This window comes from Cervus canadensis, chromosome 31, assembly GCF_019320065.1.
Source record: "Cervus canadensis isolate Bull #8, Minnesota chromosome 31, ASM1932006v1, whole genome shotgun sequence".
NCBI lineage: Eukaryota > Metazoa > Chordata > Mammalia > Artiodactyla > Cervidae > Cervus > Cervus canadensis.
Window position 1 is genome coordinate 6335516 of NC_057416.1, and position 69670 is coordinate 6405185.

The following is a 69670-nucleotide window of genomic DNA, read 5'->3' on the forward strand; positions in this document are numbered from 1 at the left end:
GGCCTGCACAAGCATTTCATAGGCTTCCTGGAGGACAGAAAATTGTGCAGTGGCTCAGGCTGGCATAGCCCCATCTCCGTGCCTTGCAGTGCAGCACAGGCATTTCTTGGGCCAATAAGGGGGCAGTGAAAAATGTGCAGAGGCTCAGGTGAGCCCAGGACTCCCACCTTGTGCCTCTGCTTTTGGCAACAATGATCCTGGGTCCTGAGCTACAGTAGAAAATCTCAGGATTCTCAGGCAGTCGGTAACATAATTTTCAGCCTTTCCAGGATGGCAAGAACAGTGCCAGGACCCCCTGGTGGAGTTAGATGTTTGGGGTGGCTCTGGAGAACGAAGAACGAAGGAGGCTTGCTGGGTCTTCCAGGCCTGCGCAAGACAGTGCAGATCCTTGGAGGGAACTTGCTCACATCCTAGAGGCTCAGCCAACCTAGGGATGTCCTCCACTGAACCCCCCACCAACAGGGTACCTCAGTAGGGGGACAAGGAACATTTCAGGGGGCTAGTCTTACGAGAGGAGACCGAGTGGTAAAGCCTCGGTGTACATGTCTGAATTTGGGGGAAACATCTGTAGTGGTCTCTAGTGAATGGGACCCTCCTCCTGAACAGAGAAAGTGTATTTGATGTTATACAATGACCACTACCGAAATAATCCACCATAAGACTCATAGTAAATATAGTGATGAAAACAACAGCAATGATAGGGTGCTGGTCACAGTGACATTAACGTAATGATAATAACAAACCCAAGGGGATGGGCGATTAGAGCACAGACTCCTCAGAGTAAATGACTAGGTACTCACACCTAGTCCTTGTGGGGTATTTTAGACCTGGACTCCTAGATTTTCACACAGGAAATGATGCCTTAAAGCAGACGCAGGCAGCCTGCTGGCATAAGAAATCAACCAGGCTCAAGGCATTGGTGAACTTGCTGTAAGGCGTGTCCAGGCAGGATGGTTCATGCCTTCAGTTCCTGGTCCCCCCACCCCCGAAAGTAGACAGGCATGCTCAATTTCGGGGTCACCTTGAATTTCTGTGTGTAGCTTCTATTTTAGAAGAGCAGGGCTTGAAAGGGAAGATCGAGAACCAAGGTCTGGAATAAGGCCACTGGGACAGAGTCAAGCTCTAAAGATATTTAGTCCTTGGTCAGTTTACTGCAACTCATAGTGATCCTTCCAAGTAGGGCCCTGTTGCTTCCCTTTGCGTGGGTCTACAGGACTTGGTCATGGCTCTCTCTTGCCAGCATTTTAGAACCACTAACTCTTGGAGAACTTGAGCAGAGGAGTTTTAGAGACAAAAGAATTATTAGGAAAATGTCCCATTTTCTATGACTCTGATCCTATTCATCTTCTTTATTTTTAAAAAATATTTAGTTGGCTGCAGCAGCTTTTAGTTGCGACATGCAGGATCTTTTTTTCAGTTGCTTAAAAAGATCCCACTTTTTAAGTGGGATCTAGTTTCCAGAGCAGGGATTGAACCTGGGCCCCCTGCAATGGGATCATGGAGTCTTAGCTACTGGACCTTCAGGGAAGTCCCTGATCCTGTTCGTTTTCACTGATGGGACAGAGATAGTTCCAGAGCCCTGCAGAGCCTCTGACAGCCACTTCACCTACGTCAGCCTTCACCTGACCTGGTATATGGTTCGTATGATCAGAAGTGATGATTCCAAGGTCAGGTGACTTTCCATGGGGCTCCTTCTCTATGTGTAGGTCCTGGGGATTTTGTCTTGGGTGCAGGATTCTCTAAAGCTCTCATGTTCTCTAAACTTAACCAGGTTTTTTTTTTTTTTAATTATTTATTTGTTTATTTTGGCTGTGCTGGGTCTTCGTTGCTTTGAGGGCTTTTCTCAGGCCACGGTGAGTGGGGGCTACTCTTCATTGCGGTGCTTGAACTTCTTATTGCAGTGGCTTCTCTTGTTGCGGAGCATGAGCTCTAGGCCACACGGACTTCATGGGCTCAGGAATTGCGGTCCCCCCTCCAGAGTGCAGGCTCAGGAGCTGTGATGCACAGGCTCAGTTGCTCTGCAGTGTGTGGGATCCTCCCGGACCAGGAATCGAACCTGCGTCTCCTGCATTGGCAGAAGGACTCTCCCCCACTGAGCCACCAGGGAAGTCCCTTCCTGTGCTTTTACAAATTTGTTCTGTTACCTGGGGAGATGTGGTTCAAGAAAGAATAAAGCGGCAGAGGAGAACAACAGAAGTTCCTGTGCGTGAGCAGATGGCGTGATGTCCCTCAGCAGCTCACTAGGGCCAGTGGGATGTCTTTGTTTGGATAATGAGGACATTTAATACTTCGTCAGGGATATCCAGGGTCATGGAGGTCCCATGAGAGCAGAATGGTCTTCCAGGGAGGACAGGGAGTCCTGGTTATGCTGGCTGCTCCGTTCCTCAGTGATGGGAATAGGCAGTTTGAATGGAAATGATTGTCAAATGGGAACATAAGCTACGCTTATATTGACAATAAAATGGAAGATTACCAACAGCTGTCCTTCTGTTTTAGTTAAAGTGACTTAGGCTAGTTTGAGGAACCCATGGTTTTAAAGAGTGACTGGGCCTCTTTTCTGTGAACCCTCTCGAGACTCCAGGAACTAGTCAGTACCTCCTCTCCGGTTCTGAGCTCCCCTGGGGCTCCCATCAGCTCATGGAACTTGCCACCGCGTATGTTAGTTTGCTGGACATGGGTCTGTCTTGACAACTAAAATGGCACTTCCACCCCTTAAGATGAGCAGGAAGGTGAGCCATTTGTTCATTTCCATTCAGCATCTCCTTTCCAAATGGAAAAGTGCACGGCAGTGAAGTAGCAGTGGGTACAAAGCCCAGACTTCGGATCTGAGTTGTTCCTCTTGATTCTGGGACTCCCTGGAGGTAAGGGGCAAGAGCAGTGACCACAGTGTATCTCAGATGCTCCTCTGTTTATCAGTTTCAGATGTTACAGGGCAGGAGACTTGGTTAGAAAACTCGTTTTAAAAATTCATTTTGTTTGCTGAGGATTTCCTAGTATGAAGCATTAGAGTGGGCATAGAGCTCTGATTTTATACATATTCTAGGTGATTAGAATCAACTTGGTTCTGGAAACATTGACTAAGGTGAAGGCTACTTCTAGCTCTGCTATTGTAGTGTTCCAAGTATTCCTATAAAAGTGAGTATGAATCTAATACCAGTTTCTATGATTGAACAACTTACATGGGGTGTGTGTGTGTGTGTGTGTGTGTGTGCTATGTGTGCTCATGCACACACGTGCAGCATGAAAAGGTGAAACTATTTCTTATTCCACACAAAGCCCAAACCCAAATGTATAAGTAAACCTTAGGTAACTGACAGTGAGAAGTCACTAGTTTGATAGAATATAGAGACTGAAGATGGTGCAGCTCTGAACGCCCAACAATGTTAGTGAGGAGAGAGAAGGGAGGATGATAATTACAATTTGCAATTGTAATTTCAAAGATTCTAATGAGCAATTTATAGATTGAGCATTATATAATGCTCAATACATAGATTGATGTAATGAGTGAATTGTGTGATTTATGAGGCAAAGAAAGCTTTCCTGAGGAAGCCATTTTTCACCTGAGTGTCTGAGTAAAGGGTAACAATATTGACTAAAATCTAGAATATTAAATGAAGATCAGTTTTGGAAAGAAAGTAACCTATTGAAATAAAGGTAAGTTACTTTTGAGGTATCTATCAGAAATCCATTTAGAGAAGACCTAACCCTTGTGGCTCAGCCGGTAGAGAATCCTCCTGCAATGCGGGAGGCCTGGGTTCGATCCCTGGGTTGGGAAGATCCCCCAGAGAAGGGAAAGGCTACCCATTCCAGTATTCTGGCCTGGAGAATTCCATGGACTGGATAGTCCACGGGGTCACAAAGAGTTGGAAACGACTGAGCAACTTTCACCAATAAACTTCAGCAAGAAGTTCAAGTTGGAAACATAGTGTAGAGTTTTTCTTAGACAGGCTTCACTCAGGTAAGCAGAAACCATACTGAATATTGGAAACAGAGTGGATCTACTGCAGGTAACTGGTTGCTCAGGGCCTGACAGGTCGAAAGGGCACAGAGACTAAAAACAAGAGGACAGAGTTCCCACCTCCAGGCCACAAGGATGAATGATGATCAGAGATCTTTGGAGTTGACTCTGGCATCTTTTTTTTTTTTTTTTTTTTGGCCACACTGTGCAGCTTGTGGGATTTTGGTTCCTGGACAAGGTCTTGAACTTGGGCCACAGCACTAAAAGCCCCAAAGTCCCAATTGCTAGGTCATCAGGAAACTCCTGACCCTGGTATCTTTAAGAAGAGAAGAGTGACTAAGAGGCATCTAAGAGGTCCCTTGTCTCAGTAGACAAGTCCCAATGGTGTGATGAAGGCTGAAGATGTTTCTATAGATTAGGAAGCAGCTAGGGTGACCGAAAACATATAGTACCTTTCAAGTCATTTGGTGAGGAAGGGGAGAAAAGGGAAAAGGAGAGAAGGTAGAGAGAAAGTCTAGGTAAATTTAGATTCTCAAAGGCAGTTAGTTTTATCCAAGCCTGTTGATCAGGCACTGCTGGGAAAGCCAGAATCGGAGACCATTCCTCTGATTCCAACAGGTCACATCCTCAACCTGTTGCAGTTTTCAGAAATGAGCCATAAAGATAAGTGATAATACCAGAATATTGTCCAAAAAAAGTTTATTTCTCAAAGCCTTTTACAAATTGTCTTGCCCCAGGAAAGTTTGTTTTACCACATTCTCTCCTATGTATTAATATATCTTTCATAGGAAGCAAGCTTAACCCAGGAGATGAGGGAATTCTCTAGAGCAGAGCTGAGGGATTTTGCCTTCTTCTGCTTTGAAAGGGTATGGTGTCAGTCTTCTAGAATGAAAATGGCCCATGAGATAGGTTTTGCTCTGCCTGAAATCTGGGACTCCATATTTTGGCAAAACAGGATAAAGGCAAGCCTCAATTTGCTCCAAAGAGCAAGGATCCCAGGAGAGATTCTGGAAAGTGCCCACTTTTTTTTTTTTTTGCAGCTGCTTTCAACTTTTTGTTCACTCTAACTTCTCATCTGAGCTGCTAAAAGCTGTTCCATCTTTAGTGCTGGCCTTGTTCTGTGCTCATCCAGCAGTTTTCTATGGACATGCTGAGAACACAAGACCAAATGAGAAGTCTGACTAGAGGAGTAACTAAGCCTGTAACTGTGTGATCTTGAACTTGGACCGCTTCACCTATAATGAGGGTGTTGAATTAGATAACCTCTAGGGAGCTGACTGCTTGAATAGACCATGATTTAATCAGCCCTCACTGCAAGTGGCCACAAAGAGGATGCTACTCAGTCTGGCCAGCTTAAATTTGGATGAGGTCCAAATCTTTAGGGAACTCAATGTTCTAGATCAGACAAGGAACAGGAGACATTCTAAATAATTCCTCTGTATAAAGGAGAGAGAGGAGGAGGATGTGTCAGGGGTGCTGCTGAGGAGGTCACAGTTGGTGTCCAGCAAGGGGTCCATTTGCCACAGAGTTGAGTCTCCTCACATTGCAAATAGCAGAATCTCGGTGGAGACAGCCCCAGGTCACATGTCTGGTAGAAGCCAGGAGTATAACCTTGGAACTCAATTCATTGACTTGATCTTCAACCTTTCCATTCTACCTCTTTTATTAATTAGTTTACTCACTTTATCCATCAATAAAGTAACTAACAGCCCCTATGTGAGGAAGGGGGATGCAAAGCAAACAACACAGAGAGCTTCCGTCCCCGCCCCCAACTCCTCCCTGGAAGCTTGCAGCCTAGAAAGGGTATTTCCTGCAGCATCAGAGACTGGACTGACAACTTCAGAGAATCCCTATGTGGACGTCAAGGAGAAAAGATCCAGAGAGGTTTGCTGCACTGAGATCAAAGCCAGAGTGTCTTCTCCTCTTTCATTTGTGTAGCTGCTGCTTAGCTTTTAATTATTGACTCTTTTTTCTGCAGCAAAATGGTGTCAGTTCAGCTCTGCAGCCCCCAATCTTATCTTCAAAGGAGAGGCATTCGATTTCACAGCGACCATCCATTTTCAGACAGCGTATCTGTCTTTGAAGGCTTCTTGGGGCTAGAAAGCAAAGAAAGCAATTAGTCTTTAGTTATCTAGTACTTAATGCTTAGAATTCCCTGTCACCCAAATTCCAAGGAGATTTGGAGTCTGAATCTAGCTATCAGATAAAGCAGATGTGACCTAAACAGCTGTGTCTGAACTCACATCCCTGGTTCAGTATGTACAGTGTCCTTCCATTGTATTCAATTAGGAAAAATGAAAAAAAGTTGCCTCTGCTATTGTCTTTATTGGACGTATACAAACAATGTTTCTTCCTGGGAGGAGATGATATACTTTTGAATTCCAATGAACAATCTTTTCCAAGAAGTGGTTTTTTTCTTGTCTCCAAAATAATAGTCTCTGATAAATAACAAAGATAAAGCTTGTGCTGTTTACATTATAGGCAAATTGGTACTTTGGCATATGGTTGTGGAATTTCACACTTTTGGTATAAAGACTGAAAGAAACACAGTGCACTAGCCTGCTCCATAAATACCATCAATGGAATATTATCTTTACCAGCAACCTTAGGGCAGCTGAGGCAATGTGTGCTCATTCAAAACAAAGAGACTAAGCTGAAAAGAGTAAAATGTTTTAAGAGAGGAATGATTGACAAAATATTCTCTGGAAAAGTAATTGAAAGAGCTGACAGTTATTCTCAAAAGGTGTAATGCTTATATGCTTGCAAAGCAACTCTGGGAGGGATGTGTGCATATTAGCTGTCACGCATCTCAGACATTACCATGTTGAAAGCTTGTTGATGCCCAGGGTAGGACTAACCAATGGGGAAAAAAAATGTCCAGAACTTAGATTTCTGCTCAGAGTAAAGGGAAACATTTTCAGTAGTCCAAAGTTGAACTCAAGATATTGTGAGTTATAGATCACTGAAAATTATCAAGCACCAGAGCAGTCAATTGATGTGTCATATGTTTACATTGAATTGGGGCAAAGAATAACAATAATAATGATAAGAACAATGAGAACTGAATAATAATAATAGTTAACTCCATCAAGTGCGCCTGGTACTCTTTAAGCAGTATATATAGAGACTGTCCTCAAGAAGTCATTTTCACCTTCCATCTGTTAGTAAGTAGTAGAACCTCTGAGTTTTAGCTGGCTGCTCAGGGAAGATCCCCTGGAGAAGGAAATGGCAACCCACTCCAGTACTCTTGCCTGGAAAATTCCGTGGGCTACAATCCATGGGATCGCAAAGAGTCAGACACGACTGAGTGACTTCACTGTCACTTTCACTTTTCAGATCCTTAGCTAAAGACTACTGTTTCTGGTTTTCTATTTCCATCTGGCCTCGTGAATGAGTTTGGACCAATGAAATAAGACTGGAGTGATACAAGCTGTTTCTGTGTAATCTTTTACTCAATTTTTATTCCTTCCTTTTAGAGCATCTGAGAATCAGTGACATAGTCATCTGTTTAGGATGGCAAGATTGACCTTCCTCCCTGGTCCCAGCATGGCTTACCTGATGGAGAAGAGCTTTCTTCCCAACCTACTCAATTACCTATTTTGGAACTTTTACATGAGAGAGAAATAAACTCCACTTTTTCTATTACTCTAGTTTAAGGGTTTATTTTTTGTTTTTTTCTCTTTAATGAAAACCAGTTAGCCTCTAATTAATATAATAAAATGTCTTAATCTTGAAAAGAAAAGCCCTATTGTTATTATTTTTTCCATTTGTAGGAAATAAATTGAAACACAGAGTTCATAAATCTTATGAGGACTGGAGCTGAGATCGGCCTCAAATATGTTGGCATTATAGTCTATGTTCATCACCTCTTTTATTAATCATTAAACTCACTTGCAATGCTGAGATTCTGTATGATTGTTGTTGTGGTGGTGGCCCTAGACTGCTCCTTATTGAGAAGCAAGCATGTCTGAGCTGAGTTTTGGAAACAAGAAGCTCTTACACATCTTCTACAGTTGATTCGAATCAGCTGGAGTCTGGATGGAAGGAGATGGACAGGACAGCTTAAAACTTGTTTCTTTAGCCTGGATCCGTTGTCTGACTTCACCCCGACCCCTGTCCCCACCCCTGGCACCCCAAGAAAGAGGCCAAAGTTAAGAAACTGCCTTTACAAGAGATGCTTTGAAACATGAGGGCAATGTTCCTCAGCTCTGTTCTTTATTTCTAGTCCTGCGGGTTTTCAAAATTTTCAAAAATGCAATGCAAACAATGAGCTTCTAGGAAGCCTTTCCTGTTCACCCCAGTTGGAAACAAACTTCTGCTTCTGCGGCTTCTCTTTTGCTTTTCTTCTTCATGGCACTTGTGAGCACTGTTTTGTATCATAGTTATTTGTGATATATTTGCATTCTAAACTTATTGCATGCTTATTTGATATTATGGGCAACCTATTTTTGACCAACACAGAAATAATAGACTAATAAACAGTAAGTAAATTTAGAGCAAAGGCCACATTCTAATGTTCACCTCCACTTTACCTCCTACTGTTGCAGTCCCTAGAACGATTTCTCATTAGTGGTAACACACATTCAGTAGATGTTGGAACAGGGGAGCTTGGCATGCTGCAGTCCATGGGGTTGCAAAGAGTCAGACAGGACTGAGCAACTGGACAACAAAAAACTATGGTACTGAGGCCAGATTGTGCAGTAAGTGTAGCAATTCAGAAACCGTGAAGAAGAAATAGACAGGATGCTGTGTGATGTATGGAGAACCCCATGAGGAAAGGCTTCATAACAGAAGGAATGAAGGATGGTTGAGAAGGGAATGAACATAAAAGTTGATTAGGGATGAAGTCTTGGCTGTATTGAGTAAAAAGAACCCATATCTAAGGACCCAAGGGCTTCAAAGAAAACTAATCAAGGTGTTAGTGCTTTAAAGGATATAATTTTCCATCAGTGTGTAAGAGCCAGAAAAAAGGTCCAAGGTAATCTAGGATTAGGAGATTTGCACCAGTTAGTTAGACTTGAAAAAATAGACTAAGGACCATCATAAGTTTTGTTTCTCTTAGGCTACAGAGGCTATATTTCTCTAAATTAACAAGTTCTCTTGGAGTTTGTCTCTAACATTTTCTCTCATTTTAAAGCAATCACTTTGTCATACTTTGCAGTTAGGTCAAAGATTATAGGAGGAAAGAGATTTAAACATAAAGAGAACTCTGAACCCCTTTGTAGAGCTTTTAGGGAAATTAACGAGATACTCTTCTGGTTGAAGGTGGCCTGGATCAGTGTGGCCACATTGATTTGTGTCTAAGTTTAGGAAAAGATTTCCTGTAACTGGTTTGTTCTGGGACATTTTCAGGACATAGGGCTGAGTCATGTACTCTTCTGAAAGCTGAGCTTTCTTCTCAAAAGATAGATCCTGAAAAGACTGTCATCCTTACATTAATAAAGATTTCCCACTTACCTGAGAAAATCTGAGCAAGAAGAATCATGGCAGCAAACATTAAGAAGAAGGTTTTCATAGCTCCAGGCATCAGTGGAGAGAGGATGAAGGAGGTACAGTGGCAGGAATCTAGCTGCTTTATCGAGGGAAATTGATTAAAACAAGTTCTACAGCTCTGAAACAGTGGGACGTCAATTTTGGTTTGTAGTGTTCATTAAGAGTGAACTATTTTCCATGCTCCACTGAATAATATGTGGGCTGCTGGGTCAGGTTTTACCTAAGTAAACCCTTAGGAGAGAGTACCTTATCTTCTGTCTTCCTACCTGGAATGCTGTCTTCTACATCTCTGTTTAGATCTCTCCTATGTTCCCTAAACCCCTTCTCAAGCCCTACCACTTCCATAGCGTCCATAACTACCATTCCTTTCATCCATATCTTTTACATGCAGTTTGCTTTTGTAAGATTCACTCAGCCATTATTGATTGGCACCTGGTATATATCTTTTTCAAATTACACTCTATGAAAAAAAATTTATCTCCTCATTTGTATTATAAACTCCATAAAGGAAAATAACTTTCTTCTCATCTTCTTTCTTCCCATTCATTCCTTACAACAGTGTTTTTAACAATAGGTGTTCAAAATATATATATTTGACTTATTGGTTATTAGCTGGCTGGTTAGAGGAACCCATGAATAATCAAGCAATCAGTATGAGAACTGTCATGAAATGTTCAAAGTTTTTACACATGTGAAATATTATTACTAAGGGTAATAATGTTAGTATTACATATGCCCATAGTTTATATTTTATGGGAATAGTATTCATTCAGCAAATATGTGTTGAACAGTAAATACCATGTATATTTGTATGTTACTAAGAAATTTGAATTTTATCCTAAAATCAAAGGAAAGTCGTCAAAGGGTTTTAAGTAAGGGAGTTGTCCAAAAGATTTGAAATGAAATAAGATATAAAGGGTTTTATAAAACATTAAGGGAAGAATAAACATTTCTATAGAGAAATGGACTAAAGACATGAAAGAGCAATTAAATAAAGGAAAGTGAAATTGTGAAAGTAGTGTCCAACTCTTTGGAGTTCCCATGATCAATACAGTCCATGGAATTCTCTCAGCCAGAATACTGGAGTGGGTAGCCATTCCCTTGTTCAGGGGATCTTCCCAACCCATGGATTGAACCTGGGTCTCCCACATTGCAGGCAGATTCTCTACCAGTTGAGCCACAAGGGAAGCCCAAGAATACTGGAGTGGGTAGCCTATCTCTTCTCCAGTGGATCTTCCCGACCCAGGAATCAAACTGGGGTCTCCTGCATTGCATGTGGATTCTTCACCGACTGAGCTATCAGAGAAGCCCAATTTATAAAGGAAGAAACATGAAAAAAATCAAATGAGTTCCATTTTTAATAAACTGAAATGAGCTCCTAACAGATAGTCATTTCCATTGATAACAAGTGAAAGTCTGGAGGGAAAAAACAACCTACCCAAAGGATATGAAAGTTATAATAAAGACAGACATGTTTTGGAGAAAAGTCAAACTTGGAAAAATGGACCAGAATAGAATGAGTTCTTTGATTGCAGTGTGGCATGAAGCAGTTAAAGCTCCAAAAATAAATACGCAAAAATAATCTGCCACCTTGCTAAACTTAGGACAGACACAAGGACAGAATCAAAGTTACTTACAGCTGGGGAGTTCCCTGGCGGTTCAGTGGTCCACTCTTTCAATGCAGGGGACGTGGGTTCAGTGTCTGGTGAGGAAATAAGATCCTACCAGCAGTGTGCTCAAAAAGAATAAGAAAATAAAAGAGCATTCTGGAGGCCTGAAAGAGGGCAGGTATTCCCATGCACGGTTACAAGCCCAACACCAGCTGTGTGGGCTTTTTATTTCTTGATAAAGAAGTGTTCCCAGCCTGAACTTGCCTTCTGTTGCTGAGTAGAGGTCAAAAGACTACACACACAAGACTGCCATTACCAGCAAAATAATAGAAAATGTTATTAATAACTGTATGCCTAAGCATTCAACTGCTTACATAAAATAGGAATGTTATTATTAATCAAAAGATGGCTTGAAAGGGCATCTTTTCACTCCAAAGTACAGGATGAGCGCCAAATACTCAAAAAAAGGTTTAGTTGGTGCTTCATTTTTAGTTTCTAAAGGTAGAAAATAAGTTTATTGATTTGATATCTTTCTTCTTTCTAAATATAGGCATTTGAAACTATAATTTTTTTCCACTAAGCATTGGTTTAGCTGCATCCCGTAAGTTTTGTGTTTTTTGTTTTTTGTTTACATTTTCATTCACCTTGAAATATTTTCTAATTTTTCTTACAATTTTTTTTCTTTGGCTCATTATTTATTTGGGGGGGCTGTGGTTTAATTTTAACACATTTGTGACTTTCCTAAGTGTGCTTCTGTTATTCCCTTATGGTTGGAGAGCATATTTTCTATGATTTCAACTCTTTTTATTGAGGATGTTTTCTGCCTAACATATGGCCAGTCCTCGAGAATACTTCATGTGAACTCGAGAGAATCTGTGTTTTGCTGTTGTTGGATGGGCTGGGCCGTAGATGAGGTCTCATGGGGTTTACTTTTTATAAAAATGTTCTTTTGTCTCTAGTAGCCGGTTTGTCTGAGTCTGTTTTGTCTGCTTTTAGTGGAACCATTAGAGTTCTCTTTTGGTGACTGCGTGCATGGTATATCTGTCCTCACCCTTTTCCTCTCTGTGATCCATGAGAATCACACCCATCTGTCTGCCCAATATCCTGAGGGCAGCTCCTCAGCGTGTTCTGTTCTTGTCCTACCATCAGAGGCGGCCCCAGCCACAGCTCTTTTCAGGCGTGAGCACTAGGGGGTGACGTGTCTAGTTCTCCAGGTAGCCTTCCTTGAATTCAGTCTCTTAAGCATTGATGTGAACGTGATATTTTCCTCACCTTTCCCCGTGAGAGGCTGAGTGAAGTCACAGTCACAGCACCACAGAGAAAGCCTGCCCCTGCCTTCTCTAATTTTCTTTTATACCCTCAGGTAGGTACAAGGCTAAGGGTTTCAGAACACGTTTTGAGGTCCGCCTCTTTACTCTCCTTACCTTTGCGATTTAGCACCTCAGTCAGGAATGTGGAAGTTAATGATACTTAGTGTTAGTGTTTTGTCCTCTGCCTTTTGGGAATTTGAGCCAAACTGATCCGTCTTGCTCTGCAGCACCATCATTTCCTTGCAGTTACTGTGAGAGGGCTTTGAGGTGGAACCCAGAACCAGGAAAGGGTAATAGCCATCTAGCATAAGGCCTACAAAAGCTACAGCTTCAGAATTGATGGAGTTCAATCCTTGCTAACCAGGAGCATTTTGTAGACCAACTCAAGTGGGGACACTGTAGGAGAGAGTCAGCCCCAGGGTCTCTCTTCCTTGCCACTTCTCTCTGCCCCATCCATCACCTAGAACCTTCCTCTTCAGAAGATTCAGGGGAAACCAATAATCAGAGATCTCAATAATTTACTGAGGAATCAACAGACACTTACCTGAGGCATCTGCTTGACATCTGAAAGGGCTGACTTTTCAAGTAACAAGAAGCTAGTGTGAGCTGAGACTATATTATTCTGTAGGAAGGACCGGGTGTCTCAGGGAAAAAGAGGTAACTGAATAGAGAAGTTCTAAAAGGAGCAAAGTATGGAAGAGAGGAGAGGGCAAGAGGAAGAAGGGAAATTTGTGAATGGATGAGCGTTTATGAGAGGTGCCCTCTGAGACCGTAAGCCGTCTGACTCTGGATGCTGTTTAAGGTAATGATTAAGGTAATGGCAGGGCACAGCCACGGGTCCACCACTCCACAGGACTCTGAGACATGTACATGATTTCTGTAAAAGAGCATTAGTTCGGATCCAGAATACTTTCAGTTTTTGGAGTCAAGCAGTATGGGATGTGGGATGAGTAAGGAGTACCCTGGCTTTGTGATGTTCTGTGAGTCATCAGCTGCACGCGCACTGTGGAGATCAGGGGAGAAGGACCATCCTCTGGCAGACGGTGACTCACCCAGATTTTTAGGACCAGATCCTCCACTTGCCACTTCCCTGAATTTTTTCCTGTGAAAATGAAGGAAACACTGGAGAGGCCCACAAGCATTCTGTCTTAGATTCCTTCTGGAGAACAACTGATCAAATGTAAATAGTCAGGCTCTATTGTCTGATCTATTTACATTCATGTCAGACATGAAACGGTTCCCACACCAGAAGCTTGAAGAAATAATTTAATTTAGACCGCTGGTGATAAAGTGCTGGAAGAACTGAACTTGTAGAATGGGAGCAGTGAGGCAACCCTAATATTAGCCACAGCTGAAATACCTCTCTGCCAGATGGTTGGAGGGAAAACAAGAGGCTCTGGTGTGAGCTCAGGAGCAAGGACGAGATGGCGAGAGCTCGGCCTGAAGTAGGACTTCTGGTGAGGGAGGTGAGGATGCAGAAGCTGAAACCAAGAGAGACAGTGAGGGAGGGAAACCCTGAGTTCTCCTGTTCTCTTATCCACCACTCAGCTGCCAGGCATTTGCAATAGACTGATACCAGCCAGAAAAACCAGAAAGCTTAGAGAATGTACTTTGCAGACAATATGCTGGTTATACAGAGCAAAGTAGGAAAAAAGACAGGCGTGGATCTGAGCGCAGAAAGACCAATGAGGCCATGGTCCTCTCAAATGTGAAGCAACATATTCATATATTAAAACTGAGTGAGCAAGTTTGAGTAGGGCCAATCATTTTGACCTTTATTTTGTGAACTGCAAATTTTTTCATAAGGCAGAGTTATAGAGTCAACCATTTATGCATAGCCCATGTTGAACATTTTAAATTAATCTGTAGCATTTCATCCATTGGCAGGAAGAGAAGGGCTTCCTTGGTGCCTCAGAAGGTAAAGAATCTGCCTGCAATACTGGAGATCTGGGTTCTATTCCTGGGTTGGGACAATCCCCTGGAAGAGGGCATGGCAACCCACTCCAGTATTTTTGCCTGGAGAATTCCATGGACAGAGGAGCCTAGCAGGCTACAGTCCATGGGATCTCAAGAAAAGAGAAACATAAAGCTGGTGTCCTGGACCTTAGCTGAGCGGATGTGAGATGTTTTTTAAAAATACACATCATACACTCTCTAACACCTGTTGTCTTGGGTCTTCTTGATTATTGCCATGCTGAGTGGTGTGAGGTGTGTGTCTGAGTTGCATTTCCCTGAGGAGCAGTGCTGTTAATCATCTTTTCAAGTCCCTGTTGGCCATTTTAATGCCATGTAGATGGACCTTAAACATATTATGCTAAGTGAGATCATCAAAAAAAGAGAAGTACTGGACTGTATCTATTATATGTGGACTCTAAAAAAGCCAAACATGTAAAACCCAGAGTAAAATGGTAGCTACCAGGAGATGGGAGGTGGAGGGCTGAAGTCAATGTTGTTTAAGGGCACCAACCTGCAACAGGTAGTAAATAAACCATAGTGATCTAATGTACAGTATAATGAATACAGATGACAGTTTTGCTGAGAGACTAGAACTTAATTATCCAAACAGTAAAAAGAAAGGATAAGTGTGTCCTGTGATAGAGGTGCTCGACATCACTACAACAGAATCATAATATAGAAATTTATCAAATGAATATGTATGTCTTAAATGTACATAGTTTTATGTCAAAGATAGTCAATAAAAATACACCGTAAGCACTAGAGTAAGTGAGTGACAATATATTGGTACAAAAAGAAATGATGTGGAAAAAAGTGATTTGTTACAGAACTATAACTCCATTCACAGTGATGCGGATGCCATGTCCATTTATTTTGTGTTAGAATTAGTCCATAAGGATGAATACACAGAACGTGGTGGTCGTCTGCACACCCTTTGCTCGTTTCCAGCTATGACCTTGAGCAAATGACAACCTTCCTGGTTTCAGTTTCTTCCAATATAAATGAGGACAATAAAATCTACCATATAAGATGTTTGTGAGTCGTATGAGAAAAGTATATGGGCAAGATTCATAAGTTATAAGGGACTCTATAAATATATACTAATAGTATCTGACTGTGTGAGTAGCTGTTAGGTACCAACTCATGTCTTGACTTTTTTTAAATTTAAGTATAGTTGGTTTACAGTATTACATTTTTTTCAAGTGTACAACATAGAGATTCCATGTTTTATAGATTATACTACATTTAAAGGTATTATAAAATATTTTTATTCCCGTGCTGTACAATATATACTTATAGCTTATTTATTTTATACATAGTTCATACCTCTTAACCCCCCAACTCCTACTTCCCCCTTTCCTGCCTTCTCTTTCCCCACTGGCAACCTTTTTAGAGATTATCTTCAAAAAGAAGCAAAGGAACAAAGGGAGAAGGAAATGAGAATGATCCTGAATTCACACTCACTGTGTGACTAGGTTAAGCTACATAACTTCTCTCCACCTTCCTTGAACATCCAGTCCCATTTCCAAAGAGAGCTGGTGTGGCTTACATGATCCTCCGTCGGCAACAGAAAAAGTTCACTTTGCAATTTCCGACAATCTTCTCGTTCTCATTGCACATCTTCCTGCATCTGCCCCGACCGAGCCAGCATGGCTCACAGGGAGACGTATCACCTGCACCAAGAAAGAGCTGCTGACTTGTCCTTCCTAAGGACTCTCTAGGAATGGGGGAAGTTCCCAAGGCCATAGAAGAAGGGAAGGTTTGTGTTTATGATATAAAGAGTGTTTTCAAGAAACAGCCTGGACTTCTCTCCAAAGACCTCCACTTTTTTCAGAATAGGGTTGGGGAATTTAATGTTTAAGCAAGAGGAAGATGCAATCCCTGTCTCTATGTGTTTAACAACTGCCTGGGTCAAAAGGATAAGCGCAGTTGGACAGTGTCATGTATGTTACAGAACTATAAAAAATACATACCTGATGCTGCTGCAAAAGTTACAAAATGAAAATGGGAGAGAGATCATGTGGTTTTGAAAGATCTTTTAGGGTAGTTTCAAGACTCAGTTTCAGTTTTGCTTGGGCCAGGTAATGGCCATGTGTCCTCACTAAACTCTTTAGTCTCACCTTCTGTAAAAATGGTGATTATGATAGTATCTGCCTCAAAGGGATGTTTTGAAGATCAAATGACATAATGCGCATAAAGTTGTTAACAGCTTGCTTGGTACATGGTAAGCACTCAGTGCTAGAGGCAGCCTTTGTCGCTCTCCCACTCTGAAATTCTGTTTGAACCCTTTTAAATGTTGTTTAGAATTACCCAGGAATATTTCTTTCAGTTCTGTTTATAATATGCTTTTTTCCTATACTGGGTGAGTTTACAAAAAAGATCACTGGGCTATTCATTACGAACAGGTCATCTGCAGTGGTGAGGGATTTTCACTGAACCTCCCTCACTCCCTTCTTAGACCACTGGTATACATTTGGGACACAGTTGACTGGATTTAGGAGCAGAGGCTGTTAAGAGTTGGGTAAGTGTGCTCTGAGAGCAGTGTTAATTGGCTGGTACAAGCTTGGTCCTGTGACTTTGGTTTAGTTAGTACCATGATCTCATGAGAACAACCATGAAATCCAAAGCCAAAAGGACAAACCAGTAACAAAGAGGTTTCTCTGTGAAGTGGAAAAATCCAGATATGACGCTTGGAACAAGAGGAAGAAAAGGTGGAGGTAGTCTGGATATCAGTTGGTCTGGGATGTCAGGCAGTTCTATTTCCACGGCTTCCTTGTCTCTGGAGGTTCGAGAGGCCAGAGTTCCTAAAAGTAAAACAGGGATTTATCTTACCTGCTGAGAGTGGCTGGGAATACTGGAGTCCTGCCTGGCACCCTAAATTCAAAACAAAGCGCATTTTGAATATGAAACCAATGCAGGGAAACAACACTGGGAAAGCTTTTACACAACACTGGTAAGAGTTTTCCCAGCTCACAGAGCTTGACTCTTTATTCTATTTTTGAAGGCTGGAACTGCTGGTATCCAATAAGTTTCTTTCTTTCTTTCTTTTTTTTTTTTTTTTTAAAGGAATCATAGTTTGCTTTCAGAAAACGCTACTGCCAGTTCAAGAATTGCCATGAGAAGTGCAGTGGGGAGCTGGCTGTCTCTCCTCTTCAGGGTGGTACATAGAAGAATCATCAGGCTTTATGATCTGCCCGGTCAAAATCCCATCTACTCTCATTTACCTGACGGAAATTGAGCCAACATGAAGAAAAAGGCCAAGACAAAATAAAACACCTTCCTGCTCAGCGCCATCTCTGCGGGAAGACTCTTCAGAAGGGATATTTGGGATTCCTTTGAGAAGATGAGAGGCTCCCTTATATTTGAAAGTAACGCAATGTGCTCTTGGTCACTGAAGTGAATCCATAAAGAAAGCACAGTTACATGCTCCATTTCCCAGGATCAAGGACTGGGGTGATGCCCTTGGCCTCCACAGGTCCTTGTGTTGGGGGAATGCCTACTGGGCTGGTAGAAGGGATGCCAGGCTAGGAGCTGAGAGACCGGGGCAGCTCAGTCCTGGTGCAGGGAGTAGGAGGAAGCCGCACCTCACTCTCCCAGCTCAGCGAGCTCATCTGTCAAGCAAAGACCAACTCACAGTTGTTGAGAGTGAGCACAGTTACTCTCCTATACCTCTTCCAGCTGGTCTGAGGATCTGGTGTGATGATGACAAGAATGTGTTGAACACGTGGAATGCTCCCAGGAGCTCTGGTGCCCTGTGAGAGCTTGGTAAGCGTGGAGTATCACTTCCCTGGCCTTCAGGCGTGCTGTCCCTGACTTTCCCAAGGAGAAAGGGAGGGGTAGCAGTCATTTTGCTAAGTTATTTGAGTCCTTGAGCCGTAACAGCCCCACTGAGAAGACCAAAGTCATAACTACCGCATCTCTTTAATTCATTAAGAACACGGGTATTGGGACTTCCTTGGTGGTTCGGTGGTTAGCACTCCTTGCAGGGAACCTGCGTTCGATCCCTGATTGGGGAACTAAGATACCACAAGCCTCGAGTTTTGGACCAAAAAATAAATAAAGCTATGAAAATGGATGAAATAACCTAGGGAGCTAATAGACAAAAAACAAAAACAAACACACACACACACACACAAACCATGGGTATTAAAAGTTATACCCATATCAGGCTTCCCTGGTGGCTCAGTGGTATAGAATTTGCCTGCCAATGCAGGAGACATGGGTTCAATCCCTGGTCTAGGAAGGTCCCACATGCCCCAGAGCAACTCAGCCCATTAGCCACAACTACTGAGTTTATGCTCTAGAGCCCATGCTCCACAGCAAGAGAAGCCACGGCACTGAGGAGCCCCGCACCGCAACTCGAGAGTAGCCCCCATTTGCCACAACTAGAGAAAGCCCGCATGCAGCAATGAAGACCCAGTGCAACCAAAAAACAAGTAAATAAATCCAAAAAATCAATGAGATGACAAGATAATAGATAAGATAAATGAAACTGTGTATCACTGAAAATATCCGGAAGTTTGTCTTTTCTTGGGGCTTCAGTCTGCTTAGGTGACGCTGGAAGGAAATAGGAGAAAACACATTGTTTTGGTCAATCATTCCTAACTGGATATACGTAAAGAAATGTCTAACAAAAACGTGCTGACAGAGGCCGAAGTTAGATAGGATATTCCCCAACTGCTTTTTAAAATACAGTTTTTATTTGGAAAAATTTTAGATGTCCTGGAAAGTTGCAAAGACAGTATAGAGTATGACCACCTACCCACTACCCCCAGCGCCTCCAATGTTAATGGCCATGGTAACAGTTACTCACGTTAATAACCGTGGTTCACTTGTCAAAACAGACAAAGTCACAGTAGGACATGACTACATGGTAAACATCAGGATTTCAGTTTCTCTGATGTTTTCTCCTGACAGGGACTGGGTTTGGGGTTTGGAGAAGGAGAGCACAGAGTGGTGTGTCCTTCCCAACCCATTCATCACATCAGGGTTACATAATGCGAATGTGATGGACCCCTCCTGAGACTGACCTTGACCACTTGATAGGCTGTCCTGCCAGGCTCCCCCAGTCTTACATGATTGCTCTTCTCCTTCCACAGTCTGTTCTTTGGAAGCAACTCACTTTCCTTTAAACTGAAATCATTAAGCTCCAGCTCCTGGATCGGGAGTATCCACAAGGACCGATTGGAAGTCTTCTGTGCAGAAACGTGTCTGTTTTCTCGAATGTATTTATATGTTCATTCACTTACTGATATCAGCAGAACATGAGGAAGTGAACTGGTGAGCTTATCCAGACCACATATGAAAACCACCTTTCCATAACATAGCTTTTGAGGCATTTGTGGTTGGCTTGTTGTTGATTTAATTAATATTTATGGGAGTATAGTTGCTCTACAATATTGTGTTAATTTCTGCTGTGCAGCAAAGTGAATCAGTCATATGTATACATATATCCCCTCTTTGGGGGAGGTTTATGGTTGTTCCAACAAATACTTCTAAGGTATCTTGACATTAGCAGTCATCATAGCAGTGGGGCGATGCAGATAGATGCATAGCTCCCTAATTCCACATTTTCCTAAAGGGAGGCATCGCACTCCCTCTCTCCCAAGGGGGAGTGTTAAAGTGAACAGTTCAGGTCTTCCTCTCCACCCAAGTGTCCGTGGGCTACCTTGAGAGGAGCACAGGCTGCCACGCCTCACCGATCAAGAGGTTATCGGGCTGGAGAAATTTATAAATGTGCGTGCTTGCTGCTCCTTCCTCGTGGTCACTGTGCTGATCTCTCGAGACCTGCAAGTCATGAGGACGTCCCTCTTTCTCTTTGCTGTCTTCTTCTTTCTGGCCCCAGGTAAAACGAGCACCTTGGCAGGGAAGGTTATCGGAGGTGGAGACCTGGAGAGAGGATCTGTCTCAGTGAGCTCCCGGGCACAGTCAGCTCTAGAATGCTGTGACCCCCCTCGGCCCAGGAGCCCTGCAGAGGGGACCAGAGGCTATTTTCCTCTAATGACTCTGCTGCAAATCCTTTGCATTTGTTGTTGTCTAGGATGGGCTGTCTACAGGTTTGAAGACATCATGATATGCCAGAAAAGATACCTTTTGGTCCTCCCCAGTCTTACGCTCACTAACAAAAACTTGGGAAAAAAAATTAAAAGCGAGGTTAGCCATTGATGGACCCCTTAAAAAATAGTTGTGATAGAGATTAAGACCGGGAGGGAAAAGAGACAGAGGAAGGAAGAAATGGATGAGAAAAGAGGGTGGAGCTTGGAGACACTGTGTATCACGCTGGTCATGGTGTTAGCACTTAAAACAGGAAAGCTTAAACTGCCGTTCCTTAATCACAGGCTGTGGTGCTGGATGCTGAGACGAAGCTATCATGTAATGAAATGCATTTTTCTCTCCAGTGCCAGAGCCTTTAAAGGAGACTCCGTCTTGCCTCTAATTTAGTGATGCTTATAGCAACCCTCTTTGGCTTGGAAGTGAAATCGCTCAGTCATGTCCGACTTTTTGTGACCCCGTGGACTGTAGCCCACCAGGCTCCTCTGTCCATGGGATTCTCCAGGCAAGAATACTGAAGTGGGTTGCCATTTCCTTCTCCAGGGGATCTTCCCGACCCAGGGATCGAACCTGGGTCTCCCGCATTGCAGGCAGACACTTTAACCTCTGAGCCACCAGGGAAGCCCAAATACATGTTACATACATGTTACATAATGTAATACATGAATGCATGTTACATGTATTTCACAGCTGTAGAAGTTAAACTTTAAATAGGCTGAGAAGCTCCTCAAAGTCCTGCAGAGAAGCAGCAGGGAAGCCAGGACGTGAAACCGGGTCTGTCTCGCCCCATTGAGGGGAAAGATCCTTTCCTAATCAGAACCCCAGGACCTCCAAGGGCTCCATTTGGATCCCACCCAAAATTATAGTCCAAGGCTAGGCTCATCCCACACCCCAGAGAGCTGATCGAAGGGCTTTCTAGAACCGATAGTGAGTCCGAGTTTGTGCCAAATACCAGTGATACTCCTGACATGATGCTCAGAAGTCCCACGGCAGCTGTGCATGTCTCTTGTCTGCTCTGCAGTCACCCTGTGTGAGCAGATTCTAGGACAAGTGCACATGTGGGGGTCTAGCACCTAAACTGTTCCTTCCACTGGCTTTGGTGGACACGTTGGAAACTGACCAAGGCACCCTTTCTAGATCACTCATACTCAATGAACACAAGATGATTGCTACAAAGTTATGTAACCTAACTAAATGAAACTTACCTATCAATGAGCCATGCGTGCATACATAAGCAGGCACGGGGTTATGTCACCATCTAGATGGTGTCTGTGATGATCCTGAAGAAGCCCTGTAGGCACGAGGGTGTGTGCTCATCCCAGAGGCGTTCTCTTTCTGGGCCATCACTGTGAACTGGACCTAATACAAGGACTCTTGTCAGAGTGAGGTCCCACGCCCCTGGCCTGAGACAGCCCTCTACTGTTAGGATGGCATAAGGAGTGTAGTTTCCTGGGGTAGGAGCCAGCGTTCACTGAGCTTTGAAATACTGGGGTATTTAAACTTATAAACTTACATGCTGATGCTCATATGATTAGCACACATGCTAACACTAATCCATCTGGTTTTAATTTTATAGGTATGTGAATTAGGTGCCTTTATAAGTTGACATGAATTGCAATTTGTATACCTCTGACACTTTCGTTACATATACCCAAATTGTGCAACTCTAAAATGTTGATACTGCTAAAATGCATTGCCAGGGGAATTCCCTGGCAGGCCAGTGGTTAAGACTCTGTGCTTCCATTGCAGGGTCACAGGTTTGATCCCTGGTTGGGGAACTAAGATCTCGCATGGGATGGCATGGCCAAAAAAATAAAAAATAAGCAAAACAAAATATTAAAAAAAAAAGAAAAGATGCACTGCCTGTCTTTAAGTTGAAACTGGCTAGTCCAGTGATTGCTCTTCATCAAGTACTAAGGCCGGAACCGGCCTCCAGTGCAGAGCAGCAGAAGGAAAGTCTGGGAGAACCACTCCCAACACAGTCCATCTTCCTGGTCTTGAACATTTTTGATGGAATGTGGCGAGAAAATGAGACTGAACCTCTTAAAGCAATCTCTCAACTTCTGTCCACTACAGTAAACATTTTGCTTTCTATGCATTTACTTCTTTTCACTCCAGTCCTGGGACATCTCCGCAGCCTCAGGTCTTGCTCCACCTTCACCAGATAGCACTTCGAGAGTGTGTTGGGGAAACTTACCAACACAGGTGTTTATAAGAACAAGTTGATGGTATCCAAACAGATTTTGATAAAAGAACATTAGCTTCTGTCTCCCAAAGTTTGCTCCCCCCCTCAACCCCACCTAATCCGACATACTTGAAGACAGATCTGTCCTTCCTGGCCTTTCATCCTGTGTGACAAAATGACAGCAAAGTCAGATGGGAAACACTCCCCCACTGCCATCTTACTTACTGAGATGAGGCATTATAACAACTCATAAAGAAATCTTCACTGGTTAATTAAATGACTGTACCTGGTAACTAGGCATCTGTGAGAGAAGAATTAATCCGGGTGGCTCTTTCTTCCTTGTGTAGCCAGGAGTGGATTTTTTGACGAGAAGTGCTACAAGCTTAAAGGGAAATGCACGGAGTCTTGTCAGATAAATGAAGAAATTGTAGGTCTCTGCCACAAGTCTCTGAAATGCTGTTTGGCACTCCAACCGTGTGGGATAAATAAGGAAGGCAGTTAAGATCCCAGAGCAACACGGATGACCCAGCTCCCTCTTGCTTTTACTCTGGCCTCCAGTAAGAAGACACTTTAATAAAAATAAATGACTGTCTTTGATCCCTTTGTCAAGTGCTTCACTTAGAAGGGGAATATGAGTAGCTAACTTTGATGGTTCCCGACTCTTGGCTTAATTTTCTGTAGTTTTTTGATAAGGGGCTTGTCCCTAAGCCACCTGATATTTCTTTTTAAAAGGGGACTAGATGTTATTGTAATCAACAAACCTCTAGTTCGCTCTCAGGCCGTCGTCAACCTCTACCAACCTACTGAGATAGATAGATGACAGATAGATGATGGGTAGTTAGAGAAATGAACACATATCTAGATGGATAATTATATTAATGATATATGAATAGACAATCTATTTATTAAGGACTACCCTGTGTTACTCACCTGTCTAAATTTATCATCTTGACTCCTTGCCGTTAATTGTAATTGGAGACAGTTCCTATGGACTTGTTCCTTATCTATAAGTCTGGAATCAAATTTGCTGATGGGCACAGAGATTGTCAATATCTCTATAATTGCTAGAAGCTCCAATGACCAGGCTTCTGGTCTCACGTTGACTTTCTACTATTTTCCTAAGAACTGGCTAACCGCCAGATCACCTTCTGATTCTAGACTCTCATGTTACCTAGTTCAGTCCTTACCTGAACTAGGTAATACGAGAGCTAAGGACTCATGACAGGTAAGGACTCCCTGCCACGTTCCCTAGGCTTAAGATCCAACCTGGGTTCCCTGCTGGGTCAGAAATCTTGCCTTAACCTCCCTTTTAATTCCTCAAGGTCAATGTGCTTAATCCTATTGGAACCAATGTCCCTTTTAATGACATCTTTCTGTTTCGAGGCAATTGTGGAGTCACACATGACTGTAAACACATAACACAGGAACATCTTCAGCAGGCAGGGCTACACAAAAAGTTCTTAGACTTGCTAAAAAACCAAGATCCATAAAAAGAAAATACGTGCGACCTCACAAAATCTGCTCTGCAAAATATCCTGTTAAGAGTTTGAAAAGATGAACTGTGGACTGGGGATAAGTGTCTGAAAACCACATATCCAAACAAATAACTAATATCAAGAATATATCAAGGACTCTCAAAACTCATTAGTAAAAACAAACAAAAAGCAACCCAATTAGAAAATAAACATGTGACAGATATTTTACTGACAGATGTTAAATATCATTAACATTTAGAGAGTTGCAAATTAAAATCACAATGAACCATCAATATACCTTTACCAGAATGGCAAAAAAAAAAAAAAAAAATTGGTGACCACTATTTCTAGACAATCCTGGTTAGAATGTGGACAAGCTAGATCACTCTTATGTTGTTGATAGAAATGTGGAATGGTGCAGGCATTCTGGAAAAGAGTTTGGTATCCTCTTTTAAAACTTACACTTCTAGCACCCAAAGGATGCAGCAGTTGTACCCTAGGACATTTATCTCAGACTATGAGAACTTGTGTGAGGTTTTATGTTAATCCGACTGGGAGTTGGGCTGAGTTTACTCTTTATTGCAGCTGTAGGTGTCAGAAGCTTCAGCTTCCTCTGACATCCTTGTTTTTGTCTTCCTTGGTATTTTGGGGTTCCCTGGAAACAACTCCTTTTTATTTATGTTTTATTTTATACTGCAATATAGCTGATTGGAGGAGGGCATGGCAACCCATTCCAGTAAGAGACTCCTTGGCGGCTCAGTGGTAAAGAATCTGCCTGCAATGTCAGAGACCTGGGTTCGACCCCTGAGTCAGGAAGATCCCCTGGAGTAGGGCATAGCAACCCACTCCGGTATTCTTGCCTGGAGAATCCTATGGACAGAGGAGCCTGACTGGCTATGGTCCATAGGGTTGCAAAGAGTCAGACATGACTGAAGCAACTTAGCACTCATAGCTGATTAACAATGCTGTCATAGTTTCAAGTGAACAGCGAAGGGATTCAGCCAAACCTCTTTGCGACCCTGTGGACTGTAGCCCTCCAGGCTCCTCTGTCTATGGGATATTCCAGGCAAGAATACTGGAATGAGTTGCCATGTCCCCTTCCAAGGGATCTTCCTAACCCAGGAATTGAACCCATGTCTCCTGCATTGGTAGGCAGATTCTTTACCACTGAGCCACCTGGGAAGCCCATAGATGTATCCATTCTTTCCCATCTCCCCTCCCACCCAAGCTGCCACATGATGTCGAGCAGAAGTCCCTGTTCCATACAGGTCCTTTTTTGTTATCCATTTTAAATGGAGCAGTGTGTGCATGTCCATCGCAAACTTCCCCTGGCAAACATAAGTTCATTCTCTAAGTCTGTGAGTCTGTTTCTCTTTTGTACATAAGTTCATTTGTATCATGTCTTTTTAGATTCTGCATATAAGGGATGTCATATGATGTTTCTACTTCCCTGTCTGACTCACTCCACTCACACAAGTCCTTTTTAAATAGTTGGTATATGCAGCTTTTGCATCTGTGACCTGTTGTTCCTACACCGGAGCCCCGTGGATATAGAGAAGGGAAGCAGTTTATAATCTTACAATTAAAGCCCAGTCCTCTCCTGCCCCATGTCTCTGCAGGGCCACCTTCACAAGTATTTCTCAGCCTATCCCCTCCCTGCCACTACTGAGGTGAGGCAGGAAGGCTGGTGGGGTGAGGGTTGGGGGCAAGCCCCTTCTTCAGGATGGATCGTGGCTCTAGTGATGCTCTCCCCGGGGAGTGAGCTCTTGTACAGAATTCTCTGGACATATTTCACACAATTACTCTTCCTTTCTTCCTGCCAGAGTCAGTGGGAGTGTGTTATTGGTTTTTCCACTGGGATAACTTGGTGGGTTTCCTGGAGTTAAAACCCAGGAGGAGGGGGCTGGATCTTGGCCTGGGGCATTCAGGACTTTCCACCTCTCCTGCTCGTCAGACTCTCGCAGCTTATCAGATCTTGAATTTAGGCTGTCTCTTCCCTGAGGCTCATCATCAAAGATCACTAGGCCTAAGCTGTTGACTGGAGAAGGAAATGGCAACCCGCTCCAGTATTCTTGCCTAGAGAATCCCGTGGACAGAGGAACTTGGTGGGCTGCTGTCCATGGGGTCGCACAGAGTCAGACACGACTGAAGCGACTTAGCATGTATGCAAGCTGTTGACGGTCAGGCAGAGTCCGTGGATTACACCCATGGACGCTCCATTTTGTCTACTGTGCTGCAGTCCCAGGCTCTTCCTACCTGCCCCCACCTCGCCTCCACGGAGGTCAGGCCCAAAACAGGGTCGCAGACTCTCCCTGCCCAGTCCTGCACCCGCCCCCCACCTTTAGCCTCCGCAGGCACATGCTGCATCAGCGTTTTTGTCTCCTGATCCCTTTCACCTGCTCCTTGGAGATGCCCGTTGTCCTCATCCCACAGGTTTTCTGTCCCTGAAATGTGCTGAGCTCTCTCCCACCTTCACACCATTCTTCTCTTTCACATTATGTGCTTATCGATCTCTGTATGTTTGTTTCAGAGCAATTCTGGGAATGACAGACTGCATCCCCATTTGCCTCTGCTATAATATCAACAAGAAGCCCCAGGCTGCAATTTACCTGGAGCAATTTAATGCCAGTTGAACTGAAACAGAACTTCAAGTCCTTTCATCTGAATCAAAGAATATCTTAGAGATCATCTAGATCCAGTTCTTGTTTCAGATGGGGAAACAAGTGGAGGCACAAACAACTCCTCATCGAGGGTCTTTTCCATACAGTTTTTCACTCCCTCCCCATCCTGAGCACTGTCTCCAGGCCACTAGGGTTGTCCCTAGCACCTGCCTCCATGCTGCGTGAGTGCTCACCAGTAAACGCAGCTTTTTAAAATTCTTTTGGCCGTGATGCACTGCATGTGAGATCTTAGTTCCTGGACCAGGGATCAGACCTGCATCTCCTGCATTGAAAGCATAGAGTTTTAATGACTAGACCACCAAAGGAAGTCCCAATAAATGCTGTTTTTGATAAGCGTGAGCAGTCTACCGCATTGCTCTGCCATAAACAGAGCTGCTCCTCTCCTGCCCTGTGGTGACTCCTGCAGACCCAATTCTGTGTCTCTCCAGTGACCAAGGACCATGAGGATCCTTGTCCTGCTCTTAACCACTTTTCTTCTGCTCTCCCAAGGTTCTCCAAGTAAAAAAGGACCCTCAGCTAGAAACCCAGGGAACTGCAGAGAACAGGGGGTGAAGAAAAAGCTTGACTAAGAAAAAACATTCTGCAGGGGCCAAAACCTTCTTCCATCAATCTTTAATCTCAGCCCTGATTGAGACCAGGAGTAATCTGCAGTGAAAGGCTGGGCTGGTGTAGTACACCTCCCGGCAGCGAGCTCCATGACTCAGAAACCCTGGCACTTTAGATGTCACTGGGGGATTCACTAACCGTCCTGACTGCATTGCAGGACAGTTGCAGTTATTCACTTCGGATTTTGTGGAAAGAGATGCCTGCCCCTCCCCTTCCCATTGATGGCCCCCATCTGCTCCTGAAAACCTTTGATCTGCACAGAAAGGGACCCCCACTCACACTCCTAAAAGTTTCATATCAAATCTGAGGGTTAGGATGAAGAGAAGTGCTGTGATTTCGGTAGGCAGAACAGAAACGTAAGTAGCAGCTGCTGCTGGACTCTGCTGAGGAAGTTTCTAAGTTACACTGAGATGTTGGCAATCTCCTGACCCCTGTGGTAATTTGTGTACCCAGAGGCAAACTGTTAGCTTCGGCAGGGACTCTAACTCCCGCCTCCTAAAGGCTGAGCCAAATGCTCCATAGCACAATGAGGGCAAGTCAGGTCCTCCGAGCCTCAAGTCCAGTTGTGCTGGGATGACACCGACTGATCAGAGAAACTCCTTGATCCTCTCCAAGCCACTTGGTGGATTTCCAAAGCTGCAAAGGGTACCCAACCTTGTCCCCATCTAGAGTGAGTTCCTGTAGTAATTCACATGGGTTATTTCTTTATCCTGGAGGATTCATGTTTAGCTTAACTCTTCCTTCCTTGTTCTTTCTTTCTGGGCTGTTTCCCACAGACATCTCTTTGAAGTCCTGCTATCAGCATATTCTAGGCCTGTCGAAGTATGATGGTAATTAATTTATCAAAAACCAGCTTCCCTTTGACCTGTGATCACAAGACCAAGAACCGGTTGCGACAGAAACCTGGGTCTGGGGTTCCTCCAGGACCAGGGGATGTTCACGTCGAGCTGGTCACCATTGCCTGCATTTGGCTACTGAGGGCTGGGGCAGGGTGACCACTAGAGTGTGAGCCTGAGAAAGGCCCCAGGACACGGGCGATGTTGGGGGAGAGTGGGGGAGTGGAGTCCAGACTGCCATGACCACCCGTCCACATCTCTGCTGCTCCTCCTCTCAGTGACTCTGGCTCTTACATACGTGCAGCCCCTTGAAATGCCCATGAAGCAGTAAAGTAGGTACATAGGAGGATGATCAGTTGTATAAGAAAGACGTAGTATCACTTGGTTTACCCAGAAATGAATTCATCGGGTTCCTGCCAAAGGCAGGAGGCACCTGGCTGCAGAGCCTCCTTAAGCAAAGTTCTGGAGGGAGGCTCTTTCAATCCACCATCCACCTCCCCACCTGTGCTTCCAGGGCTCTCCTGGCTCCGCTGTGAGATGCGACAAGCTTGTCATGTGAGAGCTGATTGTTCAGTCTCAGAGCACACACTGAGTGAGGAAACCGCCTCTCTGGCTCTCGGTCAAGGGTCACAGGATCAAGATTCCACCTCCTTCTCCCCAATCCTATCTCCTCTACTCACTCCAGTCCAGTCTCTCCAGGCATGTGCCCAGCAGGTCACTATGAAGCACACGTGTGTACCTGTCCTAGGTGTGCAATCGTGAGCATGAACGCAACATCCTCCTCCCAACTCAGGGAACCTGGAATTCAACTGAGAAGACCAAATTACTTAAACACACATACAAACACACACACACACACTGCAATTTGGGATACAGGTTGGAGAAGGCTACCCAGTCCAGTATTCTTGCCTGGAGAATTCCATGGACAGAGGAGCCTGGTGGGCTAGAGTTCATGAGGTCACAAAGAGTCGGACACGACTGAGTGACTAACACTTATGAAAGAATTTTTAAAAAATTACATCAGGAAGACAATAGTTCTGGGGCATTGAGCCACATGAGGAGGAGCGTGCAGAGTTCCCTGCCACTGACACTGAGGTGGAGAGCATAAGGTTCAGAGAGGTTATTCGTGGCAAGAGGAGGAAAGTGTTCCAGGCAGAGGGAAGGCTGAGGGTCAGGGGCGGGGGGTGCCCTGAGACAGACAGGGGCTGGTATGCAGGAGCCCGCAGAGTCCAGGGGGCTCTGGATATGGGGGAGCAAGGGCCGCTGGGGAACAGCTGGAGTCTGAAGAGAAGGCCCAGGCTCTAAGCAGCCAGCTCTGCGGGCCAAGCTAACAGGCTTGACTGGATTTAATAAAAAAAAATCAATAGCAAACTTTTGCAGGGATTTTAAAAAGAAATGTGACATGAACCAATTAACTTAAAAATAAATAATAAAAATAAATAAATTTGCTTCCACGCTGGAAGCAAATCAGACGGTGAAGTCGATCAGTGAGGAAGGTGGAGGGGGTGGGGTTGCCGGGGAGGCCGCCATCTTGGGTCTGTGTCACCGCCGCTCCCTGGCGTCCTCCAGTCAGTGTCACTGTCTGCGCCAAAGCTGTTGCCAGAGCCTTGCCTCTTGGTCCTCGGGTACAGTTAATCACACTGCCTTATTCTCTTATTTAGTGGGAAGTGACCTTGACGCAGGCAGGATATGCGGCTACGGGACTGCTCGCTGCCGGAGGAACTGTAAGAAACACGAGTTCAAAGTTGGAAAATGCCCCAACACCTATCCGTGCTGTTTGAAAAAGTGGAATGGCAACTCACCGAATCCTTTGAAGGACAGAAAGCCGAAGGGAGCCTGGCTCCTAGAAATGGCCGCCAGCCAGACCTCTGAGCCTCCCTTCTCCGGGCCGTCCCGCTGGACCGTCCCCAGCGGAACCAGTCTGGTGGAGTGAGGGCCGGCCGAGGGCGCTCACGCGTGCAGAGCCGAGGCGGGAGCAGTGAGCACAGGGCCTCTGCCTGACGGCGGCGGGCAGCAGTGCAGGTCCCATGAACGCCTCAGTACTTCAAAAGATGAGCCAGAAGCAGGTCCAATCCGCCACAAGCCTAAGTGAACACCGTTTTATTCTTTTGCCTGAATCATACTGAATGATCTTGTAACATTGGGTTTCTTTTCTGTCAGCAGTCCCTGCTCAATAGTTATACGTGTCTTTTATTAATTAAAATGGAATAAATCAATACTGAGTGCAATTTGTCTGGCATACCCTGCAATTCAAAACACAGACCTCCAGGGAGACAAACCCGAGATGCTCTGCGAGAAGGGTTGACCCCAGTGGATGTGTGTGGAGGGTTCCATCCGGCAGATGGCAGCAGTGAGTGATTCCGCCCCGGGCTGGGTGGACGCTCCCGGCCGCCTTAGCCTGAAAAGTGAGAGGTGTGATAAAACACTGGACCTGGGTTTCCTGCCCAAACTGCACTTCAGTGAGTAGACCAGCTAATAAATGAAGGAGGGGTGATAGAGAATATCACTATTTTGCAAACACCCAGGGAAAGAGTGAGCTGCTAACGAATGTCAACAGCCACTAAAATGAGAACAATCCCGCATTTGCTGTCTCCTAATAGAGGAACTCAATGCCACCTGTGAGCTGTGAGGCTGATTGTCCCCTTTCTCCCCAAAATGAAAAATGACCCTTCCTGTTAGTGTCACCCAGCGTCAACATGGGCTCAGTCTTGTTTTTTCCTCGGTAAGCTTCCTTGGTTGTTTCCAGAAACACTCACCATGTTTTATCACATCCTGGGAAAATACTTTGCAATATATAACTCAGAGAAAAGAACTATTTTTTTTTTTTAATGTGACCAGAGGGTTCTTACCATACCTGGAAAATTCAGTGCCAACTCCTTAACACCGTTTAAGAGCCAACCAGAGTTCTAATGGCGCTGGTCTGCTTCAGTCAGAGTTGTTTTCTTATAGGCAAAGCAAACGTGTAGAAATAAGTTGCCCATATACAGTAAAACTTGCATCGATTTTGAAGATACAGTCTGAGGACAAGATAGCAGTACTGTGACAGCTTTATTTACGTCATTTTAACAAACAGCAGTGCTTTAGCCATCAGCACTTGAAACTGGTGATTTTCCCTTAAAGCCATTTTTCTTGCCTCTCTCCTCTTCCTCCTCCTCCTCTCTTCACCTGACATATCTTATTCACCAAACCTACCCAAAGCATTCAGGCATATTATTTACTTCCTGAGAAAAATGGCTCAATGTTTGTTCCGCTAGTGGTGGGAAAATAATGCATCTATCTACCTGTGTGCTTTTGTGAGTAGGAAGTTACTACGGCTGCAGCCCCTCCCAGCTGGCACCCCCAGCCCGGCTATAAACAAAGCCCTCTTTGCCGCCCACCCGCCCTCAGCCAGCCCTGGACGTCCCAGCTGCAGCCCCCTCGGTGACATGAAGCAATTCCTTGCTCCATCCACTCTTCTCCTTGTGGTTCTGCTCTTTCCAGGTAAATCAGAAACGGGACCTGGGCCTGAGGGCTGGGGTCTCCCTGAGATGGTCATTTCCAGGGTAGGAGTCCCCTGGGCCTTGAACAACCCAGCTCTGGGAGCCCGTCTCCTGGCGGGTTGCTCAGCAGGTATCTCTGCCTGAGTTTGTGAACAACACTTTTTCTTTTTTTTTTTTTTGGTGCACCCTGAAGCTTGTGGGATCTTAGTTCCCAGACCAGGGATCAAACCCATACCCCCTGCATGGGAAGGCGGAGTCTTAACCACTGGACCTCCAGGGGAGTCCTGTCAATGACACTCTGAAGGGGCTGGTGGTGCAGCTTCCAGGAGAGAGGCTCCCAGTGCTGACTGTGCTTTCTCATCCTTTTAGCACCTCCTTCCCTTACAGAGAAGGACAGTGTGTGTCTGGAAGGACCTTGACATTCAGGGGGTCTCCACGACTACCTTGGTGACAGCCTGGCGGCTGCTCAGCTTGACGTCCACCCGGACTCAGGCTCTGCCACTTCCCATTTCAGACATCACTCATCTCTGTCTCTGCCTCTCACGTGCACAGGTCACATTTGCCCCTCTTCCGGCCCACTCCACCCATCTTCCCCTTTCTGAATCTGCAGCTTTATTGAGGTGTGGTCCTCACACAGGGCGCTGCACCTACTTAACCATGCACAATGTGATGAGTTTGGACGTGTGCAAACACCCGTGGCCCTGTCCCCATGGCCAAGGGGACAGATGCCTCCGTGCCTCCCAGAGCTTCTGTGTCGCTCTCTGTGCCCTCATTTTCCTGTGCTTACAACGCTTAACATGAGATCTTCCCACCCAGCAAATCTGGAAGCTCACAGGCCGTACTGTCACCTAAGCTGGACCGTGGGCCTGGGACACGTCTGTCCTGCGTGACCACTGATGGATGATCCCCTGCCCCTCTCACTTCCACTCTTCGCTTGTCTCTTGGAGCATAAGCCCCTCACTCTCCTGGGTCTGTGAACATTCTCTGCCGTGTGTTTACCCTGAAACAGGGCTTTCTGGAGTCACACATGCTAACCACCAGGACCCCGAGGGTCCCAGGAAGCAAGAAGAATCCCCGGGACGGGGAACAAACAGGTCTCACCCACTTCACTACCAAGTAAAGCGCTACCTCAGGCCTCGCCAGCCCCCCTTCCCAGGTAAGTGACAGAGCCCGGGATGGGTGGTCCATGGGCAGAACCTTCAGAGGAAGAATGGATGGGAGGTGACTGTGGGGGCAGGTGGGCTGAGCGGTGGAGTGTCCTGAGACAATACGTGCATGACTGAGTCTGCTCTGCCTGTGGGAAAGGTTAGGGAGGGGTATGACAGCCCCCCAGGGCAGGACCCCCGAAGATCTCGTGAAACGTGGGAGCATCAGGCAAAGAGAGTGGTGGAAGGAGAGTGCGAAACAGCAGGTTTGGAGACTGTGATGCTCTCAGAGTGGTCCACAGACTGTGATTTGCTTGCTGGAGGTTCCAGACCACGTGACTTCTGTGTCCCCACTGTGCTTTCCCTATGTCTCCAAGACGTGCAAATTCATGGAGAATGTAAACCCGAGCAGAGAATTAGACATCAACTGCCACATTCACTGTGTAAAGCCCAACAAGCAGAGCAGGACTTAGCATGTTACAGGTTCTCAGTGTTGATGCCTGGAGTCAATACTCAGGTGAATTGGTTTTGCTTCATGAAAACAGTGCTCAGTGGACAAAATATTGTTATAAACTTGCCTTTATTGTACAGGAGATTCATAACACTGGATCGTTGTGCCTTATGACTTACAGAGGCCATCCAGAAGACTAGGACGTTTTCACAAACAATAATGATACTTTTTATTTTCTGCTCACTTAATGTGGGTCTGTTCCAACTGCTTCCCATAATTTCATTTAATCTTCACAACAGGCTTAGAAGATAAGCCCTATTATTGTCCCCACTTTACAGATGAGTAAACTGAGAAGAACAAGTAGACTGTCCCCAGGGGATGACAGAGCTGTTAGCAGCTGGGGTCTCCAAATACTCTGCCGTCTTTCCTCTGGTTGCTCCTACTGATTGGTTAGAAGATTCCAGGGCCAGAGGCTTCTAGGACCAAAGTATGTCCCACCTGTTTTAATTAATAGGATAATGATTTGTGTATAATAAGCACCTGCGATGTGCTGGGTGCTTTGCTAGAACTCACACATAGTTAAAAGATAGGCTTTATCACCTCCTTTTGAAGGTTAGGTAACTCTCAGCTCCTTGAAGAGTTGCTTTCTTAAAGCACAGCCACCTAAGCAGCAGAAAAGTCGTGTGGATTCAGGACTGTCTTCCTCCAGAGCCTGCAATATTATCTTCTCTTGTTTCCATTCAGAGCACTAGTTTTCTGAATGTTTTAGAATTCATTTTGGTGACTAGAGATGCAGATTGAATAGGGGTCTGGACTGTGTGTGGGTGCAGTGAGAATGCCCTCCTGTGTTGGGTGACAGGTGTGTGTCACTTCTGTCTCCCGCTGGAAGGACCTGGAGAGGACAACCAGACCATTCAAATGTCTACTCCAGAATAACCTGAAAGCATGCGACCTATGTCATCCTGAGACTGCAGCACGCGGAGGGATAGATACAGTAGCTCCCCTAAGACAGGATTATTTTGAGTAGATCTGAACACTAGACAAAGCCACAGAGTGAATATCAGAGAGAGTGTTGGATCCCCCAAAGAAAGGGATCGCTAACAATGACTATTGCGCAGCTTTGGCACAGGGCACCCTAAACATGACATTTCTCACCAGCGTTGAGACGATTCTGGAGTCATCTGCCATCAAAGCCATAATGCAAACAATCTTTGGATTGTGTTGGGGTTTAACTCAGTGAATAACAGATCTGAGGAGATAACTCTCTTGGAAGAAGCAGAGCTATATACCTGGAGTTGATTTTACAGTTTTGAACTCGAAACCGTGAACCTTACGGGATATTGAAAACAACCAAAGACAGAGGAGTAGACAATAGCAGTGCCTCTGGGATTTCCAGAGGAAGCAGGTAGAGAAGTCAGTGGAACTGTTGTTCATTAGGATAAAGTTTCAGTGATGCTAGAGGTGTGCTGTGCGTCATAAAGGCTATAGCTAATGGTGCGGGCTGTGCATTTAAATAGTTGTTAAGAGAGTAGATCTTATGTTCTCACCACAAGAGAAACAAAAAGCAAAAACAAAGAGACACAGGGAAATTTTTGGAGGCGATGAGTATGTTTATGACTTTGATTATGGTGATAGTATCAGGGTTTCTGTCTTTCTTCTTTTTTTTGCTGGGTGGGGGCTGGCTGTGTTGCACGGCTTGCAGGATCTTAATTCCCCAACCTGGGATCAAACCCAGGGCCTTGGCAATGAAAATACTGAATCCTAACCACTGGACTGCCAGGGAATTCCCTACTTTCAGATTTTTATAGGTTAAAAGAAAAAGACTGTTGTTCTGAAAATGAACTGAGAAGAAAATAATTTGGTTGATCAATTGATTCATTGATCTAATCAAATAATTGTAAGGCTTATTGATGACAGAAATTAGGACAGGAAGAGGGTAACACCTCTTCAAATCTCAAAAGTCAAATCTCACAAGTCAAATCTCACATCAGCGGCAGTGCCTCTGAGAAACAAAGCACCCTGGGCATGGTGTCCATCAGAAACCTTCCCCACTTACTGCTAAGTCTCTGATATTGTGCCTCTGCTTTCATTGTGTTCATCAACTTTTTCTTTTTTTTTTAAATTTATTCATTTCTTTGGCTGGGTCACGTCTCAGTCACAGCATGCAGAGAGGCTTAGTTGCTCAGAGGCAGGTGGGATCTTAGTTCCCAGACTAGGGATTGAACCCACGTCCCTACATTGCCAAGTCGGATTCTTAACCACTGTACCACCAGGGAAGCCTCCCAGCTTTTTCTTTCATCTTTGCACCATAATATATTATTTAAGAGAAAAATTTGTTTACCAATATCAGTACATGAAGTACAGAGTGAGATATCAATACAATTACTCCGGTAACTTGACTCATGTTTAAGGTATCAGATCCAGGCACTCTCTCACAGCAGTGGGGAGAAAGCACATCTTTTTAACTCTTTGCAGTTCTACCCTCTGCCACACCTGCTTGCGGGCCTGGGTGTGTCCTCTCCCTCACAGGGTAGCTCCTCCCACTTGCCTCAGGGACCATTAGGCCACTTAGGACACATCTCATGAGGCCATGGCACTTCACACTTGGCCTCAGCAAGTCCTCTTTGTCCTCCTACACAACTTCTAGATTATTTAAAGTACAACATTTGTGTCCTAAAGCATCCCTCACCATTTCTCTTGCCAATTGCCTCTGAATTAAAAGTTCATTTTTCAGGGAAAGTGAAGGTGACGTTTAAGCCAGAATCAAGTATCTGAGTTTGACCGTATACAAAGAAAGTCCATTTCCTATCCCTTGCCGTCCTCCACCGTATGCCTTAGGGTTAAGATAACTAGTGTTTGGTTCTTGAGATGGTCTTAAGATGCTAACGTTGACTGTTTCTTTATACAGATGCAGATTCAGGATTCAAAGTTGTCAGGTGCACAAAAGGCAATAGCAAATGTCAAAAATTTTGTAATTACATGGAATTCCAATTAGGCTATTGCTCTAAAAAAAAGGACGCCTGCTGCTTACCTTTGAACTGAGGTGTTGACATGGAAGCTGAAACTTTGTCGGCTGCCTCCTGGGCCAGTCATCCTAATGCAGGTGTTTTGGACAAGAGCTGAATGGCTGAGCAGAGAGGAACTGGGGCTTTGTCGGTGGCCCCAGTCTAAACTTTCACTGCAGCGAAGGAAAAGAGGAAAACTGCCACACGTGATCTTTTGATGTGATCTTAGAGAAAATGGCTAGCTTGAGATATACAATATTTTCCAGATCAACACAGTTTTTACTGGTAGATGTGGATGTAATAAATTCTCCCAGGAAAACATTCAAATCATTTGTTCTTTTATTTTAAACATATTTTTGAGTACCTCCTTTGGTTCCTAGGCACTGGGAAATGTAATGAATTGGAAGTAGGACTATGTGGGGGAAAGATATCTCAATAAATAAAACCAAAAGGATGCTACATATTCTAAAATGTGCGTGTATCCAGCATGTGGGGAAGATAAATACAAACAGAATTAAGAAAGGATTCCTGAGAAAATTTGAGCAGAATTTTGGAGTATGATTAGGAATTTGTCAAGTGAAAGAGAAACAGATTCTCAGGCAAAGGGTGCAGTTGGTAGGAAGCTGCAGAATCTTAAAAGAATGATTTGCTAAGAAAATGTGGAAAAGCTCAGCATAACTGTAGAAGAGAGGGATTGATTACAAGTATCACATGAGGAGGGTGCAGGAAAAGTGTGTGACGTTGTCAAAGAAAGAACAAATATTATACTAAAGACTTGGGACGGCTAAACAAGAGAAGGTTCCCAGGTGCTCCCGGGGTGTGAACATAATCATATTTGAGTGTTGGAATGTTCATTCCAACAGAAGAATTGGGCCTGGACTGCAAATGTGGGAGACCAGAGGCCGGAAAGGAAGACCTCCTGACAGTGGAGGCCAAAGTCAGTGACTGTAGTGGAGACAGTGCTCTGAAGAGGGAGCAATTAAGGGGTTTCTGCAGAGACTGGGGTTACACCTTTGGTGACGGAGGAGAAGGAAGGAAGGGGGAAAATCCTGGAGATCAGGTGACATCAGGAACGAGGAGAGCAGGAGGAGCAAGGGGCTGGCTAGACGGGTCTCGGGAATGTTGGATTTGAAGCCTGCAGCATTCACCATGTCCAACTGAGACCTGCAGGGACTTAATGGATCCCAAGAGTGAGGAGACAAGAAATGAGAGTCAAAGTTAGCCATAGAAAAGGATGAAATAAAAAAAAAATTAAAAAAATAAAAAAAAAAGAAAAGGATGAAATAACTAGACAAATGGCATTATTTGTCCATAATAATGCCAACAGGATACAGTTTTTGTATATTTGATGTAAAATTGATTGTGAAAAATACGTCCAAAAGCAAACGAAAATATTTTCATTTCCAGTGTTAAGATAATTGATGATTTTAAGTGATTTTATCTTAAAACATGACTCTGTCAAGTTATTGAACTACTCTTCAATTTTACATTTAAAAAGACAAAATTGATGTGCCTAAGGATAAATAAGTATGTATGTGTAAGCAAAGACTACTTCAACCCTAGGCAGAGCCAGTCTATAGTAGACTTAAGTGGCCTCAAGAAGGTCATAAATTTAACGTAAGGAAGGACTTCCTGGGCATTGAGATTATGAAACAGTAAAGCATGTTATCCAGAGAGGATTTTGCATTTCTGCCTGGAGACAAGGGAGTGAGCCCCCTGGCTCCTCAGGGTCAGTTCTGAGCCAGCAGTTCTGTTAGTCACCTTGTCTGTCTTTTCAGAGAAGCAGCTGGGTGCAGGGCCCCGGGCCTGGCCAGGCTTATAGACACCTGCTGTACTCCTAGTGGGAAGAGAACTTTTAGGCAGCAGGTTGGTCTGGGTCATTGCAGAGCCAGTAACACACCTGACTGCCTGCTGTCTGCTCCCCTCCACCCACTGTCCACACACTGTGTCCTCTCTGCCCACTGCACCCGGAGAAGCCTTCCCCCAGAAGGCTTTGATCGCTCTGATCCCACTGACTCATCCACCCCCAAGAGCTTCTCGGTCATCAGGAAGCCCAGGGTCTGCTGGGGCGGAGCCAGGGTGGCCGGGCTCTGTCAATCACATCCCCATTTGGCTTCCTATGACTAATAATGGCCACACCTAATCTCTCCTTCCTGTCCACACATGTGGTGGTCACCACGGCCCTGCAGGTTCGGCCTGCTCTGAGCTGGTTTGCCCTTATCTCTTGGGTCATAGGAGGTGATCTAACTAGACCCAGCGAATCTCTTAGCAATAAAAACAAAAATTAAAATTAGTCTGTCCTAATGAAGAGAGTCAGACACGACTGAGCAACTAACACACTGACATTAACACTAATGAAGAGAAATTGAGTTCATTAACACAGCATCTTTCTTGATGGACCAGAGAGGTTTCCTGGGGTCAGATGAGTCACATCAGTGTTACTGATGGGGACAGCAAGGATGGGATTGACCCCAGCAGCCAGGGGCAGCGGGTGCGTCCCACAGGGGACTGATGAAATGGCTGTTAGGTCTATGTGCACCAGTGGGCATGGGCTTCCCTGGTGGCTCAGAAGGTGAAGACTCCACCTACGAAATAGGAGACCTGGGTTCCATCCCTGGGTCAGGAAGATCCCCTGGAGAAGGAAATGGCAACCCATTCCAGTATTGTTGCTTGGAGAATCCCATGGACAGAGGAGCCTGGGGGGCTACAGCCCATGGAGTTGCCAAGAGTCAGATGGGACTGAGCACACATGCCTCAGTGGGCACTGTGGTGAAGCTTTCAGGAGAACAAGAAGGCTTCAGAGGATCTGTTGTTTCTCTTCCAGCAGCTTCCTCCTTTCTCTGAGTTCTGAGAGCTCCTCTAGGAAAGCTAGGTGCTACTTCCTACCTGTCCATCCAAGGCTCCTATAATGGGTAGTTATCATGTCTGCCTCATTGTAGGACAAATTAAGAGCAGAGTTTGTTGAGCCAACCTAGATGACGTGGCAATCAGGTGACATGCCAGGACCCTGACCCAGCTTACTTTGAGCCAGAAGTCTCAAGGTGTGGATGTGGGCTTTTCTGCCTTACACAACTTTGCTATACCTAAGATGACACACATTCCTTTCTCAGGATGTTTCCTGGCAGCACTGACTGGGACAGGCTTCTCAACAAGCCCTGGACAGGGGCTTTCCGGGCTGGAAGGCTTGTGGCCCTGTGAGTCCCGGATGACTGTGGATCTGAATGGGTGTGTACAAGCAGCACTTGTGGGAAGGCCAGGTGCTTGGATTCTAGTCTCAAATCCAATGATGATTGTGTTGATGCCCTGGGTAACTCTTGATGAGCACAGTGGACAAAAATGTCCTGAGCCCAGCGACTTGTGACTGTGTGAATGAGTAATTCATCCTGGGAAACAGGTCGCATGACCACAGTTGGTGAAGACCGTGAAACAGACGTCTGTCCTGGAGACCTATTTCCATCAGTTATTTGAGAACCTCGGGAGACAACGGAAATGTGGACTGCATGGGCTTGGTGTGCTCCCCTGCAAAGGATCATGTTGAGCCTGGAAGAGAAAAAAAAGACCTGCAAGACAAATGAGACAAGAGTTTGGGGTAAGATGTTAAGAAAACAGTAAATAATCGCCCCAACTTTCTCCCTGGCTTAACCAAGGATCGGGTTAGCTGTACAGGGATTTTGTGTAAAATGGGGGATTATAGGAAGTAACTGAAGAATTGAGTTAGAATAGTGAAAAGAAGCCCAGAGGAGTTTCCAGGGCTTGGAGGAAAGGAGGCTGGTTATGCTGACCAGTCGTTCTTTAACTGAAGTTCCCAGATGGCTTAGTGGTAAAGAATCTGCCTGCCAGTGCAGGAGATGCAGGTTCAATCCCTGAGTCAGGAAGATTGCCTGGAAGGAGGAAATGGCAACCCACTCCAGTATTCTTGCCTGGGAAATCCTATGGACAGAGGAGCCTGGTGAGCTACAGTCGGTGGGGTCGCAAAGAGTTGGATACAACTGAGCACAACAGCAAACAACAGCAGGAATAAGTACAAAAGAAAGACACACCAGATGGACTCTAGGATGAGAGGGAGTCAGTGGGAAGATCACTTCAAATGGATATTGTGCTAAGAATCATTAGCCGCAAATAAGAACAACTGCCCTCAGGCAAAGTCAAGTGGTGGGGACCCAGTGTATTATTTCACTTAGTCTACACGCAAGGGCTGTGTTCATGTAATTCATGTAGCTGGGTACCAAGGACTTGATGGAAGCCTCTGATGAACAGAGAAATTGGTCTTATTATAGATAATCAAGACTCTCACTATGGCTTTTATGGGAGTGTGAGATAATTCCATTGGGATACTGAAGGCTGAAAATTCTGCTTATTTCTTCGGGAATAAAAGGGAGATTATGAAACACTCTGTGTGGTGAAATTGACATATGATGAGTAAGAAATGCCTCAGTAAAAGTGAAAAGCCAGTTTGGACAGAGAAAACATAAGTATGAACCTAAGCATGACTTGGAAAGGGAAAAGATGAATGTAGCCAACCACTAAATGCTTTTCACTAGTAGGTGTTACTTCCTGAACCAACAGAATGGCAAAGCCACAGAGTTTTAACATTGAAAGTCCTGCTTTCTGTCCTTTGTTACAAGGACACCTGAAAATGAGTTTGAAAATGGCAAATCTAAAGGTGGAAAGTAACATCTGGTATTCCTTTTCTTAAAAAACAAAACAAAACAAGCACTGTAAAACAAAGGTAAATTTTATAACATTTTCAAGAATAGCATTTGGATGTAATATTTTCTGATTCCTTGACTATTTTAGAATGATTTTCTTTCTTTTTTTTTAAATGCATAAGAGAGAATTAGTTATGGAACCAAAGCCTTGCAACACAATTTTCCTCTTAAAATCTCAAAGGTGCCAGTTCCTCATCTAGCATTCAGTATAGTGTGAGAGATACGTAAGGCAGGCCTGCTTTTGTTCCTGATTTTTGTAGGGTTTTTTTTAATTTCTTTTTTTTTATGCTTTCAACATTTCATTAAGATATATGTAACTGCAATTCTCATTTAATTGGTTTTATCTGAAAATTGGTAAGTCTTATCAACTGGCTTATTTCATTGATTTTCTACTTTATAAATGATTTTAAAATTGTATTTTAGCACTATTTCCTTTTTAAAAAGTAATTATATTATGATAAAAAACACTTAGCATCATATCTACCGTATATATGTTAACAGTACAATGTATCATTGTTGACCACAGGCACAGTGTTGACTAGCAGATCTCTAGCTTATTCATCTGAAATGTCACATGTGTTGATTAATAATTCCTTCCAGCTCACATTATATCTTCTCTGAAAATTCTGTTTCCTTCTCAGGAATGCCATAATCTTTAGGTAGGTTGACTTGCCTTCCTCTGCCTTTCGCGTCTCACCGACTCTAACAGTTTTCATGTCTGTGTCTCTTTCCTCTTCCACCTGGAATGCCAACCAGTGAACTGCAAGGAGATCCAACCAGTCCATCCTTAAGAAAATCAGTCCTGAATATTCACTGGAAGGACTGATGCTGAAGCTGAAACTCCAATACTTTGGGCACCTGATGCGAAGAACTGACTCATTTGAAAAGACCCTGATGCTGGGAAAGATTGAGGGCAGGAGGAGAAGGGGAGGACAGAGGATGAGATGGTTGGATGGCATCACCAACTCAATGGACATGGATTTGGGTGGACTCCGGGAGTTGGTGATGGACAGGGAGGCCTGGCCTGCTGCAGCCCATGGGGTCACAGAGTCGGACATGACTGAGCGACTGAACTGAACTGAATTCAACTGTATTCTATTTTATGTGGTGAGGGATAGAGTGGTTTGTGTGTACATGTGTGTATGTACTTAGCACCACAACTCACCACATTAGTGGAAGAAATACCTTCTGGCTGTTCAAGGATCTGTTTCCTGGGACTAAAAGTAACCATCCTTGTGTCCTCAGGTGAGTTATTTTCTCAAAATGAGGTGATTTTAACAACACAATTATTAATTAATAATGTATTAGTTGTCTATTTTATATATAGAAGTGTGTATATGTCAATCAATCTCCCAGTTTATCCCTTCCTCCCCTTTCCCCCTTGGTAACCGATAGGTTGTTTTCTATATCTGTAATTCTATTTCTGTTTTGTAAATAAGTTTATTTGTACCATTTTTTTGATTCCCCATATAGCAATATCATATGATATTTGTCTTTCGCTGTCTGACTTCCTTCACTCAGTATGACAATCTTTAGATCCATCCGTGGTCTGTTATATGGCTACATTGCAATTCATTTTTCCATTCATCCATTGATGGACATTTGTATATTTCCACTTTTTGGTGATTGTGAATAGTGATGCTAAGAGCATTCATGTACAAGTTTTGTTTTAATAAATAAAATATTATTCAAATACATAAAATAGAAATAAGTATTTCCTAAACTTATTGAGGAACCATCAAACTTTTTCTACAATAGCTGCACCATTTTACTTTCCCATCAGCAATGTATGAGGGTTCTGATTTCTCCACACTGTTACTAATACTGTCTACTTTCCAATATATATTCTTGCTACTTTTTTTTTTAATGACTATCCTAGGGCAAGTGAAGTGGTATCTCTCTGAGTCTTTGATTGCATTTCCCAAATGATTAATGATGTTGAGCATCTTTTCATGTGCTTGTTGGCCATTTGTATTTCTTCTCAAGAGAAATGTCTAAGTCCTGTGCCCAATTTTTAATTGGGTTGTTTGGCTAATTATTGTTTAATTGTATCAAGTTTTTTTAATATATAAAAATGTTTGATGCTGTTTTTCAGTCTCTCAGTCATGTCTGACTCTTTGCAACTCCATAGACTGCAGCATGCCAGGCTCCCCTGTCCTTCACCATCTCCCAGAGCTTGCTCAAACTCATGTTCATTGCGTCGGTTATGCCATCCAACCATCTCATAATGGCATAAAAATGTTTAGCTATTATCAAATGTTTCAAACCCGTGTATCTTTCCTCTCTCCTTATACTGTTTTCTTCTATTTATAAGTGTAATACACACCAGAATAATTATCTTCTGTGTTGGAACAAAATGAACTACAGTTTCTTTCAACCTTGTAATTATAGAAACCAATGAACCTATGACCAGACTAATAAGACCATTTAATGAACTTGATTTTCTACTTTAGCTTCCTTGAGAATGGCACACCTGATTCTCCAGACTGTTTATGCAGTTCTTCCTTAGTGGTTGCATTCCAAGTCTGTGATTGACTTGAAAATAGATTAAAGTGTAGGAGAAAATGTGGGTGATAAAACCTGATACTATTAATTTATTTCTCACCCAAATGAGCTGATTTTCCAACATAGTTCATGAAATTTCCAACTGTATAGAAAACAGTTTCCAAACTATAATTTCACAACTATTTGGGCTTTAAGGCTAGAAAAAATATACCATACACCTTTACCTTAAATGTTCTCTACATCAGGTAAGTATAAATAGCGAGGATGAATACAAATTATAAAGCATGCTTTTTATTGTGTCATTTACGAAGGTGACTTTTTAAAAAATGACCCATACATTTGGGTATATGCACTTTAGTGTTTTCATTAAACAATAATCCTTGTCTCTTATAGAGAGATCAATTTAGAATTGTAATTATTCATTGGAATCCTTGAACTTTTAGGATGTATTGTTTTGGTATGGAAGCCTGTTTTCTCAGGATTAAATCAATCTGTTTATACATTTAAAATTTCAGTTATTTTTAATTAGCAGATAATTGCTCTACAATATTGTGTTGGCTTCTGCAATACATCAACATGAGTCAGCCATAGGTATGCATATGTCCCCTCCCTCTTGAACTTCCCTCCTACCTCCCACCTCATCCCACTCCTCTAGGTTGGCAATTTTTATGACAGGTGATTTTAGACATAGGTTCAGAGCAATGAGCCATAAAAAAAGAGTTGCAAATTTTAATATTTATTATTTACTGTTTGGATCACACTTAGACACTGTCTTAATATCTATTTTATAATTACATAGTGCTTTGTGAACCTTTTTGTTGGCACAGAGAGGTAAAGTTCCCAAGTAACTTCCCCTTAAGCCCTATTTTAGTAGGTGCTTTTACAAAGTACAGACAAGCCAGGGAATAAGGGTATCCTTTGTTAGGACCCACTTCCTTTGCTTAATCTTTCTAGAACAGGAATCTCTGAACTGAATGTCTGCCCCCCATTCTGGGTGCCCACCCTGCTCACCTGTGCCCTTACTCACCTCGGAAGTATGGGGGTGCCACCTGACATCTCTTTGTCAAAATCCATTTTCTCGGTAAGACTCGTGGTCAAACATGTTTGCTGCAAATTGGTTAAACTGGGGCAGGAGACCACCTAAGTGGTCTTGTAGCTATTATGCAGCTGGGAGTGTGTCCATGTGTCCAACTGTGGTAGAAGCTGGCCAGTCAGAAGCTACTAGAAGGCAGGGACCACATCTTTGTGTGTCTCTGTCCCCATCACCTGGCCTAGTACCAGGTACTAAGTAACCATCACCCCAGTGGTTCTTCTGCCACTGAAGCCTCTATGTGCCAAGTTATTGGTCAGGTCTTGAATACGATGAAGCCTGTCTATTTTTAGGCAGAAAACAGTATCCAGTAACTTCTGCCCACAGCCTTAGTCAGTAGACCAGATAAATGTGCTCATTCCTCATTAGTGTCCCCAAACCTATAAATGTCCCATTTTTGTGACCTGTCCTCTCCATTTCACTTGGCTGTTTCATCAGATTTGCTTTTCTGCACAGCAGGGCGGGGAGACCTGAGGGAACTTTAAAACATGAAGGTCCTCTTTCTGTTCACTGTTCTCTTCTGTTTGGTCCAGATGAACTCAGGTAAATGTCTCCTGGTCAGGGTAGAAAGCTGCTCCCAACCAGTAGGGATGAGCTGGGAGAGGCTGGGGAAGGCTGTGCAGGAATTCCACTGATGTGTGTGTCCCTGGTGGGGATGAGCAGGAGGTGTCTGTGTGTTGGTGGTGGGTGCAGGCAGATCCCTCTGGGGCTCAGCTCTGGACCATTTTGATCTTCCCTACAAAGAGGTTTTTAGAGGCTAAATATGAGTTTTCAGGGTCATAAAACAAGTCAAAGAGTCATCTTTGCTCCAATACAAATAGAAAAGATTCATCACAGTCTGAGAAAAGTTTGCAGAAAGAAATTATAATCACCTCGCCCAAATGTCAAAGCTGGAAAGGAATGAATCTTCTATGGAAGCCCCACACTTTACAGGGAGAGGAAACAGCACTCCCAAGAAAGGCTGCAGTCCTGCAGAGCAATTTACAGTCATGGTCACAGCAGCAATTCCTACTGATGATAGCATTCCGCCAGCTTCCACAGAAAGCCTGTTTTACAGAGGAAATCTGAGGCACAAGCTGTTAAATGAGTTATCCAAGGAGAAATCATTAGCTACTGGGAGAAGTGAGGCCAGCCGTGATCTCCAGATTTCTGGGCTGTGGTTCTTTGACCTTTATTAGGTATGTCGCCCACCGCTTCGTTGGGCTCCTCTCCCAACCATGGTAGAACTGAGATAACATAGGCTCAGAGAGTGTACCCTGTTTGGAGATGAGATAATGTGCAAGGTTGTTTTTTTAAATCACGTAAGGCCAACACTGTGAGTGTTTTGGGTTTTGAACAATTTTATTTATTTATTTATTTTGGGGTGCACAGAGTTTTCATCACTGCACATAGGCTTTTCTCTAGTTGCAGCGAGCAGGGGCTATTTTTCACTGCAGTGTGCAGGCTTTTCATTGCTATGGTTTCTCTTGTTGGGGGGCATGGGCTCCAGGGTGCTCAGGCTTCAGTAGTTGCGGCATTTGGGCTCAGTAATTGTGGCTTCCAGGCTTTAGAGCACAGGCTCAATAGTTGTGGCACATGGGCCTAGCTGCTTCCTGGAATATGGGATCTTCCTGGATCAGGAATCAAACCCGTGTCTTCTGCATTGGAAGGTGGCTTCTTTACCACTGAGCCACCAGCAAAGCTTGTTTTCATTTTTTTTTTTTTGAGTCAAGATAGATTGACATTTGGAGATCTGATATAAGACCTTTCTTTCAACCATCTCATTCCCAAATAGAAAATGCTGGTTTTTAAAAAATTGAGATATATTCAACATACAATATTAGTTTCAGGTGTACAACATAATGATTCCATATTTGTACAGATTGCAAAATAATCACCCTAAGTCCATTCGACATCCATTACCACATGTAGTTCCTTTTTTTTTTTTTTTCTTGTGACAAATAGAAAATGTTTTCCTTATGGGAACATTGGGTAGTTCTGCTTGACCTATAGATCCACAAGTCATAGTTAGGAGAACTCAGTTTTCTTTTCTTTATTTCATTTTAGGCTGTAAAACTGAAAATTAGGCCACAGACTGAGGATCAGAACACTTTCCTATTTTCCTAAAGACCAAGACTCATCCCTCCAATCATTGCACTCTGTTCTCCAGAACTCCGTTTTTCCTTATTGTATTAGCTCACATCCATCACCAGGAGGCTTCAGAAGTGTGATACAATACAATAACATATACAAATACATGTATTATGTGTACCTTCCCAACAACCTTTAGAGGTATGGATTATTGTCCCTGATGCTGGGAAAGATTGAAGACAAAAGGAGGAGGGGGCAGCCGAGGATGAGATGGTCAGATTCATGTTCATTCACGTTCATAGATTAACCACTGACCCAATGAAACATGAATCTGAGCAAACTCTGGGAGATAGTAAAAGACAGAGGAGCCTGGCGTGCTACAATCCATGAGGTTGCAAAGAGTCAGAAATGACTTAGCAATTGAACAACAAAAACAAAATTTATCGTCCCTGTTTTATTGTTCCAGTTGAACTGGAACCTGTCCAGATAATTTTTTAAGAGAATGATAAACATTGTGGAGGTGGCCTATGTTCATCCTTTATTCTTTTGCTGTGTGAACTAATTTGTTTATTTGTTCTATCCATAGGGGATGTTCCACCTGGAATTAGAAATATTATCTGCCTTATGCAACATGGAACCTGCAGACTTTTTTTCTGCCGTTCTGGTGAGAAGAAATCTGAAATCTGCTCCGACCCCTGGAATAGGTGCTGCATACCACATTCAGAGGAAGAAAAAAAATACAGACCAGAGATGGATGGCAATCAGGCACCTAGAACGTAAGCTTCCAGAAAGCAGGCCGGATCTTGAAGTATGCTAAGGGTTTAGAAGAATGTGTGACTTATAGCAGGTGCTCAACAAACATTTGTTGAATGAATCCAGCATCAAGGGTGAAGGTCTGATAAAAGATTTTTCCCAAAAGCTTGCCTACTTTCTTTTTTCTGTTTTTTTTTTTTTCTTTAAAGACTCTCAGAATTTCATAATATTCACCTCCTTTCCAGGGACTGCCCACAGTTAGGGGTAGACCAGAAACCAAAGTGCAAATCCAGCTCATCTTCAGAGAGTCAGAAATGCAGCCAGTCTACTGGCCTCTTTTCCACCGAATGACATCTTTCTTCTCATCAAACCTGAGCCCAGCCTCATCCTACTGATTCCCAGACTATCGTGTGCCTGATCTCCTTTCCACAGCCTCCTCAAGTCACAATAACAATAGGTCACATGTAAATAGGATTTAAAATTTTTTCAAACAATCTGAGGTTATCTCGGTTGATCAATGCAGTCTTATGGGGTATATGAAAAGGTTGAGGCAGTTCCATTTTAGGGATGGGAAGAAGATGGAAATCAGAAGGTTAAACGAACATCCCACTGGTATTACCAAACCAGTGCTCGTTGTTCTGTGTTCTTTCTAAAGAGCACATTTCTGAGTAAACAAAGCAAGGCAGGACTTGACGTTCACAACCCACTCTCCTTTGTTTTTCTCTGAATCTGCTGAAACGTGTCACCCATCCCATATCTTTGAGCAGTCATCCGAAGGGCAGTAAATATTAATTACAGGTAAAAAATGTAAAAAAGTAACAAAAGCAAGTGTCCTGATGTACGAGACCATATGCCAGATTTTTTCTAGACCAGTTAGAGAGCCTGATAAGGTACCTTCTTTCCATATTTGTGTTCACTGCCTGAATCCAGTTTGCTCTCCCATAAGCTGAATTTACTCTAAGAGTCACAAGGAAGATCTGCCTCTGGGTTCCTGTCTTGACTCCCAGCTCAGGCGTCCATCCATACTCGGCACAATGCCTTGGCTTCTCCCCAGCCCTCCTGCACTCACTCTTGGTTGATTCCTAAATACCATCAGACAGGCTCGTGGGGGTGTGAGGAGTGGAGCCTGTCTTAATCGCAGGCATCTCTGCGGAGCCCTTGGTCATCCCTTCAAAGGAGGACTGAGGGCCAGTTCCAGACCTGCAGGGACTGTCTGCTTGGGAAGGGATCTCACTCAGGCTTAGCTCTTGCTCCCAAGGGAAACATGACATTCTCCGTGCTTCAGGGCAGGCAGACACATACTCTGCCAAGAGTCCTGCCATTCCATGTCCCACATCTCTGTCCCCTGGAGATTTCACACAAGCACATGCACATGCGCGTGCACACACACACACACACACACACACACAGAGGGATGGGCCTGTGTCCATTTAATACTGGGGAACTGGGATCTGGTTCTACCTCCTCTCTTGACCTTATTTTCCTCAAAAATAAAATGAGGGAGATGGTTTAGACCTCTGAGAGCCCTCACAGCTTCCCACGTGGGTGTAGAATCAGGGCCCCATCAACCATCAGGGATAGCTGGGAGCCGGGCAGGGGGGACACCCAGGATTTGGGCAAGTCTCTTCTCTTGGTGGAAATGGAGTTGGGAGCATGGACCCTCTACTGACCCAGGAGGGGCTGGACTCTTCCTGGTGGTGATCCTGGGCCCTGGACAGCCAGGAGGGGACAGAGGGATTTGGCTGGGACCAACAGGGTCCAGCATTTCTACTTGGGAAGTCTACACACCTTCTCCATGGCTCTTTTTTTCTGAGCTAAATATAATTATCCCCCACCATTCATCTCAAAGATGCAGCTTCCTCTTCTGAGATGGCTAATGAGTAACAGGGCAGGTCCTCCCTAGACTCCAAAGGGCTTCAATGTCCCCAACTCAGGCCCCTCCGGCCCTGCCCTGCCCTGCCCAGCATAGCAGAATCTATCACTAGGGTTCATGGCCCTCAGGCTCCTTGGTGCTCCCCACCTCCCCTTTTTTTGACTTCCCTGGTGGCTTAGATGGTAAAGTGGAAGATCCCCTGGAGAAGGAAATGGCAACCCACTCCAGTACTCTTGCCTAGAAAATTCCATGGACAGAGGAGCCTGGTGCAGGCTACAGCCCATGGGGTCGCAAAGAGTCGGACACGACTGAGCCACTACACTTTACTTCACTTCCTCCCCTTTTAGGACCTGTCATTGTGCTGCTGTTAATTACTCACATGTCTGCTTATCTCACTGCACTTGGAAATCCTCAGGACAGGTCTGGGTCTTACTCCTCTGCGGGACTTTAGTGACCAGCCAAGCACAGTCAATGTGAAACAGATGAAGGAATGAATAATTCAAGCCTCAGACAGATCTTCAGTCCACCACTGCTGCTGTCCTTTCTGACTTGAGGACAGGACATGGGATATCCCCCTGTGATGATTGCCACATCCCTGTCACAGCCTAACGCCTGCCTCCCCCTCTTCTCTCTCACAAACGGCCAGAAAGTAGGACAAAGCTCTCAGCAGCTCTGCCCTGTTGTACTGCCTCACAGCTGAGCACGTGACCCATTCATTTTCAGGGCTCCCGGCTCCCCGCTGCGAGCAGCAGAACTAGAGGAGCGAGGCTGCCAGAAGCCCTGAAGAGTCTCCACCACGAATGTTCACCCGCCACCCCATGCCCGCCAGACACGGACTCTTAGGCCAAAAAGGAGCCCAAAAGGTCATTTAACAAAACCACCCGCTCTCCCCACCACTACATAGGCAACACAGTATCATGGAAAGACTCTTCACTTGATCTTAGCCAAAAGGCTGAGAAGCAATCATGGAAAGATTCTTAAGCAAGGAATCAAAACCCCCGAATTCTAGTCCAGTAACTCATCCCTGTCACACTCTTCATTTGTAATGTGGTCATATGTTTGTATCCGCTGATCTCAAACGGGTCATTAAACTTTTGTTATTTAATGTTGGAATCTTCTTGATTCAAATAAGACACAGGGAGAGTGATTTGAGATTGTTTTTCCATGTGGAAATAGTACACATTTTATTTGAATTCCTGTAGGTGGAGCAGTTTAGTAATGAAAATACAGACATGCGTATACATGGACACATTTACACAAGCTCTTTCTCTGTACAGTTATAACATGAGAGGGTGTTTGAACCCTTCATGGGTGAAACAGTCCCTCAGCTGAATGTCGATCATCTTTGTCATGTTCATCTGGACTCTTCAGATGAAGGCACTTGCTCTCCCCGCGTCTTGGGGTCTTTGAAGACAGAGCTGAGAGGGGCTTCCCAGGGGGCTCCGTGGTAAAGAATCTGCCTGCCAAGCAGGAGACACAAGAGATGTGAATTTGATCCCTGGGTCAGGAAGATCCACCTCCCTCCCCACGGGGAGGAAATGGCAACTCAGTCTAGTATTCTTGCTGGGATAATCCCATGGACAGAGGAGCCTGGTGTGCTACAGTCCCTGGGTTCAGACACAACTCAGTGACTAAACAACAACAAACTACAGAGAAAAGTGAGAAGCTTGCCCCCTCACCTGCCTCTGAAGATGACCTTTGCCACCAGATCCCACCTGTGAAACTCTGTGCTGGGGAGGTGAGTGTGCTCATCTCATGAAAAATCTCTCAGGCCAGATGCCACCTGCTTGTTTCCCAGAGCAATTCTGTGCTGTCTGAAAAATCACGCTGTCCTTGGCAATGCAACAATAAAAGACTGAGATGAAATTTTAACACCACCAGCCCCAACAAAAAAGAAAATCATTCAAACTAGCTCTTGTGTGAGGCCACAGGCCGTACATGCTCACAGTCATGTTGCACTAGCTCAGCCTGTTAAGCTTCCTCTTCCGGAACCGCCCTCAGATTCTTCCTCCATGAAACACCAATAGTGCCGTCTTCTCAGAAGATGCATGATCGTGTACGTAAAAGCCAGGGAAACCCAGGCCCCTAGAAGCTCAGAAATCCACCGTGGTCCCGGGCTCCATCTGTTACTTGGGGGTGAAGTAAGGAGCTTCCAAACTCAGGAGTCTGCAGCCTGTCTCTGTGTCTAAGAACAAGAGTGAGGCACCAGGCCTTGTCTTCAACGAGAGCTGTTGACCTCCCTGAGGTCAAGGCCCAGGACTCCAAGTTTCTCCTCAGGGAATGCTCTCTCTCTGTCTGGAATGGGGTGTTGCCCATCTGGCATCTCTCCTCAGACCGCTCTTTCTCCGTACAAACGAGCCCACCTCCCCTGGCCCCCAACAGTGAGATATGTCCTCCAGAATATGCCTGTCTGTCTGACATGAAGTGGATCATGTGACCCATCTCCTCTGAGGGTGCCTTCTCTCTCTCTGAGGAGGAGGGTCAGCCTTTTCTCTCACAGGTTTTTAGGGGTCTGTGGGTTCATGTGGTGAAATGACGTTTATCAGGGTTCACTGCAACTTCTCTGTGTTCCACTCACTCGGAGCCTTACCTGTTGGGTGGCTGTGGTGGTGCTAGCAGGGAAAGGTAGTGAACTGCTGGAGGGGGCTCCCGGGAACCCCAGCTCTCTACCTGAGGCCATGGTTCTCAGTCTGGATACACAACGGTTTCAGTCAGGTGCCATTACAGAGTCACCTAAGGATCCACCCTAGACAATCCGTCAGACCCTATAGGTGGTGCCTCGGGGGCCACATGTAATTCTTAAATGCTGCCAAGATGTCCCTGAGGACCACAGGGCTAGGGAAGACGATTCCTGAAGGGGGAGGACACCTGCCTGGACTTGGACTGAGAGCTGGTCCGAGCTGGTCTGAGCTCCCCCAGCTTCCTCACAGGAGCAACCCAGTGACAACAACAAGTGAAATGTGTGGCTTTTCCAGTTTCCTGTGGTGCTCACCTGGAACCGCACCACACCTGCAGCAGGCATCACACCTGAACATCTTGTTCCGTGAGTCACCGCCGCGCAGCCGTCAGCTGGTCAGGCCGCAGTGGAGCCGGGGAGCCCCAGGCTGGCTCAGCGTGGGAACCCACATCCCGGGAGCCCGGCCGGCCCTCCCCTACTCCCCGTCATTCGGACATCTCCACCCTCTGCTCCTGTGCAGGGAGGGCACCGTGAGTCTTGGGAAAGGAATTTGGTGGAGAGACAAGTCCTCTTGAAAAGAAGGATGGAACACCAAGATGGCAGAAAGCCTCGTTCCAGGATTTCCCACTCCAGCAGCTTTCCTCTTCAGGTGCTAGACCCTATAGGTGGTGCCTTGGGGGCCACATGTAATTCTTAAATGCTGCCAAGATGTCTCTGAGGACCACAGGACTTGAACAGATGACCCCCCCACGGAGGGCGAGGGTCTTGTGGTACCTGGTCCTCCCCTCCTGGTGCTGTAGCTGATGCATCCCTGTGCAAGCCCTGCACCCCTGCTCCAATAACCAACTACGGAAGTGCCATTTGAGAAAAGACGTTAGGTTCTGGTTTTTGACTAGAAACTTTCCGTTGGCACCTTCATTTAAGATTAAAAATTTTCCTAACGGGTGTTGGTGTCCTTGAAAAAAGTCCAAGTTAAACAGTCTTATAAGAATTGCTTCCTTAACAGAAACAGTATTCTTGATACGGAAACACCTTTTTTTTTCTTAAACTCATATAAAAGCATAAAATAAAATAAGTAATTATGTCTAAACAAATTTCAGAGTTCATTCAATAAAGGTAAAGTTAAGATTCCATGTGATAAAAATACATTGTTCATAGTTCAACTTTTTTTTAATTAACGCATTAAAAAAATGGTGCATTTTTACACTTGATGGCATCTGTGGAGATAAAAAGAGTGAGAACAGAGATTTGTGTCTAATAGGAAACCCCAGCCCAGGAACTGTCGTCCAGGAAATCCCCCCTCTACCTCTTCCAGAAAATTAGTCCCCTGTTAATAGGGGGACATTGACTCAAAGTTAGTTCTTCAGATCCGAACATGAACTAACACCAATTTGCTCAATGTCCATTCCTGCCTGCCAGGAAGTTTGAAAGTCTGAAATCCTCTTCCTATAGACTTCTCAAGACCTCCAGAAACCCTAATTACTTGTTTGAGTCTCTAGTTTCCTCAATAAGACTTCAGGGAACCAGTACAGGGCTTTAATTTGGAGGTAAAAGAACTTTTCTATTGAAGGTGAGAATTCTTGGGGAAAGAAAGGAGGTGCCACCCAATTCACTTCTCCCCAGAATCACTGTAGACTGAGCAGCTGGTCCTGGCTCATTGCCGCTCTGGCCAAGTTTGAAATTTGTGTTCAAATTTCAAAAGAGAGGAAGAAAGGAAACCAGGAAAAAGTTTCTCACCCCCACCTCTAAAAAATAAGATCTAGATATGAGGTGCTGAATGTATTGATTAAATAGATGCGGGATGGGGGTGGGGAATTCTTTCAAAATGTTCACATATTTTGAATCATCATGAGGTCGGTATCATGTGTATGCTTAGTCACTCAGTCATGTCTGACTCTTTGTGACCCTCTGGACTATAGCCCACCTGACTCCTCTATCCATGGGATTCTTCAGACAAGAATACTGGAGTGGGTTGCCATTCCTTTCTCCAGGGGATCTTCCCAACCCAGGGATGGAAACTGGGTCTCCTGCACTGCAGACAGATTCTTTACCATCTGAACCACATCATGATCTTACAACTTTAAATGTCAACTATACCTCAAATTTAAAAATGAAAAAGTCCAAAAAATTTTTTAAAAAGGACACAGTCAGACTAAAAAAGAAAGAAAATGAGAAGAGAAGAAAGTAACCAAAAGGAAGGGAGGGAGGTTTTTGAGAACCAGGAACCAAGACAGGAACAATGAGACAAGATTTGGGGAAAGAAAGCTGTGGTACATATACACAATGGAATATTACTCAGCCATTAAAAAGAACAGATTTGAATCAGTTCTAATGAGGTGGATGAAACTGGAGCCTACTATACAGAGTGAAGTAAGTCAGAAAGAAAAACACCAATACCATATACTAATGCATATATATGGAATTTAGAAAGATGGTCATGATAACCCTATATGCGAGACAGCAAAAGAGACACAGATGTATAGAAAAGTCTTTTGGACTCTGTGGGAGAAGGCGAGGGTGGGATGATTTGAGAGAATAGCATTGAAACATTTATATTATCATATGTGAAACAGATCACCAGTCCAGGTTGGATGCATGAGACAGGGTGCTCAGGGCTGGTGCACTGGGATGACCCTGAGGGATGGGGTGGGGAGGGAGGTGGAAGGGGGGTTCAGGATGGGGACACATGTACACCTATGGCTGATTCATGTCCATGTATGGTAAAAACCACCACAATATTGTAAAGTAATTAGCCTCTAATTAAAATAAATAAATTTAAAAAAATAAGGAGAAAAATAAAATAATAGACATAGCAGCTGAAAGTAAAATGGGATCCTCTTGGAAACAGTGAGTTCACTAACATTAGAAGTGTTCAAAAAAGGCAGGATTTAACCATCACATAAAGTATTTTATTACATGAACTTGAAGATCCCTTTAAGTCTGGAGATTTTGTTGACTGTTAATAACAAAGCTAGAAAACAGCTGTTTTTAAAAAATAAACAAACTCCCTAAAAGTGTGGCTTTGACCATGTCAACTTGGTCATACTTCCTCATATAGAGAGAAGACCCACTCACGGCCCTATGCTTGGCTCATATGGGATTTGAGAATGGTTAGTCTGAGATGAGCTATGACTCCCACCTTAAGCTCTTCTCCCCACAGAAAATGAGGGTTGATTCTTATCTGTTATCTCTTTCCCAAGAACCTTCAAAGGATGCGTCATTACGGAGCTCTGTGGCCAGGTTTATGGAGAGGAGGGGTCTGTGCGTTCTCGTCACGCTCTCCCACAAACACCTGGTGGCGCCAGCCTGGCCAGAGAAGGAAACTTCCTGGTCAGGAAACTCCCTTGGGTACGGAAGGGGGTTCTCAGAGCTGGAAACACTCAGAAGGAGACTTCTGACGTGGAGAGACTCAGAGACCATGGCGATGTCCTCCAGAGCAGAGGAAGAGAGACCACTCGGCGGGAAGACACACACACACAGGGAGACAGAGACAGAGAAGGAGGGAGGAACCAGGCCATGACAGATACAAGGACACAGAGACAGAAGAATAGAGGCAGAGAGAAACAAGACCAAGACACACAGGGGAGGTGAACGAGATTTGGGAACACGTTATGGTTTCCTGTCTTGAGTGAAAAGGTGCAGTCTTGCAGGGGCTCTGCAAGCTGGTATCTGGAGCTTCCACACTTCCCCAGGGAAGAGGCAGAACTCAAAAGGGTCCCTGAAGTGAGACTTAAACAGAAACTTCAGGCAGCTGAGCAAGACAGCCTGTGATACTAAGCATCACTGTCTCTAATAAAATCCAGTTCCGAAGAAGCTAGAGAACCCACCACCATTGTTGTTCAGTTGCCTAGTCGTGTCTGACTCATTGTGACCCCATGGACTGCAGCATGTCAGGATTCCCTGTCTTTCACCATCTCCTGGAGTTTGCTCAATCTCATGTCCATTGAGTCAGTGATACTGTTTAACTATCTCATTCTCTGTTGCCCTAGAGGCAAATGTGGCCCTTTGGAAAGCAGTGCATCCTGCCCTAGGCACCCCGGTGAGCCATCATAGTCACAACAATATAGGACAGTCTGGTGACTCAAAACACCAATCTCCAGGAGAATAAAGTCCAGGCCATTATCAGTTATTTTTCCTAAAATGTGTATTGTGCTTGAAAACATCTAGAGATTTTGTTGGTTCCCCGCCCCCCCCCCCCCAATTTTTGTAGGTTGTCATCCAGTAGACAAATTCCTTAGCTGGGCATGCAGGTCTGAACAGGTGTTGTAAGCTGTGAGTATGTGTATATAACCAGAGAGCTAAACCCAAGATTTGGCCCTGGGCCAGAGTGTTTCCAAAAACAGACATGTCTTGTGAAATGCTTATAACCAAACGCAAAAACACCCTCGAAACAAAACACATTTTAAGACAGTAACTTAAACAGGTACATGTATACATACATTATATAGACTGTATTTTTCATGAACTGATCCCTAGTGCTCAAAAGAAGAAGATACACACAAACAGCACAGATAAATAGAAACATGTGCCCATGACTGTCAAGTAGAGTGGTGAAAAGGAAGGAAGGAGAAGGAGAAAGAATGGGAAGGAAGAGAGAACAGAAACTCTCTTTTCACAGAGATTGTTAGAGGATAAATGACATCCTTTAAGAGGAATGGTACGGACCTGCCAGAAGTGGCAAAGGGGGAAGTTTTTCAGGCTCTGATGTATCAGGAGCAGAGGGAATATAAGACACATGCAGGTTTCACCTGAGCTAGAGTGAGTTCTGTCATTGTGTGTGTGTGTTTGTGTGTGCATGTGTCTCCCTGTAAAGGCTGTGGGAGAGAGGAGAGGTCTTCTAGATCTGTGGTGGCGAGAGAGAACGTAGGAAAGGCACCGACCAGATGCACAACCTGCCGAGTCTCCCTGAGGTCTGGGCAGCAGGACCCAGCTATCATGACACAGCTGGGTTTCACAAAGGGTAGACTGAGCCATTATATGGGCAATGTCCTGCCCTCAGACATAAGCAGAAGGTAAGAGAGCACCTTTGCTGTGTTTTAGGGGAAGCTCTCAAAGCAAGACGGAATATAATTTAAGCAGTTTCCTAAAGCCCTTCAGAGCCAGGTATTATGACTAAGTGAGACAGGTCAGTGAAAAATGACTCATGAGGGTCCCACCCTACTCTGGGGGTCCCATTCTGTATAAAGGGGGAGAGATCTTTGGATACTCCTTGAAGTTACAGCATGAAAATATACTTAAATCATCGAATTTTCCTGAAAAATGCCAGAAATCTGGGCTTTTCTGCAGAAGCTTTAGTCCTTTAAATGTTCATAATTATATCACAATAAGCTAGTATGCTGTGTTTTACCCATGGGTTGCCAATGCACAACTCTGGCTCAGAGGCAGAAATCAGTTTGACTAAATTAAATGAACTATGAAGATTTAAACCTATAATAACCTCAGAAATGCATGATTCCTATTTCTTCTGCAGGCAGAGAGGAAATGGAAGGCCCACACTGGGTCAGCAGCTAACCTAAATTCACACAGGAAATTTGTCAAAAACCTTGAGACCGAAAAGCTTGTCTCCAGATCCCATAGAGCATTATTTGTAGAACGCCTCACCATAGAAGTTAACCATCACTGCGTAACAAATGACCTCAAAACTTAATGGCTGAAAGCAGCAAATGGGATCTCACAGTTTCTGGGCATTGTGAAAACCATCGCAGCTAAGCTAAGGTACTTCTCGATCAAAGCGTTCATGGAGTTCCAGTCCGGCCGTCAGCCAACCTGTGGTTCCGTTAGAAGGCTCTCATCTCTAAGCTCACTCTGGGAGTTGTTGGCAGGAGCTGGTGTGTCCCAGGCTATCAGACTAAGAGTCAGTTCCCACTGGCTGTTCCCACGAAAAACCATCTTCAGCTCCTGGCTACATGGGCCTCTCAGGGCAGCTCCAAACATGGCACCTGGTTCCCCTCAATGGCAGCAAGTAAGAGAGCAAGTGGGCACCCAAAACTGAGCCCACTCTCCTCTTATCTCGGGAGTGGCATCCATCACTTTTGTTTGTTAGAAGTGAGTCAGTGAGGCCAGGCCACAAGCAACAAATGGGGGTTACACAGCTTTAGAAGGGTAGGTGTCTTCAGAGGCCACCTACATACTCATCTCACAAATACATTCCAGGAGCCAGCCCACTGGCTAAACCCAGCTGCTAACTGTTTTCATAAATAAAGTTTTATGAAACAAAGCCATGCCCATGTGTTTATATATTGTTTATGACTGCTTTTGCACTTTACCTGCAGCACTGAGTGGTTGCAACAAAAAGCATGTGATCAGCAAAGCTGAAAAGTACGTGTTGTCCAGGCTTTTACAGAAAAAGTTTTCTGGGTTTCTTTTTTAAAAAAATTTTTGTCCATGCCACACGGTATGTGGGATCTCCATTCCTCAACCAAGACTGAACCCATACAACCTGCAATGGAAGCACAGAGTCTTAATCACTGAACCACCAGCAAAGTCCCAGTTTTCTGATTTCTGATGTACGCAATCATAAGATATTTTTGAAAATACGGAATATTGAGGTGGAGATGCCAAATTCATCATTTGACTGGATTTCTCATGGGGCTCTGGCATTGTGAATGTCACAGTGGTACTTCTATTTGTGTGCTGGCGTGCTGAGTCACTTCAGTCGTGTCGACCCCATGGACTGTAGCCTCCCAGGCTCCACTGTCTTTGGGATTCTCCAGGCAAGAATACTGGAGTGGGTTGCCATGCCCTCCTCAGGAGATCTACCCAACCCAGGGATTGAACCTGCGTCTCTTACAGCTCTTGTGTCGGCAGTTTCTTTACCACTAGCGCCACCTGGAAAGCCCAATACTTCCATAAGAGAGTTAAATGGCAAATCTCAAAACAGCTCTATGGTTTGGGTCAAGTGGATGAGGTTTAACTTCAGTTCCCCAGGTCCTTCTCTGCTCATTTTCCACCACATATGGTTATTCACCCTTCCATTGGGAAACCCTACTCACAAAACCTTTGACAAAAAGATGGATACAAAAAGCATAGTTGTAATGACCTCAAGTAATAAAATACATATTTAGCACTCTCTGTGACCCTAATGGGGCTTCCCAGGTGGCTCAGTGGGTAAAGGATCCACCTGCAATGTAGGAGATGCAGGAGTTCAGTTCAGTTCAGTCACTCAGTCATGCCCGACTCTTTGCGACCCCACGAACTGCAGCACACCAGGCCTCCCTGTCCATCACCAACTCCCGGAGTCCACCCAAACCCATGTCCATTGAGTTGGTGATGCCATCCAACCATCTCATCCTCTGTTGTCCCCTTCTCCTCCTGCCCTCAATCTTTCCCAGCATCAGGGTCTTTTCAAATGAGTCAGCTCTTCGCATCAGGTGCCCAAAGTATTGGAGTTTCAGCTTCAGCATCAGTCCTTCCAATGAACCCCCCAGGACTGATCTCCTTTAGGATGAATTGGTTGGCTCTCCTTGCAGTCCAAGGGACTCTCAAGAGTCTTCTCCAACACCACAGTTCAAAAGCATCAATTCTTCTGCGCTCAGCTTTCTTCATAGTCCAACTCTCACATCCATACATGACCACTGGAAAAACCATAGCCTTGACTAGATGGACCTTTGTTGACAAAGTTATATCTCTGCTTTTTAATATGCTGTCTAGGTTGGTCATAATTTTCCTTCCAAGGAGCAAGTGTCTTTTAATTTCATGACTGCAATCACCATCTGCAGTGATTATGAAGCCCAGAAAGATAAAGTCTGACACTATTTCCACTGTTTCCCCATCGATTTGCCATGCAGTGATGGGACCAGATGCCATGATCTTAGTTCTCTGAATATTGAGCTTTAAGCCAATTTTTTCACTCTTCTTTTTCACTTTCATCAAGAGGCCCTTTAGTTCTTCACTTTCTGCCATAAGGCTGGTGTTATCTGCATATCTGAGGTTATTGATATTTCTCCCGGCAGTCTTGACTCCAGCTTGTACTTCCTCCAGCCTAGCGTTTCTCATGGTGTATTCTGCATATAACTTCAATAAGCAGGGTGACAATATACAGCCTTGATGTACTCCTTTTCCTATTTGGAGCCAGTCTGTTGTTCCTTGTCCAGTTCTAACTGTTGCTTCCTGACCTGCATACAGATTTCTCAAGAGGCACGTCAGGTGGTCTGGTATTCCCATCTCTTTCAGAATTTTTCACAGTTTATTGTGATCTACACAATCGAAGGCTTTGGCATAGTCAATAAAGCAGAAATAGATGTTTTTCTGGAACTCTCTTGCTTTTTCGATGATCCAGTGGATGTTGGCAATTTGATCTCTGGTTCCTCTGCCTTTTCTAAAACCAGCTTGAACATCTGGAAGTTCACGGTTCACGTATTGTTGAAGCCTGGCTTGGAGAATTTTGAGCATTACTTTACTAGCGTGTGGGATGAGTGCAATTGTGCAGTAGTTTGAGCATTCTTTGGGATTGCCTTTCTTTGGGATTGGAATGAAAATTGACCTTTTTTCAGTTCCCCAGATCCTTCTCTGCAGGAGACTTGGGTTCAATTCCTGGGTAGCGAAGATCCCCCGGAGAAGGAAATGACAACTCACTCCAATATTCTGGAGAATCCTATTGACAGAGGAGCCTGGAAGGTTCCAGTCTATGGGCTTACAAAAAAGTCAAACCTGACTGGGCATGCATGCCCATGACCCTAATGGGCCTGAACTCCAAACTTGAATTTTACCAGTTTACTTCATTTTTCTCAACCTCAATTTCCTTATTCTTAAAATCCAGATTGTAACACTGACTTCACAAATGAAGCACATTTTTGGGGGGGGGGGGTCACAAAAAGTGCATTATAGCAAGAATTACAGTGCTAAGTAGGTAACAGTTCAGTAGGTGCCAGTCGTTATGTGTAAAGTCTTAGATGGTTTCCCACAGCTTATTTTAGCAACAGCCAACAGGTTCATTTCAAGTTTCAGTTTTTATATACTAGTGGCAAAAACCCTATGTTTTCACAAGTTTTCCCTGAGGTTTCCTCTTTTCCCCCCTGCAGCCCCTACCCATTAATGAGTTCACTACATGTCTTTTTACTAAGAGCCACCTGTACCCCAAAATTCCTGCTCGAGGAAGCAGCCAGCAGACTGGGTAGGCTAGTGGCAAGAGTTGCTGTCAGGTAAGTTTTCACTCGGGCTGAGGGTGAAATGCAAAGAATCGGATTAAAGTATAAAAGTATCAACAGAAAGTAAAGTGTCCTGCACACTTCTTCTACTTGGAATGAAAACATTGCTGTCAGGTGGGTAGGAGGAGGTCTTTGAGGAGACTTACATGAATGTTTGAGGTATTGTCCTCGATTTTGCCCTCAGGAGTCAGGAGAGTAGCCCCACCTTGGGTGTGATTTTAGACTCGGGAAAAATGCACACTACCCCATATCACTACTAAGCCTTCAGATTCCTGAACAAGTTGGAGCCTGTTAAAAGGTGTCACATCTCCAGCCTGGCTCTCTCTCCAGAGCGTGTTTTCCTTCACGCCCACTGGGAGTCACCAGCTTGATCGTCTCTGCATGTTGATGACGATTCCATTTATCTGTCCCCTGTGCACAACACTGGTGGTCTCCAGAGTCTGCTTTGTCTCACTCCTAATTCCTTCTCGCATGCTCAGTAGTACCAACTTTGTATTCTACCTCCTAGGTGCTTCTCACTCTCAAGTCTGTCTCTTTATCCCATTGTTTTTTGGGGGAACTAAACAGTACTCACTTCAGCTCTTAGTTTCCTGACCTTTAGCCTCATAATCCTCTAACCTGTATTATATTCGCTGTAAATTTTGTTTGCTAAAACATAAATTTTGTTCTATTTATTGTTGGATTTTTATTTATTTATTTTATTTTTAATATAAATATTTTTATATATTTAAATTATATATAAGTTATAAATTTATAATTATTTATATTATTATTTATTTGTTATTTATTTATGGATTGTTGTCCTTCGTAAATCCTTTGTTGACTCTGCATTTACCTGCTGATAGTCTCTATTTCCTAACTCTTCTGGTATTATTTCTCCTTTGTAATAGTTTTTTCCCTAAGTTTCTTAGTTGACAATACCACAAATTATTCAAAGGATGAAAGCAATGTAGGACATGAGTACTTTCTCATTAACACAAGGACACAAATAAAAAGGCACTGTCTATTAAAGGTGATAAGAAAGGTCCACAAATAGTGATAGGATATGACATTTACTAAGGAGTTAGGCAGTAGCTCCAAGTGTGTTACAAAATATGCCCTGCATGAATGCAAAGTAAGGAGCAAGCACTTTCAGCCAGGGTGGTCAGCATCATGAAGAGTTGGCATTTAGTCTGGGTTTTGTATTAATAGATTGTGTAAACACGTGTGGGATGAATTGACTGGACACACAGATTGCATTTGAATAATTGGGAAAAGAGAAGAATCAGAAAGATTTTAATTTCTGCCTTCTATTGCCAAGCAATTGAAAAGCCAAGATGATGGAAGATTACATGCTGAGGTGATGATAGGGTCCCAGGAGGCACTGCTCTTTAAAAAGATGTAAAGATCAGAAAATTGAGAGAGTGGTCCAGAGTAGTGATAAAGATGGAAGCCATCTGTGTAGAGACATAGATAACCCACATCCCAGGGATTATGTGCAGCAATAAGAGGACCAGAAGTAAAACTTTAATATTCAATATATAAAGATGATGGGGTACCTTATCTATCCTCTCTATGTTGTGGCTTCTTCATATGTGAAATGCAAAAAATTATATTAACCTTATTGAATTATTGCATGATTCACATGAAATAAATGCATATAGACTTCTCGGCAGAGTGTCTGGCACAAAAAATGTCTGTGCTCAACAAATGTTAGCTATCATGATGGTGATCATCCTTATTATCATCATTATGATGACGTTAAATTCTTGAAAATACTCTCTTTTAGGGGCTTGAAAGTGAAAGTGAAAGTGTTAATCGCTCAGTTGTGTCCAACTCTTTGTGACCCCAAGGACTGTAGCCCACCAGGCTGCTCTGTCCATGGAATTCTCCAGGCAAGAATAGTGGAGTTGGTTGCCATTCCCTTCTTCAGGGGTTCTTCCCAACCCAGGGATTGAACCCAGGTCTCCTGTATTACAGGTGGAATCTTTATGGTCTGAGCCACGAGGGAAGCCCTTTAGAGGCTTAGAGAACAGAAAAAAGAAAAATCCCATAATGAATCAAAGACAACCATCAAAAGAGAGCAGATATGAAAAGTGTATGTCTTTTATCTTTTAAGTCATCATGCCCCAAGGTCCTAATATAGATTAACTATCCACAAAGTTTTCTGGATATTGAGTTGAATTAGATGGACAGGTTTCAAAACTGAACATAGTGCCACAAATCACATGTTGAAAAGAAATCAAGTCAAAGGATTACGGACAGAGAAACCATTGGATTGGCGATGTCAAGGTCATTGTTGAACTTGGAAAGGGTGTCTTTGATGAATTTCTTGAAACAGATGCCAGAAAGCAATAAATTTAGGACCAATAGGTTGAGGGAATATGTAGTGGTATAGACCACTCTTGGGAAGTTTGATAATGGAGACAAAATAAGCTTCTGCCTCTTCTGTTCTGAGAGGTTCTCTCCCCTATGCAATGGCTCTCATTTTTTCTTCTTGTAATATTCTTAGGCAATTTCAGGTAAGCACAGTTTTCACTTGAAGCAAAGTCAGTTAGGGTAATTTTAGAGGATTTGGACTTGTGACTCAAGTAACACCTAAGAGGAGCTCTCTATGCAGAGTTGATGCAGACTATGGACGTGGACTCACTTTACTAGTTTATTTGCCCTTTCTCAAAGCTGACAAGTATCTCTATGTCTGCTGGACCCATGAGTAAAATCCTGAAGATTGTTTATCATCAAGGCAGTGGTGAGGAATCAGTGGATCTGGCTAGCTTACAGTGGTCCACGTTCAGAGGAGTCGGGGATAGCTGTATGAAGGTCAGGCATGGTGGGTGTGGAGGTAGATGTTGGTGACCTCAGCATGTTAGATAAGTTATGTCTTAGATCATCATGAATTCTTGTCATGGTCCCCTTGTCTTCCGAATCAGGGCAGGCTTGTCCCCATGCTGTCCACCTGGCCACATTAGACTATTGACTGTTCCCTGACTTGCTCTGTTTCCACACCATGTGCCCTGGCTCCTGAGGAGAGCAGTGTGTCTCTGATTCTGCTCAGCCTCATCAACCAGATCACGAGTCCATGACTCACGGTGATCCAGGCATCCCTCACTCCCACACTTGTTTTTTCTTTTTACTCCCTCCCTTCACCTTCTATTGATATTTCCTTTTATTTTGATACAGTGGATGAAGCGAAATGTCAAATAAAATGTTCACAGTTCAAGAGTATTTTCAGAAATCTTAGAGGGTCAACAATGTTTACTCATGCCTGGAATATGCAAGAATGCCAAGAATACTTGCTGTCTGAAGATGATATAAAATACTAGTCCACACCCAGGGGGTTTGGTGGAGACTAACAGCTCAGTCACGTAGTGTGAGATATAGCCTGTTCTCGCTGGGTCCACTTCCTCATGTTGAACTGTAGTTCTCTGGTGTGAATTTGAAGGGAAGACAATATCTTTTAAAGCAGGAGTAACAGTTCAGATCCTTTGGGAGACAGGCAGATATATTAATGCATAAAGCAGGGGGATGGGACAATGTGCTAAGCTGATTTTTCAACCTCCACGGAGGCCAAACTACTAACAAAACTAAATACCTCCATAGAGGGCCCCGGATTGAGCACCTACAATTTGCCACTGTCCCAGAAGTAAAAGGTGTCTATGCGTCCTTGCATATTCTCAGTCGTGTCCAACTCTTTGTGACCTGGACTGTAGTCTGCCAGGCTCCTCTGTCCATAGGATTTCCCAGGCAAGAATACTGGAGTGGGTTGCCATTACCTTCAGTGGGAAATCTTCCTGACCCAGGGATTGAACCCGAGTCTCTTACATCTCCTGCACTGGCAGGCAGATTCTTTACCACTGTACTGCCTGGGAAGCCCAAGAGGCAATCTATGGTTACATAGTTAAGGAAAGGCTTTGTTTCTCCTGTTTTCTTCATTAGATTCTTTTGGAGAAAATTAATTAAGCTAAAATAAGTGATAAATTGGAATTCTAGAAACTGCCTCACATACACACCTACAACAGGAAGCACACAATTCTGACATGCTTTAACAAAGGACCACAATAAGTTGGTAGCAACTGGCAACTCCATGTCATTGTCTCGAAGCTCCCACTGGATGCTGAATCTTAAGATTCTGATAAAGTAGATAGGAGGGAGAGTGTAGCCAAGTGTCATTCTAGCTGGCGACAAAACAGTATCGCCACCACAAGGGGAAGAATGAATAGAACTTCAATATTGCTATGATTTAGAGCATGGCTTTGATCTAACTCTTTGCAACTCTATGGACTGTAGCCCATCAGGTTCCTCTGTCCATGGGATTCTCCAGGTAAGAATACTGGCGTGCATAGCCATTTCCTTCTCCAGGGGATCTTCCTGAGCCAGGGATCAAACCTGGGTCTCTCGAATTGCAGGCAGATTCTTCACCATCTGAGCCACCAGGGAAGCCCTGCGGTCTTAGAAGACAGTCAAAACTCAACAACTGAAGAAAATATGATAAGTTGAAATAAATGTAAGGACCTCAAAAGGGAGGAGTTTACTATAGACAATTGGTTATAGAGGTGATAGAAGAGCTGAGAAATCAAATAAATGTATGGGGAGTCACCTCATAATTTGCAACAGCAGGGAAGTCACTGGTGGTCCAGGGCTTAGGACTCTGAGCTCTCACTTCCCCGGGCCTGAGTTCAATACCTGATTCAGGAACCAATATCCCACAAGCCACATGGTGCGGCCAAAACCTTTTTTTGCAATAGCATAAAGACACTACTATCCCTGGGACCAGAGGGACAGAGTGAGGAAGGAGGTAACCTTCCCAGAGCCTGGGACAGGGGGCACCTCACAGAAGCTGGGGTCCTGGTGAACCTGCCTGATGAAGGCCTGGTGAACCAGGCCCTCGAATGAAGCAGCATTCTGGCCGAAACTGGAAGCACAGAGGAGATGCCTTCAGAAGCTCAGGAAGATGATTACCTTGGCTTCTTACCAGTTCCTGCCTTCTCATTTTCTACCAGTGTCTTCTCCCTTTGGCAAATCTACATGGTGCCTAGAGGCAGGAATGCGTGGGAAATGCATGTAGTTCCCTACAACACTGCCATTAACTAGCTGGGTGGCCCAGGGAAAGTCACTCAACCTCTCTGAACCTCAGTTTCTTCATCTGCAAAACTGGGCTAATGCTTATCCTTGCTGACAAGTAGCAGTGGTCATGACCATTTTAAATGGCTGCAGAGGAGAGTGCCTGAGTCCCACTTAGACTGTATTAAGATAAAGAAGGGAAGTCCTAGCTCCTTTGTGAGGAGCCCATGCCACAATCTTTAAGCTGTCTTGCTATTGCTCACCAGCCCTCACTGGTCATTCCTCCCCAGGGCCACGTGGGTGATCCACGGGCTACGTGGTGATTTGCAGTTTACAAGCCAATTTCATATCATTAACTCATAGGACTTTCCCTGTGGACTAAACAAGACATTTATTATTCTTTGTACTTTATTGTTGAGGTACAGATGGTCAAAGAGTTTATGAAACTTGTTCAAGTAAACCCAGATAATAAACGATAGCACTGAGAATTACATGGTATTGCCTTTGGGCCCCAAACTTTTTTTTAATTAAACTTTTAATCTTGTATTGGAATATAGTCGATTAACCATGTTGTGATAATTTCAGGTGGACAGCAAAGGGACTCAGTCATACATACATAGGTATTCCTTCTCCCCCAAACTCCCCTCCCATCCATATGTTATGTTATGCTACATAACATACAGCAGAGTTCCCCGTGATATACAGTAGAACCTTCTTGGTTATCCATTTTATATACAGCAGTGTGTACAAGTCCATCCCAAACTCCCCCACCACCCTCCCCCATCCTTCCCCCTGGCAACCATATGTTTGTTCTTTAAGTCTGTGAGTCTGTCTCTGTTGGACCAGAAACTTTGATCAACCAAAACTCTGCTCCAGATTTCAAAAACAGAGTTAAAAACAAAAAAAGGATTAGAGGAGATTAGGAGAAGTCTGATCTGAGAGAAAATAAGTCTCTCCTCTCTCAACCTAATCAACACCAAATTTTTAAAAATGCTGGCTCAGAGTCACCAGGAAAAAACCCAGCAGGTCCTACAGGAGGGTTGGGAGGGTCTGCATCTCTGAGCCCAGAGACTCAAGCCCCTGGGCCTGGGGCATGGCCCCAGTTCTTGTCAATGTCAGACTCATAGGTATAAATTAATTATTCAACAGTAAATGTGCACCTATTAATTGAGAGGCCAGAAGTATTTGTGACACATAAAATGGTATAATAAGACAAAAAGGAGGCAAACCAGAGTTAGCAGTGGTTCCCCAGGGTAGAGAAGTGAACAGTCTCACTCTTCTGTCGTGTGAATATTCCACCAGAAAAAGTTCCACCCAACTTTTACAAACATCTAAAATGTTTAATTAAATACAGAAATGTTCCTCAAAATTCATTCTGTGAGTGGGGCAGGTACCATAGCCATAGCCCACTCCCCAGCACCCAGCTTCCAAATTAGCTGACAAGAAAACGTGGCTTCCACTCTCAGAGAACCTCTGATTAAACAGTCGTGTTGCTGTAGAAAGGCCTCCTGACTTTGAAGGGACAGGTTAGACTCAGGGTTCACGTGGAGGTCTGGTCTCCAAGAAAAGTACGTCATCGCAGGTAACTGGAGCTCTGATGATGCCAGCCCTGAGCCTGGGCTGAGAGCTGGTTCTAATTCTCTATAACACCCCAGCCACCCTCTCTTTTATCTCACGAGAGACCAGGTATGAATGCCCGCCAGCCCCACACTTACCTCCTTCCATATTTAAACATGTCTGCCTTTGGGACTGCAAATTGGTGCAGCCACCATGGAAAATGGGATGGAGGTTTCTCAAAAAACTAAAAATAGAAATGCCATATGACCCATCTGGGTATATATTCAAAAAACTAAAAATACTAATTGAGAAGATACATGCACCCAGTGTTTGTTATAGCATTATTTACAGTAGCCAAGACAGGGAAGCAGCCTCAGTGTCCACGAATAGACAAGGACGATGTGGCATTTGTACACAATGGAATACTACTCAGTCATAAAAAATAACGGAGCTTTGCCTTTTGCGGCAACTTGAATGGACTGGAGGATATTATGCTCAGTGAGATAAGTCAGACAGAGAAAGACAAATGACCTATGAAGCTGGGTATATGTGGAATATAAAAAATGTAACAAACTAGCAAACATAACCAAAAAAAAAGAAGACTCACAGATATAAGGAACAAACTAGTGGCCACCATTGTGGTGAGGAAGGAGCAGAGGGCAACATATGGGTAGCGGAGTAAGAGCTACAAACTGTTATGTATAAAATAAGCTACAAAGACATATAGCACAACATATGGGGAATATAGCCAATATGTTATAGTTTAAAAAGCATGAATCTCAATATTGTACACCTGTAACATATATTGTACATCAACTGTATTTCATTTAATTAATATAAAAATGCCTACTTTGTCTCATATTCTGAATTGATGAGGAAAGTTAGATTTTAAAGATATGAAGTGCAATTACTCCAAATTTTTCTTAAATCTTTGCTTCAAACTTGCCTTTCAGTATGAATTACATTGCTTCTGCATTTCCATGGTCCTGTGCACCCCTGTTACGGCCCTAATCCACTCTCTATGGTTTAGTTGGCTGTGTGTCAGTCTACATGGGAGTTCCCTGAGAGAAAGAGGCAGAACTGGCCCCTCTGTATTTCACCCTTCTATCCCCTCACTTATCCCAAGCCCATGGTACTTTATCTATGGTAAGAGTTCAGAGTTTGCTTACAGAATCCAATAGGTACAACAGGAGTCTGAACCCACAGTCCTAGACCCCGGGCTTCACCCCAGAACCCTGGTGGATCTGTTACAACTGCTTTCACACAAAGTAATAGCCAACCATGGGGACTTCAGCTTCCAAGAAAATAACCTCTCGAGTATAACCCCGTGATCAGATTCCGTAACATTTAATTAAGACTAATAATTTTTAAAAAGGCAGTTGTCTTCCTAAACATCGAATCTCTATCCAGTGGAAATCCCTGATCCTCAACCTCCTTGAATGTCATGAGCCAGCTGTAACTGGGGGCATAAATATATCTTCTGAAGTCTCTGGTTTGTAGAGGGAGTGATACCATCAATGAGGACACATCAGCCTGGATACCATCAGTGAGGACACATCAGTGAGGACACATCCATCTCTCTCTGATGAGGGAAAATGAGACACCTTCCTGACTCATGAATTTCGTGGTTTTCAGACCGCAGTAAAGTATAAGCTGTGTTTGACCTGAGATGCTGCACTCCATCACAGGCCAAGGACACAGGGCAGAGTCTCTGGAATGCAGCCCACTTTCCCTCCCCTCCCACACTACTTAAAAGCTGATTCCATTTCGGGCGTATCCGTGCAGGCTCAGGGCATGACCCAGCCCCTGTCTACACCTAGATTCTGAATACACCAGCCTTGGACTGGACTGATGGGGCTCAGGCTCGCCCAGGACTTTAGGAAGAAGCAAAAGCTTAGAAGACCACAGTGGGCACAGGTGAGCTCCCAGCTACATGCCCCAGGACTGCATCCAGGAGTGGGCAGGTCTTTCCCGTCTCAGACAGTCAGACATGAGCCAGCCCCACACGA

At 44.2% G+C, this 69670-nt stretch overlaps 6 protein-coding genes and 1 long non-coding RNA gene across 8 annotated transcripts in view; 4 read left to right on the forward strand and 3 right to left on the reverse strand.

Moving 5' to 3' along the window:
- Positions 1 to 5914: 5914 nt before the first annotated feature.
- Positions 5915 to 9485, reverse strand: DEFB107B (defensin beta 107B). The gene is made up of 2 exons (XM_043454086.1): positions 9416 to 9485; positions 5915 to 6054 (listed from the first exon to the last, which is right to left on the reverse strand). The coding sequence occupies exons 1-2, from the start codon at positions 9483 to 9485 to the stop codon at positions 5915 to 5917; spliced, it is 210 nt and encodes a 69-aa protein (XP_043310021.1).
- Positions 9486 to 15872: 6387 nt separating this feature from the next.
- Positions 15873 to 18054, reverse strand: DEFB105B (defensin beta 105B). Its single transcript, XM_043454087.1, has 3 exons — positions 17552 to 18054; positions 17160 to 17201; positions 15873 to 16000 (listed from the first exon to the last, which is right to left on the reverse strand). The coding sequence occupies exons 1-3, from the start codon at positions 17757 to 17759 to the stop codon at positions 15873 to 15875; spliced, it is 378 nt and encodes a 125-aa protein (XP_043310022.1). The 5' UTR covers positions 17760 to 18054.
- A 2069-nt stretch (positions 18055 to 20123) lies between these two features.
- Positions 20124 to 23110, forward strand: DEFB106B (defensin beta 106B). The gene is made up of 2 exons (XM_043454181.1): positions 20124 to 20172; positions 22911 to 23110. Exons 1-2 carry the CDS (start codon positions 20124 to 20126, stop codon positions 23063 to 23065), a joined length of 204 nt encoding a protein of 67 aa, XP_043310116.1. The 3' UTR covers positions 23066 to 23110.
- A 4049-nt stretch (positions 23111 to 27159) lies between these two features.
- DEFB104B (defensin beta 104B) lies at positions 27160 to 30347 on the forward strand. The gene is made up of 2 exons (XM_043454166.1): positions 27160 to 27217; positions 29823 to 30347. The coding sequence occupies exons 1-2, from the start codon at positions 27160 to 27162 to the stop codon at positions 30092 to 30094; spliced, it is 330 nt and encodes a 109-aa protein (XP_043310101.1). The 3' UTR covers positions 30095 to 30347.
- On the reverse strand, positions 29145 to 30101 carry LOC122432343. Its single transcript, XR_006266805.1, has 2 exons — positions 29964 to 30101; positions 29145 to 29883 (listed from the first exon to the last, which is right to left on the reverse strand). It is a non-coding gene; the product is annotated as an uncharacterized LOC122432343 (long non-coding RNA).
- A 1239-nt stretch (positions 30348 to 31586) lies between the features above and the next one.
- On the forward strand, positions 31587 to 50344 carry SPAG11B (sperm associated antigen 11B). Its single transcript, XM_043454165.1, has 4 exons — positions 31587 to 31641; positions 32650 to 32796; positions 47202 to 47391; positions 49965 to 50344. The coding sequence occupies exons 1-4, from the start codon at positions 31587 to 31589 to the stop codon at positions 50023 to 50025; spliced, it is 453 nt and encodes a 150-aa protein (XP_043310100.1). The 3' UTR covers positions 50026 to 50344.
- A 19109-nt stretch (positions 50345 to 69453) lies between these two features.
- Positions 69454 to 69670, forward strand: part of LOC122432326 (beta-defensin 103A) — a 1458-nt gene continuing 1241 nt past the window's right edge. The window contains exon 1 of one of the 2 annotated variants that reach the window (XM_043454169.1): positions 69454 to 69578. The gene's annotated coding sequence lies outside the window, so the exon portion shown is untranslated. Of the gene's footprint in view, positions 69579 to 69621 lie in introns of those variants that run through there. The other variant, XM_043454170.1, reaches the window with a different exon arrangement.

Coding starts and splice junctions, on each gene's coding strand:
- DEFB106B (XM_043454181.1), top strand. CDS start 20,124: ATGAGGACGTCCCTCTTTCTCTTTGCTGTCTTCTTCTTTCTGGCCCCA. Junction 20,173..22,910: donor CTTCTTCTTTCTGGCCCCAG/GTAAAACGAGCA, acceptor TTCCTTGTGTAG/CCAGGAGTGGATTTTTTGAC.
- DEFB107B (XM_043454086.1), bottom strand. CDS start 9,485: ATGCCTGGAGCTATGAAAACCTTCTTCTTAATGTTTGCTGCCATGATT. Junction 6,055..9,415: donor TCTTGCTCAGATTTTCTCAG/GTAAGTGGGAAA, acceptor TTTGCTTTCTAG/CCCCAAGAAGCCTTCAAAGA.
- SPAG11B (XM_043454165.1), top strand. CDS start 31,587: ATGAAGCAATTCCTTGCTCCATCCACTCTTCTCCTTGTGGTTCTGCTC. Junction 31,642..32,649: donor TGTGGTTCTGCTCTTTCCAG/GTAAATCAGAAA, acceptor ACCCTGAAACAG/GGCTTTCTGGAGTCACACAT. Junction 47,392..49,964: donor GGCAATCAGGCACCTAGAAC/GTAAGCTTCCAG, acceptor ATTCATTTTCAG/GGCTCCCGGCTCCCCGCTGC.
- DEFB105B (XM_043454087.1), bottom strand. CDS start 17,759: ATGGAGCATGTAACTGTGCTTTCTTTATGGATTCACTTCAGTGACCAA. Junction 17,202..17,551: donor GTTGGCTCAATTTCCGTCAG/GTAAATGAGAGT, acceptor TTTTGAATTTAG/GGTGCCAGGCAGGACTCCAG. Junction 16,001..17,159: donor TTCCCAGCCACTCTCAGCAG/GTAAGATAAATC, acceptor TTCTTGGTGCAG/GTGATACGTCTCCCTGTGAG.
- DEFB104B (XM_043454166.1), top strand. CDS start 27,160: ATGAGGATCCTTGTCCTGCTCTTAACCACTTTTCTTCTGCTCTCCCAA. Junction 27,218..29,822: donor GCTCTCCCAAGGTTCTCCAA/GTAAAAAAGGAC, acceptor TCTCTTATTTAG/TGGGAAGTGACCTTGACGCA.